The following is a 68066-nucleotide window of genomic DNA, read 5'->3' as shown; positions in this document are numbered from 1 at the left end:
TTAAACAGTTTTCTGTCATTAAGAGGGATGGCGAGGCTTTCTGTCATCTGTAGTTACAGAACTGTCTTCCTTTCGTTCTGCTAGATTTTGCTCTGTGGAGTTCGAAACTCTTATTGCATGTAGAAGCATTTTATGGTTGTGTCATCTTTGGGTGACCTGACGTTTATCACTAGGAATGCCCCCCTCTGTCTCTGCTAATGCCATGCTCACTAATCCCATCTGTGTCTTTTGTCCTTTTCCCCACTGACTTGCAATCTGCTTGTGTCTTTATATTTATTTCTGATTTTGAGATGGGGTCTCACTTGTTGCTCAGGCTTGTCCCAGCTCTAGGCTCCCAAAATCCTCTCACTCAGCCTGTTGAGTGTCTGACACCACAGATGCATGCCATATTTCTAGCTTTATGCCACTGTATTTAAAATACATTCATAATTCAAATAATTGAAACTGGCTCTTCCTTTTCACTCTATAGACATTTCATGCAGCATTTGATGTGGTTACACTTTGGCCTGCCAGGATTTATCTGTTTTTTCCCTTGTGGATATGTATGTGTGTTCTTTTGTTCTACGTTTCTTGTCTTATTTTGGTATATTTGAATATTTTTTACTAATTCATTTTAGAATGGGCATGCTAGCACACATCTGTAATCCCAATCCCCAGGAGGCTGAAGTAGGATGATTTGAAAGTTTAAGATTAGTCCAGGCAACATAGGAAGTTCCAGACCGGCCTGGGTTATACAGCCTGTGTCATATGAGGGACCCTGACTCAAGCAGATCCCATTTTAATTATCTGCTAGTATTTAGCTCTCGTTCTTTGTCTTATATATTAACAGTCTTTTTTAGAGATTACAACATAAGTAGTTTCCAGGCTGGCCGTTAGCATGATTGGTTAGAGCCTGGTGCTAATAATAACCACTTTACACAAGCTATATAGAGACCTTGCAACTGCACATCAGGTGTAGAAACCATCAGTACTGTAGGTCTGGTATCTCTATCCAGTACCGCCATCCCTGCCCATCTTTTAAGTAATGTTTGTCATTAACTATACACCCACAGGGCAATTTTATATATTTTGTTTTCAACCACCATGTATTTTCAGAATTAAGAAAGACGCCCTTAATCATTACATGGGGGAAGGTCTAATTGTTTCTCTGATACCACTTTCCTTTAGACAGATGATATTTCTTCAGCATTTCTCTGGGAGCAGCAGAAGATTGTGAACCCTCCTAGTTTTATTTGAAAACATCCTTGTCTTTACTCATCCTCTCAGACACAGAACTGTGTTCCGGTGTTTGCTTTTGTAGCCCTGGCCCTGTAGAGATTTTTCTCCATGGCATCTGAACGTCATTCTTTCGGGTGAGCAGTCGACAACGGTGCACTCTGTTGAGCTTCACAGGCCGTGCTGTCCCTGGCTGCCCTCAGGTCTCCTCATCTCCCCTTTCAGTGGCTTGATTGTGAGGTGTGCAGAGGCCTTATCTTCACATTGACCTTGTCACTGGTCCAGAGATTTTAGTATGAATTTGTCTTTCACCTTTTACTTTCATTTCTTCACATTTTCTGCTCCACTGTCTTCTCTTTTCCAATTAATGTTATCGCCCTAATATATCTATTTTTACTTGGAGCCAGATACATATCGTTTTTTTTTTTTTACCTTTTCTTACAACACCCCCACTTGCTACTAAAGTCATCTTAGAGTTTTAAATTTATTTTTAATTCTAGAATTTCTTTTCATTGTTGTTATTGGATTTTTGTTTGTTTGTATGCTTTGTTTTTTGTTTGTTTGTTTTTGTGACTGGTTCTCACTATGTACCCCTGGTCAGCATGAAACTCAATATGTAGATCAGGCTGGCCTTAAACTATTGTCAATCCTCTTTCTAAAAAAGTATAGGGATAGAAATATTAAAATTTGAGAAATATACTGTGCTATATTTATAGGAAAGCTCGTTAGACTTATAGATTTCCCAGCAGAAATTCTAAAGGCTGAGATGAACTTTAATGAAGTACTTCAAGTTCTGAAAGAAAATGACTTTCAACCAAAATTATTGTACATAGCAGGGGTTTTCTTGGAAGGACAGGTTTTTCCCTGAAAGACAAGCTTAAATTCAGGAGTTCACCCATTCACCTAGCATGGAACGATGCCAAGGGAATCCCACACCCAGAAGAGGAAGAGAGAACACAATCACAAGGACACACTGGTGTCCTTCCTAAGATTGTGGAATTGTCTGCTAATACTGCATTAAATCAGTTTTCCGTATCTTCGACCTGTACCTCTTTTCCTTCTGTTAAACAGAGGGAGCAGATATTTGCTGTTAGTGTTGTCAGTTTCCCATTACTGTAGCAAAATACTTGAGGATAAGATACTTAGAGAAAGATTTACTTGGGGTTGTGTTTCAGAGGCCTTTGTCCATGGTCCACTGGCTACTTTGTAGTTTGTGGGCCAATGGTGAAGCATTACGTCATAGCCATAGCGGAAGAACACGGAAGAGCAGAGCTGCTCACCAATGGTGGGTGACCAAGATGCTATCTAGCAAAGAAAGGGAGAGACAGAGAGAGGCCAGGGGCGGGGGATTGCCTTGCCTTGAGGATTAATCTGCTGAGGTCAGCATACTTGAACCAGTCAGCTCAGGAACCTTCCCAGTGGGAGCTTCCTACTCAGGCTGTAGTAACTTCTAAAACTGCCTGAGAACTCTCATAGGCCCTCTTCTTTCTTTCTTGGGTCTGTTTGTGTGTGTGTGTGTGTTTGTTTCTGTCTAAACATATTATATGCAAGAAACATTTTGAAGTTCCAATATCATTTCTTCTACTTGATCTGGTCTATTGAGGTTTTCAGATGATTTTTAAAAATCTGAGTTACTAAGCTTTTCATTGCATGACTTTTTTTGTTTGGTTTGTGCTTTTGGTTTGTTTTTTCAAAATCTGTCTTAGCTGGTACAGTGGTGGCACACACCCTTAATCCCAACATGAGGTGAATGAAAAAATAAAAAGAAATAAAGAGGAAAAGAAAGGAAACACTACTGCTCCTGGAGGTCGTGGAGGAGAACGTTTATTATATAAATAATGGGAGGGAGCACAGCTGGAGGCAGGGACATCTGGGAGAGCACAGGGACATGACCCTGAGCTGGGCCATGTGAGGAGGAGGGGAGGGCAAGGGAGAGAAGGGAAGAAAGTGTTTCAGCCAGGAGGCCAAAGGTACAAAGAGAGCCAGCAACCAAAATGGCTGGATTATATGGGGAAGGGCAGCCCTGCCCCCTGGGCTGGAGGGCTCAGAGCAAGGGGCAGGGTGTGCCAGCCAGGAGAGCCCTGTGACAGGCAGGGGCTGCCAGGTGTGCCAACCAGGAGGGTCCTGTGACAGGCAGGGACTGAGGGATTTGAGGGATGACCTAGCAGCCAGGTCCACTATGGTATGTCACCTTAGGTATTTGACCCTTAGGTCACCTTAGGTATTTGACCCAAGTTTGAAACCTGGTGGTTTGGTGGCAGGTGAATCTCTGAGTTCAAGGCCAGCCTGGTCTACAGAATGAGTTCTAGGACAGCCAGAGCTACACAGAGAAACCCTGCAGAGGACAAAAAGAAAACAAACAAACAACAACAACTGCTCATTACTAAACTTCTCATACATATTTTGATTTGCTTTCTCTAGTCAGTTTGATTGTTTATATTTATTTTCAGAGACATTATTGAACTTTTTGAAAAAAAAAACATACATTTGAATTCTGTATCATTCACTTCCGTATTTGTGGAATCTCTTACTCTAGAGTTATTAACTTTATGAGGCATCATTATTTATTTTTTTATTTTTTTCTTATTTATAGTTTTTAATACATCTGTTGGGATGACTACTTTTCCATATCCATGTAAAGTTTTAGCAAAAGGTTTCTCTCAATGAGGCCTCTTGGTGTATGTCTAATCTCTTTGGCTTCTTCAGTTGTAAACAGTGAATTTTAACACAGTGTGTATTGTATTACACACCACTTTCTCTGTATATTTTGTGAGTTTATTGTGTGGCATTGCATGTAGGTATGGTAGGCAGCAGAGCGTGTGCACTGATCCTTAGTGGTCCCAACAGAGTGGAGTTGGGGATTTCCACCGACATTTTGGATCCTGTCTCTGTAACTCAGAAACAGTTCTGATGTTGGCTGCTCAAAATGTAGCGAAGGGCTCTGAAACATTAATCCTCTGTTTAGATCTGGCACAGTTTCTAGTGTCTTACAGGAATTGATGTGGACCAGGATCACAGAGCCCCCTTTTTGGCACTCATATCCAGTCTTCTCATCAGGTACAGTCTGACAGGGCAAACAACTGCAGAGGACCCCTATAGCTGTGCTGTCCACAACAGGGTGTTATTTCTCTCTGTTGTTACCATAGGGACAGCAGATCCCAGACGAGCATTGTCCCCATCCCATCCCAAGCCCCTGCTATAGAGACTGGAAGCTAGACGATGCTGAGGGACATGCTGTGTGGCATTCTGGTCAACAATGGATCACCTGTGTAAATGCAGTTGTATAAGATTACACATCATGCCGGGCAGCATTGGCGCACGCCTGTAATCCCAGCACTCTGGGAGGCAGAGGCAGGCGGATTTCTGAGTTCGAGGCCAGCCTGGTCTACAGAGTGAGTTCCAGGACAGCAGAGCTATACAGAAAAACCCTGTCTTGAAAAAATCAAATCCAAAAAACCAAAAAAAAAAAAAAAAAAAGAGAGAGAGAGAGAGAGAGAGATTACACATCACAAATGACACCATAGTTAGAGAAGGCAACTTATACTCACAAGGACAAAGCCATAGTATTGCAATTCTCAGAGAATATCGGTCAGTAACTATGCATAGCTCTAGTTATTAAGGGTGTCATTAGGGTGAGTCCCAACCCAGTGTAACTGTTGCTCTCAGGAAACAGAGAGATTGATACATAAAGACAACAGACACACACACACAGTGGGCCCCAGGTAAACAGGAAGATGGAGATCTGCAAATCAATAGAGGAGAATCCTCATGAGTGCCAGAAAACTAGCAGTCAGTGGCTTAGAGAGAAGTGTGGAGATGTGGTTCCTGCATAGATTCATAAAGAATGGATCCTGTGGATATCTGGATCTCAGACTTCAAGCCCTTAAAACTGAGATAGTAAATCTCTGTGGTTTAAGCCATTCAGTCTACAATACCTTTGTAGAGAAGCCTTAGCAATCCTTTCAAAATTCACCAAGACTAGGATGTTTGTCAGGCAGTGTTGAAGGTAAATCAAAAGAAGGCAGCCAAATGGAGCTACACTGAAGACCATGGCAAAAGAAAACTATATGGTCTGGTCTTTTATGGAAGACATCAGTCTTTGCAAGATTCGTAAATTGTGTGTGTGTGTGTGTGTTTGCCTGTGTATATACATGTGCTCATGCACGGGTACTCACTTGTGAAGGCCAGAGGCTGAGTGAGGTTGGGTATTTTTCCTCTATTACACCATACAAGATCTACTTCTTATTTTATTTTTAGTAGAGAGCAGTTGTGGTTTGTGGGTTTGTTTGTTGTTTTTTGGGTTTTTTGCTTGGTTTTTTTTTTTTTTTTTTTTTTTTTTTTTTTTTTTGCCCTGTGAGGTTCCTAAACAATTCCTGTTTCAAACTGTAAATAAACTGTAAATAAACAATACAAATAAAGCATAGTGAGACCAGACATCAAAGTGCACATCTATAATCCCAGCACCTGGGAGGCTGAGACAGGGTGATCCTCTTTGGAAACCAACCTGGTCTACATGGCAAGAGCCTGTCTCAAAAAACAAGTCAACATGGGCTGGAGAGATTTTGTTCTTTTTTTAGGGTGAACCAGTGAGGATGAATGAATAGCAATCAGTGCATTAACTAAGGCGGTGGCAGGAAGAACAGAGGGAAAGAACATGAAGAGAGATGGAGGTGCCGACGCCCACGAATCCTTTCAGGAGGCTTATCCTCAGCTTTCCTTCCCAGCTGAAGGAGATGAGGGATTAAGCTTCCTTCTACCTTAGTCTGTGATTTGCATCCTATCCACTTGTAAACAACATCACCTATATTATATTCTTTCAAATTGCTATAATAGTCATTTGAGATTCCCTGACAGCTGAATTTGATATGGCCATACAAAGTGCTACAAGAAAGCAGAATTTAGCCGGGCAGTGGTGGCACATGCCTTTAATCCCAGCACTTGGGAGGCAGAGGCAGGCAGATTTCTGAGTTGAGGCCAGCCTGGTCTACAGAGTGAGTTCCAGGACAACCAGGGCTACACAGAGAAACCCTGTCTCAGAAAAAGAAAAGCAGAATATATATCTCATGAAGTTCTACTTCTGTGTTAGGCTGTTCACTTCTGCTCAGGACCACTCTGAGAGAAGGCAGTCTAGTTACTATCCAACTTCCCAGAGGAAGAGACAAAGGAAAAAAGCACTGTCAGCTACACACAGACACACACAGAGCCTGGTGCTTCTGCCGACTCTGACCTGCTGTGTTAAGCTCTGTAAGATTGGAGGCCTGTTTTGCTGGCATACTTCATCAGGTTCCATGGAACAGGGGTCTGGGTTTTGAGTTGTGATGAGAATGGAGAGCCAAGACTCCAGTACCAACCAGAGGTGAGAAACATCCTTGAAACCTACAAAGAAGGAAGGCACAGGTGAGAAACGTCCCAAATCAAAGTTGTAGACTCACAAGTGTAAGCCTGGAACAGAGAAGAGGGAAACTGGAAAGTACAAACTTAGGTTAAAGAATGGAATTATACTCTGTGATTCATTTGCCCCTAAGTACCTGAGACAGACATTTTACTTCTTTCATCATCCATACACCACATGTTCACTTTATTTATGGTGTGTGTGTATGTGTGCACCTATATGTGCAGTGGTTATATGTGTGAGCACATGCATGTGGGCCACAGGTAAATAGTGGGTGCTTTTCTTGATTTTTTTTCTTATTTTTTGAGATAGGGTCTTTCACTAAACCTGGAGCCCACTGCTTTATGGAGGCTGACTGGCTAGCAGGGCCCCTGCAGAACTCTCTCCAGTTTTGGGGTTACAGATGTGTGGCTTTTACAGAGTGTTGGGGATCTGATCACAGGTCCTCATGATTGCACAGCAAACACTGTACCCACCAAGCCATTTCCCTAGCCCTCCCTTTTATTTATTTATTTACTTTTAAAATAAACAATGTGTTTATTTACTTTAAATAAAGTAAATATATAAAAGTTTTAAATTAAAACTTTTAAATTTAACTCTGTGATTTAGGGGGTGGGGCAGGGTTGGGGTTTTGTTTGTTTTGAAAGAAAGGATATGTCCATCATGGTAGTGAAGGCATGACAGCCAGAATATGAGGTGTTTGGTTACATTGGTGCATAGTCAGGAATCAGAGAAATGTGTCAACTGGGGTGATGGCTATACTGGGTTGTCACTTTGACTACATCTGGAGCAAACTAAAACTCAAGTGGCTAGATATACTTGTGAGTGATTTTTTCTTAAGTAAATTATTTGAAGTGGTAAGTCCCACCTTTAATCTGGACCTTTGAGACCAGGAAAAATCCATCTTTAATCTAGACCACATCTGGTGGCAGCCAGCCTAAAGAAGAAGGAAGCCCTTTGTTCTTTGCCTGCTTACCCTTGCCCTGCTGGCAAATTCACACCTTCACTAGCATCAGAGCCAACTTCTTCTGGATTCCGCATATAATGAAGACCAGCTGAGACATACAGCCTTGGGGACTGAACAACTACTAGATTCTTGGACTTTCTGTTGATAGACAGCCTGTGTGTGTGTGTGTGTGTCTTAATTCTGGTTTTATTGCTATGAAGAGACATCATGACCAAGGCAGCCCTTATAAAGGACAACATTTAATTGGGACTGACTTACAGTTTCAGAGGTTCAGTCCATTATCATTATGGTGGGAAGCATGGCAGCTTCCAGGCAGACACGGTGCTGGAGGAGCAGCTGAGAGTTCCACAACTTGATCTTCAGGGAGCAGAGTGAGGGATCTGGGTTTTGCTTGCTTGGGCTTTATGTTTAGGCTCGTTTGTTTACATACTGAGTCTCACTGTATAGACCAGGTTGGCTCCAAACTCGACTTACCTGCCTCAGCCTTCCTGGAAAAACATGCATGGCCAGGAACAACCTTGGTTGTTTCAATTTTTTTTTCTCTTTTTCTGGTTTTGAAATTTTAACTATGCTATGATTTGACATATTGTATCATTTTCTTCATGTTCCTTGGTGCCTAGTTACCTTTCTCCTGTGGCTTTATAGTATTTATCCATTTGAGCCATCTAGTTTTGCCTTTTTTTTTCTTTTTCTCTCTGCTCCCTCCTCCTTGAGACAGGGTGTTTCTCTATAGCTCTGGCTAGCCTAGAATAGAACCTGGCACATAGATGAGGCTGGCCTTCAGCTCTTGGGGATCCTTCTGCCTCTGCCTCCAAAGGAATGGAATTACAGGAATATGCTACTATATCTGACTACTAAGTTTTCAATACTCTTTCCCTACCTTGCCCTCTCTCATATCCTTCAAGGGCAATAACTAATATGTAAGCCCCTTTGAGATTGCGACACAGTTCACTGACACTCTGTTCTTTCTTTTAAAATCAAATTTCTTCTCTATTTCGTGTTGAATAGTTTCAATTACGGTGCTTAAAATTCACCAGTCTATAGTGCTGTCTGATCTGATGTGGATTAAAGTTATTTTATCTCAATATAAGATAGCATTTTTTTTGCAAGAATTTTTGGTACTTTTAGTAGGGATATTTTTAATATTTTCGTTAATGCAGTTATTTTTGAACATGTGGTATAGAGGTGTAGTCCTTTGCAGGATCTTTTTCTAATAATTGCAACCTTGGCAGTTCTTTGTGGGTTTTGACTGGTTTATTGTTGACCACACACCTTGTGCTCCATTTTCCTGTCTAGAGTCAGCTCCTATATCATTCTCCCCATCTGGCGCAAGCAGGTGGATCTTTGCCCACTGGTCTTCAGGTGGACATCGGAAGTTGTCCTGTTACTTTTTAGCTGCTGTGTATTTTTGTGTTGCTACAATGCTTTGTTGACAGATGTGGTTAAGCTTGGAAACAGTTTCCTCTTTCTAGATCTTCCTTTTATGTTTTTCTAGGTAGAGTTCTGTGGAATAATTATTCTCCAGTGAGAAGCAAGGGTATTTACGGCACAGTTCCCAATATTCAGGGAGTTAGAACTTCACCTCATCCCCATTAGCCTGAGACCATTGGTGCCTTTTGCTCTAATTCCTTCTGTTCCCCCTCCTCTGCTCCATCCCTTCCTTTCTTTTGTGTTTATAACACCAGGTCTCAGTAGCCCATGTTGGAGTTCACAGTGCGGCGCAGGCTAGCCTTAAACTCATAGCAATCCTCCTGCCTCTTAGATGCTGAGATTTATAGGTAGAAACAACGTCTCTTTATCTTTTTCTTTGTCTTTTTTTGGATGGGCTTAGGTATGTCAAGAAACTACCTGAGCCTATGATGGTGGTGCGCATCAGTCATTCTGCTAGTGTTTGGGAGGTAGAGGAAGGAGAACCCGGGGTTCAAGGTCACTCTTAGCTACGTAAGAGTTCAAAGCCAGCCTAAATTGCAGGAGACCAAGTGTAGCAATAGTTTTTTGGTTTTGGTTTTGGTTTTTAAAGAAAGAAACTACCTGTGCAAGGTGTAGTGGTACATGCTTGCTACCCCAGCACTCAGGAGGAGCAAGAGTTCTGGTGTGGACCATAGAGAAAGACCCTGGTTCAAAAAGGCTCAGGTAGTTTCTTGACATGGGTAAGCTGATCAATACTCAGTTGAATTAAATGACCCTGTAGAAGTTCTCTATGCGCATATTGCTCTAGAAACTTTCTGCCTTGGTTTCCCTGGAGGTCTCAGCTCTCTTCAGTGCTCTGAGCCTACCAGGCTCTGCTTGAGTTCTCCCTCTTCTCTCCCTTGGTGGTTCTTTGTAAAACTGTAAACCTGAGTAATCACAGGCACCGCTCCCGTTTTGTTTTTTTCTCCCCAAGGCCATTCCCAGAGGCAATTGTCCCTATTGCCTGATGTCTAGTATCTTGAAATATGTTATTTCATGTAGCTCGTTCTTTGTACTTTTCTAAGACAGAGTTTCTCTGTGTAGCCCTGGCTGTTCTGAAACTCACTCTGTAGACCAGGCTGACCTCAAATTCAGAGATCCGCCTCCTTCTGCCTCCCTAGCGCCAGGACTAAAGATGTGTGCCACTATCACTGGGCTATAGAGCTCATACTTTTTGTCATTATTTTAGTGTAACAGTTCCTGATATTCTATCTAGGCTGGATGCAAAAGTCCATGTGGGTTTTAATCCTTACTCAATGTTATATGCAATGGGCCAGACATTGGACTGAGACTATCAGAGTGGTTTTGCTACAGCAGATACAATGTGAGAACAAAATACCCGTTTAGGAAATAGTTGCAACACTATGTATTGAATTAAAATAGAGACTAATAAAAAGACATTTGTATTCCGGCCCCTCAGAGTAAAGAGGAGATAGTTTCCAAAAGGCCTGAAGATAAAAGTCCTTTGAGGGAGGCACCTGGTGGCTGTGTAGAAATACACTTCAGCTTCCTTCAAAGTGACTCAAGTATAAACCCTAGGAAGAGCTTCTGTAAGAAGCAAGAATTCTCCGTGGGTCCTTTGTCTAGCTCCTCCGTTGGGGACCTTATGCTCAGTCTATTGGTTGGCTGTGAGCCACGCGTAGGTATTTTGATCCCCCTTCTAAGAAGGATCAAAGAATCCACATTTTGGTCTTCCTTCTTCTTTGTGGTCTATGAGTTGTATCTTGGGTATTTCGAGCTTTTGGGTTAATACCCACTTATCAGCAAGTGCATACCATGTGTGTTCTTTTGTGACTGGGTTACCTCACTCAGGAAGATATTTTATGGTTCCATCCATTTGCCTAAGAATTTCATGAATTCATTGTTTTTAATAGCTGAGTAGTATTCTATTGTGTAAATGTACCACATTTTCTGTATAGGAAGAACAATAATATGTACCAACCAGTACCCCCAGAGCTCCCTAAACCACCAACCAAAGAGTACACATGGAGGGACCCATGATGCCAGCTGCATATATAGCAGAGGATGGCCTTTTCAGACATCAACAAGAGGATCTATGCCTGCTATCTGGAGTTTGAAATGCTGGGATTACAGATACATGCTACCACAGGGGATCTGAACGCAGGTTTTCAGGCTAGTGCGGCAAGTATTTTTTTCTTCCAAAGCCATTTCCATAGCCCTGAAAGTTTTAATTTAATTTTCATATAGAATTATATGTGATAGGAGATGGGGACTCTGTTTAATTTTTTCCTCTGTCATTTGACAAGGAGTTGATCCAGGTCTATTCATTAAACAACTTTCTTACTGGTCTCCAGCATCTCTTTGGTTATATTAAGTGTCTATATGAATGAATTTGTTCCTGGGACTGCTAATTTGTTCTGTCATTTTACCTAACATCATGTCAGTGCTACATCTTTACAATGAGAGACATAAACAAAATACAGGCCAGCAGTACAGGAGGATCGCTTCAAGGATGAAGGTCAGGCCAAGTTCTAAAAATCATGTTGGATTTTAATTAACGTATTTCAAATATCATGTTCTTATTGAAACTCTATTTCCTTGATATTTCTGATAACCAATAACCTCTTTGACAAAACAAAGCATATGCTAACACATATTTGTGACTGTCCTACAGCATCTAAATCTTATTTTCCAGACATCTCTTTGACCCTCTGACACCCTGAATATGGAGACATTATTTTTCTTTTTTGTTTGTTTGGTTGGTTTTGGGGTTGTTTTGTTTTGTTTTGTTGAGACAGGGTTTCTCTGTGTAGCCCTGGCTATCCTGGAACTCACTCAGTAGACCAGGCTGGCCTCAAACTCAGAAATCCACCTGCCTCTGCCTCCCAAGTGCTAGGATTAAAAGCATGCGCCACCACTGCACAGCTGGAAACATTATTTTTAAGCTTGCTGCATTGTAATTTCTAAGTTAGATCCTTTTTACTAGTTTACACATTCAGTTCTCTCCAGAATATATCCTTAAAGAACTGATCGTGATATCTAATTATTCTAGGTTTAAGCCTCAGCATCAGGGGGAGGCCACAGATTTTTCTACTTGCCTATGGAGATGTTGCTTCAGTGTCTTCTCACACACTTTCCTCCCCTGGAAATGAAACAGAAGGTGATCCAGTTTCCATCTTTTTGGGCAAACTCAATTTTCCTTCTATAGTGCTTTTAGGCTCTTCCTTTCAGCTTTACAAAATCTTGTAAGAATTTTGCCGGGCATGGTGGTGCACGCCTGTAATCCCAGCACTTGGGAGGCAGAGGCAGGTGGATTTCTGAGTTCGAGGCCAGCCTGGTCTACAGAGTGAGTTCCAGGACAGCCAGGACTACACAGAGAAACCCTATCTTGAAAAACCAAAAAAAAAAAAAAAAATTGTATAATGCATGGTATGTTTGTATGTGTGTATAGTGTCTCTCTCTCTCTCTCTCTCTCTCTCTCTCTCTCTCTCTCTCTGTGTGTGTGTGTGTGTGTGGTGTATGTGTGTTAAGCTTACTCTGTATGTAGCCTCTTGGTACAGTAGGTCTCACTGGCCTGGACTTCGCTGATTAGGGTAGGGTTCTTGATATCAAATTAGGCCTTCATGTTTGCTTTGCAAGTGCTTCACCAGCACAGCCATCTCCCAAGTCCTCACCTATATTTCCTTTCTCTTTTCTTCTGTAAGGATGGAGTGGGGACAGCCAGAGAGCACACAACTTTTCTAAGCATAGATGACTCCTCAGAGTCTTCTGTCTCACCATCCTGGCCAGCAGACAAGTCCCATGCCAGGCAACTCATACTCTGTTTATTCCCTAGGTTTGAATATAATGGTGTCCCCCAGACACTTGAAGAGTGCTTCCAGTATAAAAAAAAAAAGGTAAGGAAGCCAATCTGGGGGCTTGGGGTGTAGTCCAGTGTTTGGATGCTTGCCAGGAGAGAGGGAGAATGGCAGGGTCATACCCTGAGCAGTTAAAAGGTGGATTCTAAGCCGGGCGTGGCGCACGCCTGTGGTCCCAGCACTCTGGGAGGCAGAGGCAGGTGAATCTCTGAGTTTGAGGCCAGCCTGGTCTACAGAGAGAATTCCAGGACAGCCAGGGGGCTACACAGAGAAACCCTGTCTCGAAAAAAACCAAATCCAAAAAAAAAAAAAAGGTGGATTCTACTTCACAAATGGATACAAATCCTGGCTTACACACACACACACACACACACACACACACACACACACACACACAGGGTTGGGGTGGAGGCAGGATTCAGGAAAATGGAGAAACAAAGTTGAAGGGAGCCTGTGAGCATGGCATCAGCTTCTTCAGGGAAAAAGTGGGGGTGGGGTGGGATTCTGGAGAGGTGGAGTCAGTGTTTCCCTGGATGCTGGGGTGTGCACGTTGAGAAAAGTATTTAGTGTCTACAGAGCAGTCAAGTCTTCCTAGTACCTAGCCTCCTGTCCTAACATACCGTGTTCTTCCTGCGAATCATCTCCTCAAATTCCGCAGCCTCAGCTCAAGGAACAGTGCTCAGGAAAGCGTTCTTGCTTTAAGCCGGATCTTGGCCTTCAGAGGTCGCCATAGTACCCTGAGTCCAGGTGTGTTCACTCATGCATAGTTGGCAAAGATCACCAGGGACAGGGTGTCAGCTCTTTGTGACCACTGGAGAAAGAGAAGAGAGCAGTCATTAGTAAGCACGCTGTGCTCTGCAGGCCCTGAGGGTCACCCAGCTGCTGTCGTTCTAGTGATGGAAGGCCCAGCTGGTTAGGAAGTGGCTTCACCTGGCTGCTTCGCTTGAGACTTCTCTTGCCCCTTTTTGACGATGCACCTGGAAGAGACTAGCTCCAAGCTGGGGCTGTAACTGCAATCAGAGGGCTTGGCTTCTACCAGCACCCTAGTCACAGCATCCACTCGTAATAACCACAGCCGAGAACACAGCTGCAAAGCTCAGCTCCACGTGCTATCTCATGCCATGCATCTGTTCGTGTGATCCCATGTTTAGCCAATACTTAATTACCTCAGAATCTTGGTACCCACAGGGTTCCTGTATCCTTTCAGTGTCTCCATCAACATATTAAAATACAAGATATACCTAGTGTTAGATTGTGATTGATCAAGGTAGCTTGAAAATAAAAGACAGAGGACACTGACCTCACAGAGGCAGATTGTTCTTTACTAGAACAATGAAGGCCGGAGGCCTGAGTGGGCAGGGACTATATGCTGTAGAGGCTGGGAAAGCCAGCCGGTGTTTTAGAGGCAATGAGAGGGGAATCGGGGCAAAGAACTTCTGTGGTTTTTGTAACTGCTGTTTGGATAGATACCTGGGGTAATTCCAGAATGGAAAGTTTAACTTGAGTTGGGTTTCTCTATCGGGAGGGGCAGGGTGATCCCTTAGTTTAGGAGGCCTTTGCCCAGTTTTTGGGAGGCTGAGGCAGCAGGATCACTGCAAGTTTGGTAAGGTTGGGTGATAGGTTGGTCAGCTTGGGTTTGTAGAAGTTGATTCTGTCTCAAAAACAAACAAATGAATAATTCAAAATGAAACAAAAACATCACAAAATATAAAAACCCATTTTAAATCTTTTCCCTTGGTGCCGAGGGATGGGCACTAGCCCTCTCTCATCTACAGTGCTTCTGCAGGTGAATCTGTCTACAAGCAGATGTGGACATTTTCAGGAATGAATAATTTGTTAAGTTTTAGGTTGCATGCCATTCTGGATAGTATGATAAAGTCACACTATTCTGTTGTCTTGCTGGGACATGACTCGTCCCATGGAACAAGTCAGAGGGTGTGACAGCCATTGTCAAAACAGTTTTTAAAGCTGGACTGCTCTCACATCCATGCCTGCCATACCAATACCTGGGAGATGAAGGCGGGACAATCCTGAGTTAAGTCCAGCCTGACTCCATGACACCTTATCTCAGAACAAAACCAGACAAACAAAGCAACATCAATTAAAAACACCAGTTAGGTTAGGGAAGGTAAGACTGTTTAACAAGGCATGGAGAGAGATGGCAGGGCCCAGCTCGGTGTCTTTGTTGTGTCTCTTTGACAGTACCCACTAGTGGGTGTGTTCTGCTAACTTCTACACCAGGGCAGCTTAGGGAGGGGCTTGAATTTGGGTTTGAACAGGGTTAGTTTCACCCTGAGATTCTCCAAAGCCCTGTGGGTGGGCTGCGAGCAGGGCAGCTGTGCTGGAAGCGAGCGTTGTTGGGCGGGGCTTGGAGGAAGGGAGGGAGGAATGATCAGTGGCCGCCCAGGGCATTGTCTGTTAGTCAGGTTGCTTCTGATCTATTGATGTTAGTAACCCGCTCCTGGAAAGGAAACAGTAATGGAAAGGACTGAAAATCCAGCTATGAGCGGTGATGGGCAGAGGAATCCTGAGGGCACATGGCCATGCTGCGGTCATGGAGCCGGTGATACAACCCGAATGCATCACACAGGAAAAAGAGGAGCTAATGTAAGGCATAATTTACAAAAAGACAGATAAACCACACTCCCATATGAAGCACAGATATAGTAACTAAATACACAAAGAATACATTTTGAAGAAACAAAGGAAACCAAGCCTTTTACTGACTGAGCCATCCCCCAGCCCCTGACTCTCCATCTCATGTGTATATGTAAATACCACCAGTTGTCCAGCATGAACCATGAAGGACAGGTTGATAAATAACTTGTTCATGTGAGCACATATGTACCGCCTGTGAACTTACCAAAATACATTGGCTGTACCTGGGTATACATCTCTACTAAAACCATGCCAGAGACCTGAGATCTTTTCAAACATACCAGACCAAGTTGTAACACTCTCCACCTGAACCACAAAATGGGACACCTAACACTGTGACGGCGGTGACCCCCCAGACACGTGATCTCATCATCAGGGTATAAATTAAGAGATCCACAGGAAGAGACTTTCTCACAGTTCCAATGGCTCTAGCTCAGCATGGTTTCCTCTGGTTTGCATGGTTCAATCAAAGCAGCTCACTTAGATTTCCATCAGTCACCTGAACAACATGGTTGGTCCTGTGCTTCCTCGGTGGTTCGCATCTCCCTCAGCTGGGCTAAACCTCAGGACCAAGGTGCCCCAGTGCTGTGAACTACTTTCAGTAGCTTTCAACCAGGTTAATAGCTAACCACTTCTTTGCATTTGTAATAGGTCTCTGCCTTCAGTAAGTTCTCTCAACTCCTGGCCTCTTTAGTCTTCCTGTTCTTTCTCTCTCTCTCTCTCTCTCTCTCTCTCTCTCTCTCTCTCTCTCTCTCTCTCTCCCCATGTGAAGTATAATGTGTGATCTGAGAGTTAATATTAGTATTAAGAGCCAAGGAGATTTCTCAGTGGGTAAAGGTTCTTGCTACTAAGCCTGGTGATCTGAGTCTAATATCAGGAGTCCACATGGTGGAAGGAGAGAACTGACTCCAAAAAGTTGTCCTTACCTCTAAACATGAACCAAGGCAGGTTCTCATGTGTGCACACAAACACATATAAGTAACTAAATGTAATTTAAACCTATTATTAAATTGATGGTGATGCTATTATAGCCAATGAAACTGATGAGTTTTATTAAGTGTTATTCATTATATTATGACATTATATTTTTAAAGGCTTATGAAAAAATCTATCTTTAAGATTTATTTATTTTATTTATATGAGTACACTGTAGCTATCTTCAGAGGGCACTGGATCCCATTACAGATGGTTGTGAGCCACCATGTGGTTGCTGGGTTTCACACTGAGTTTTCTGTTCAAACTCAAGAGGTAACTCTATAGTTTTTATTTTTGTTTTTTAGATCATAGAACAATATGAGATGCTCCCTGTTTACTGCTCTAAAGGTAGTAGGACCTAAGAGTAGAGCCTAAAAATGAGGCGGAGTAAAAGTCTCATGCAGGAATCAGCGTTACTCAGAGCATCAGACGGTTTATAGGCTGAGGTTTAAGGTGAGTCACATGTGCAAGGTGCTCGAGAAATCACAGGGACAGAGACCACACATGGCAAAACATGTTTTCCCCATAGAGGCACATGAATAGCAACAGCTGAAGTAAACTCGCTTCTATCCACTACACCTGGGGAGGAGCAGGAATCACAATCCAGGACCAAGTCTGTGTTTTGAAGAAACTGAGGTCATGAGACTTTTCTTGGAGTTTTTTCACAAGCACTCAGATTTCTCTCGACAAATCCATTCTTGGACTTACCTCTTAAGTTTGAACAGAAAACTCAGTGTGAAACTGTCTTGATAAATGAGACATTACAGTGTAGATCTAAAACCATCTGTGGGATAGTGGAGTTATTCGACCTCTCTACTTCCACTGAAAGCTTTTTATCAAATTGCTACCTATTCTCATTTTGATAAGTAGATACTAGATTTTTAAATGTTAACCCTTCAGAGCCGGGCAGTGATGGCGCACGCCTGTAATCCTAGCACTTGGGAGGCAGAGGTAGGTAGGTTTCTGAATTGCAGCCTAGTCTACAGAGTGAGTTCAAGGACAGCCAGGGCTACACAGAGAAACCCTGTCTCAAAAAACAAAAACAAAAACAAAAAAAGTTAACCCTTCAAATAATTATATAGTATCAAACTCCTAAGTTATTAATACAATGAACTGCAGTGATAGGTTTTTTAATGTTAAACACTTCCGGGGAAACCTTGTTTATTTATTTATTTAATGTATATGAGTACACTGTAGCTGTACTGTTGGTTGTGAGCCATCATGTGGTTGCTGGGAATTTGAACTCAGGACCTCTGCTCCATCTGGTCGGCCCTGCTTGCTCTTGTCGGCCCCAGTCGCTTCAGCCTAAAGATTTATTTATTATTATATCTAAGTACATTGTAGCTGTCTTCACATGTACCAGAAGAGGGCATCAGATCTCTTTATAAATGGTTGTGAGCCACCAGGTGGTTGCTGGGATTTGAACTCAGGACCTTCGGAAGAGCAGTCAATGCTCTTAACTACTGAGCCATCTCTCCAGCCTTTTCTTTTTTTTTTTTTTTTTTAAAGTCCATATAGACTACTGGGTAGGTTTAGCCAAGAGCTTTATCTATTGGTGAGTTTAGCTCCAAGTTTTCCCTTGAGCTATCTTCGCTGGGTTTAGTGATTAAGACTCTACTGCTAGTAAATGATCTGAGCACTTTCTTATGAGCTCTGTGGAGCTGGAGGGATGGCTCAGTAGTTAAGAGCACTGACTGCTCATCCAAAGGTCCTGGGTTCAATTCCCAGCAACCACATGGTGGCTCACAAATGTCTGTAATGGGATCTGATGCCCTGTTCTGATGTGTCTGAAGATAACTACAGTGCACTCATATACATTAAATTAATAAATAAATAAATAAATAAATAATGAAAATACAGTGTCCATGACAGCAAATCAGGCAAGTAAAATACGTGCAGCTTGATGCCAACAGAGCCAGTGTGTGCCGTGAAGAGCGCAGGCCATGCCTAAAATGTCACTGTGTAGCCCTGGCTCTCTGTCCTTCTGTCCTGCCACTTCCTCCTTTCTTCTCACTGTGTAGCTCTGGCTGGCTTGGAACTTTCCATGTACACCAGTCTGGCTTTGAACTCAGAGATCTGCCTCTGCCTCTGCCTCCTAAGGGCTGGTATTATTATTATTATTATATTTTTAAGATTTATTTATTATATTTATATGAGTACACAAGCACACTGTAGCTGGTTTCAGACACAGATGGTTGTGAGCCACCATGTGGTTGCTGGGAATTGAACTCAGGACCTCTGGAAGAGCAGTCAGTGCTCTTACCCATGGAGCCATCTCTCCAGTCCCATGCTCTGGTATTAAAGTAGTGTGCTAACATGCCCAGAAAAGTTACATCTTCTTAAATGAGTAAGAGAAATGAAGGACATTCAGCTCAAACTGATAACAAATTAACATTTTTGCTTCTGATTTTGTATATTGAGTCCAAAAACCTTGTATGTTTGGATTGTGTGTAAGATCCTTTCTTTTACATCCACCTTTATTCTTGTTTTCTTATTTTGTTCTTTTTGCTTCATATTCTGGCCTCAAACTCCTAAGATCCAAACGGAACTCTGTTTGAACTAACTCATTGTTCTAAACCCGTTTACTAGCCGGCTTTTGGTTTGCACATTCCTGGAGAACTCTGACAGCTTACTGGGGTGGTTAGTAAGTGCTGCCCCTGAAATCTTAAGTCTTTCCTGCAACCTTACAACGTGAACTTGGAAATAAGACTGCATGTAAGTAAACAGGAACAAGCTGGGATTTTTAATCCAACTAACTCTACCCTAGATTCTTTATTGGAAATTCACTATAAAACACAGAGATAAGCAGAAATAAGGAGAACAGCCTTTGACAACAGAATAGAACAGTGCTCTTCAAGTCAAAGCACACACATGATTTTTTTAGCGATCACCAGAAACCAAGAAAGGCAAAGATATCTATTCAAAATGACAGAGGGAGCCTAACTCTACCAAGATGCAAATGTCAAATGTCTGTTCTTTCACTCTCTCAACATTTGAGGCCTGCTCCCAGGAAATTAATCCAACAGTGATTTTACTTATCTTCCTAGACCCAAAAGTACCAGGTCCCTGACCAAGGCTAGGAAGCTCTCTGTCATTTCCTCGATGAATAAGTACGGCTTTGCAACCAGAGGGAGTAAAGACAGCTATGAGTAAAGGCTACTGAGGTGCAGTGCAGACTGTGCTCTATATCAGCAGGGTGGCAAGGCTAAAGAAAGCTTCTTGCTTTTTTTAGCCAGGGCTGGGCAGCACAAGGTTGCAGAGGAGTGTCGCAGGGGCGGGGTGGTGGGCGGCGGATTTCAGTCCCCAGGATGCCACCTCTCAGGGGAGCAAAGAATAGCAAACTTAAAACAATGGAAAGCTCTCCACACCCACCCAGGAACCACAAGCTAGTCCGCCAGTCGCCAACCAGTAAGACGCCACTGGGCAGCCGAGGACTCGCTCTGAGCATGCGCACTGGGGACTGACCAGCCCCGTCGCGCCGCGCTGTGCCTGACGTGGAACTTCCTCTCTACGGCCAAGAAATCGGAAGTGGACTCGTTTTCCACCGGAAGGAGGGAGAAATTGCGACCGAGAGCCTGACACCTGATGCTGGCGGCTTTTGTCTCGCGAATTTGGGCCAGAATTTGTCCACGTTGGGCGGCGGGTGACTATGGAGTAAGTGTCTGACGTGGCAGGCGTCCCAGGAATGGGATAAGAGATGGGTAAGCTGCCCGTTTGTCGATCGTCCTTCTCTGTGCTTGATTTTCTCCATCTTTTTCAAAGAGGGTTGCTAGCTCACGGAATGGTGGGTAGATATGGAAGAAGAAATACGCAGTCACACAGACTGAAGTTAGATTAAACACACATGTACGTACATACATACAAACATACATATTCACATGCACAGAGCTGTTGAATATTGGCTCTATAAATCCAGGCATTCCGAATCGATGACTCTTGCTTAAGGAATCACCTGTTGCAGTAATTTTAACGTGCGTGCGCACATGCACACGAGTGGGTGATTAAATTTTAAGTTTCTTGAATATGTCAGCAAAGTCATTTAATGTTAGAAAAGGGCATCAAGGAGACGATGGAAAGTTGCATGGTTTGTTAAAGACAGAGTCATGAGTAAAATCACGTAGAATTCTTGTACAAAGGAGTCTATGCAAATTGCTTTTTAATTGCTTTCTGATGGTTTCAGTGGATGGGTAGGAGGTTGGAGACTTGAAGGAGTGAAGGCAGTGAGGTGCATTTAGATACTAGCTTGAGCATTTGTGGCACTCCCAGAGGATCTGAATGTGATTCCCAGCATCTATATCAAATCACCTCAGGTCGCAAGGTACACACTATTTTTGCCTCCTTGGGCACCATACACAAACAAATACACACACACACACACACACACATATATATATATATATATATGTATATATATGTATATGTATAAAGTTTAGACAAGGTGTGACCCCACCAAAGGAAAGTCATCGACATGTTTGACCCTGTAGATCAGTGGTTCTCAACCTGTGGGTCACAGCCCCTTTCGGATCAAATGACCCTTTCACCTAAGGGGTCACTTAGGACCATTGGAAAACACAGATATTGCATTATAATTCATAATAGTAGCAAAATTACAGTTATGAAGTAGCTGCAAAAATAATTGTATGTTGGGGTCACTGCAACATGAGGGTTTAGAAGGACACAGCCTTGGGAAGGCTGAGAAGCGCTCTAGATGGAGATGAGTTTGTCATGTCTGCCATTTCCAGTATATTGTGTAGTAGCAGAGTGCAAAAATGGGAATCTTCATTACCTATTACCTGTTGTTGCTTAGGAAACCCTGGGGATCTTAAGCGAGGCCTGAGCTCCCCCTAGAAAGCTTGTAGCTGAATACTTATTGAGCTTTCATTCTGGCTTTGTTGTAATATAGCCTGTGGAATTCTACCCTAGACTCTTTATGGGAAATTCACTATAAAGAATTTCTAAGTTGTCTATGAGTTGAAGAGAAATGCTGTAAAGCTCACTGTAATCAAACCTCTCTCTCTTTATAGATAATGTGACACCTGGTGCTTGTGCAGCTTAAAATGTGCCCTGTATTAGTGCTGTCAGCTCAAGTGTACCCTGTATTATTGCTATTATCTTTTTTACAATACAATGGAAACATGTAGGTCAGTGGAAACCTGTCAAGGAAGGGAGCCTAAGAGGTCCAAAAAAGTAACTGTATATTTTCAAACACAGAAACATTATTAGCATCATGTACAAGAGACCTCAGATATTCACTGTGGGCGATCCATACTACCTGTAAACAAATCTCAAAATTTTTGGTTTCAAGATACCCTTAAAATTATTGAGAACTCAAAAGAACATTTGTAGGCTATTAATATTTGAGCTATTAGAAAATGAAAGCTAGCCGGACAGTGGTGGCACACGACTTTAATCCCAGCACTTGGGAGGCAGAGGCAGGTGGATTTCTGAGTTTGAGGCCAGCCTGATCTACAGAGTGAGTTCCAGGACACCCAGGGCTACACAGAGAAACCCTGTCTGGGGAAAAAAAAAAAAAGAGGAGAGAGAGACTGAAAGTTAGCCAAGGGATGATGACCTGTGCCTTTAATCCCAGTATTTGGGAGGCAGAGACAGGTGGATCTCTGTGAGTTCAAGGCTACCCTGGTCTACAGGCGAATTCCAGGATAGCCAAGGCTACACAGAGACACACACACCCTCACACACACACACACAAAAGAAAATAAAATCTGATACATGTTCATGACAAAAATAAAGAAGTGCGTGCTCTAGAAGCTTTGACAGCGGTCAATGCCTCCACATATTATGTGGATTCTAAACTCTGCTGTTTGTCACTGAAGGGGGAAGAACAAATACTGTCTTGTTTGGATGAAAAATGTTTCAACCTAACTTAGCTTTGGAAGGCTTTCAGAGGCTCCCATAGGAAGCACAGTTTAAGCATAAGCGCTTTCTATCTATGCCTCATAATGCAGACCTGAAATCCAGTGTTCTGGGAAGTTACATCAGGAGGATGGCAGTTCAAGAACTGTCGGATAACTGAGAGGGATCTTGTCCCCAAATAAAGGGCATAAACGCTGGGAGTATAGGTCAGTACTGGGGTGTTCGTTAGCATGCACCAGGCTCTAGGTCTAAGTGGCTTTATCCAAAACTTTTTGTTTTATAGGCAATTGTGACATGAGCAGAAGTGCCACCTGAAAATGCAATAATACACAATGTACACATCACACCTCTAGAAGCTGTATAATTGTAGACACAAGAACACAAATGAGCTAACATTTTGCGTTTCCTTTAGAAATCCTGTTGCCTGCCACTGCTGCTAGGAATTGATACCAGGGCTTCAAACATGCTAGACAAGTGTACCACCAGTGAGCTGCAGCCCAGCCTGCATGGCTTTTGTTGTCTTAAGTAACTGGCTCAGACCTACTTCTCCAGACTTACCAGTTCACTGTTCTGGGATGTGGAGCAGTGATCGGCAGTTTCCATATCTCCTCATTCTCTTGGTCGGTGTCTCACCTCCTGCCTGGAGCCTGCAGGCTGTTGCTCTTCTGCTTCTGCTCCTTTTCTCTGTTTAGAATGCCCATGAGTTTGGGTTCATGGGTAAGTATACAAAAACACATGCCCATTACTGACTGGAGTTGTTATGCAAGTAGGTAAATTTTCTCTTATTGGGCTGGGGATGTAGCTCTGGTATGGTGGGTACCTGGTGTGGACAGAGCCCTGAGTTTATCCTCAGCATCAACGCTGGGGGTAGGGGAGAACCATGGTCTCCTATGTAGAGATCTTTGTCAGTTAAGGAATTCCACTGTGAAAATTTAGACCATCCACTGCCTTGTTAGGAAAGGATGAGATTTCAGTAATGAAGAGTGCTTTTGCTTGGTCTCTACCCTCAGGGACTATTTAAAGTTGGTCATTTATCAAGGAGGACTGTTACTAAGGACTGAGTTTAATTGTTGTTTTATGTCACTTTGTGGGGGAGTCTATAAAATGATTCTTAAAGGTACTTCACATTTAAGAAGTAATCTGGGAAATAAATAGCTATGGTTTTACAAGTTATTACCTTTACAGGATGTAATTTCCTTTACAAAAAAAACTTAGTTTATAAACTCAGGGAAGAGGGGTGGGGGGGGAGAGGTAGGTGTGTGAGAGGGTTGTAGTGTTTTTCTGCAAACACCATGGCCAGCAGTGTCATGTTGATCTCTGTGAGGCATTGTTCAAAATTCTTAGAGTCTGACTTGGTGGTTTATTTTAAGTATATTTTATATAGTACAATTTAGAAAATATTTCCTTGTGTATCATAATAATTCCATGTGCACAGTAGGGCATAGTTACAATGCAATTCTTTTCAAAGTATATGTCACTTCTTTATGGTAGGTATAGAATCCACCATGGATTCTGTATGGACTAGATGTATTATCTTAAGGGTCCTGGAGAAGATCTCCTAGAAGATCTGTATGTGATCTCAGTCATACAGATAGTACAAAGGTCACAACACTATTAACCATCTCCTGTTCTGTTTTCAAGGGATGGAGGCTGGTGTGGCCTGGCCTTACAGATAGCACCGAGGTCACCAGGCTTTTAACAACATTCAGTCTCAGCCTTCTGGGCAGAGAATAGGTTGTACATCTTTTCCTCTGAAGAGATAACCCAGCATGTTTAATTCCTAGTTTCCCTGGTGCTTATGTGAGCACCAGAATTTTGTGCCCTCTACAGTAAACTAGAGATTGACCAATATTGCTATGTTGTGCCTTGAGGTGGTTTGAATAGGTGCAGGTGTTTGAATGCTTAGCCCATAGGGAGTGGCATTTTTTGGAGGTATGGCCTTGTTAGAGTTGGTGTGGCCTTGTTGGATGAAGTGTGTCACTGTGGGGGCAGGCTATGATGTCGCCTATGCTCAAGTTACACCCAGTGTGACATACAGTCTCCTTCTGCTGCCTATGGATCGAGATGTAGAACTCTTGGCTCTTCTAGCACCAAGTCTGTCTGCACACTGCCATGCTTCTGGCCTTGATGATAATGGAACCTCTGAAACTAAGCCAATCCCACGAAAATGTTGTTCTTCATAAAAGTTGCCTTGGTCATAGTGTCTTTTTGCAGCAATAAAAACCAATCTAAGACATGCTTAAAATGTCAGGTAGGTGGTTAAACTTAGTGGATTAGTGGGATATTTACACATGAGTCTGGACCAGGAATTGTGAACCAAATTTATGATTCAGAGCTTTTAAAATAACATATCTTTGGGCTATCTCAGGAATAGTCAGAACTACACCAAGAGTTAAATGTGAGTGTCCGAGCTCTCCTGTACTAATGGGGGAGCCACGATGCCACATCCAACACCACCCCTGGTTCTTCCACACTCATTCTCTGCACAGACTGGACGTCCCCACAAGTACTGATGGGCTGCGTCAGACCCCTGGGTGTATTAGGACAGAAGACGGCTTAGCCTCATCCCACAGCCAAGAGCACACACTGGACAACTGCTTTGAGTTCTAATGGAAAAAGCTTTCCTTTGTTTTGTAGGATAAGTTGATGTCTTGTTTCTCTCTTCAGGCATCTGTATCACCTGAAAGCAGAGAGCAGTTGTTTCCTTGCTCGGATCATTCAGAGTGCGCAGCCACCACCATGCCTTAGATGTGTGTAATTCAAGTGGAGAAGACATAAGCCAGTGGCGGCAATATCCACACGTGAGTGTAAACGGTGAGTGTGCAGTGTGCAGTGCTGCTGGAGAGCGGTGGAGTCAGCCCTGCTTCTCAGGTGATTCTGAGCCGGACAGCCATTAGGAGGACAGAGGCGGAGGCGCCGCTGCAGGTGTTGGGGATCACCTAGTTGATGGCTTATACAGAGTACATGGTAAAAGGCAGTGCCACGCATCGTACACCCTTCCCAGCGTGCCGTCCTGGTGTTTACTTCTCGTCTCACTCTTGCTGCTTCTCTCCCCTTCAGATTAAAGGAAATGGCAGAGGCAAAATGCCGGCTTGCTTATTGAAAAGCAATTTCGCCGGGCGGTGGTGGCACACGCCTTTAGTCCCAGCACTCTGGGAGGCAGAGGCAAGCGGATTTCTGAGTTTGAGGCCAGCCTGGTCTACCGAGTGAATTCCAGGACAGCCAGGGCTACACAGAGAAACCCTGTCTCAAAAACAAACAAACAAACAAACAAAAACAAAACAAAAACAAATAAAAAAAAACAAAAAAGAGAAAAAAGGAAAAAAAAAAAAAGAAAAGCGATTTCAAAAAAGTAATGGGGTAGTTCTGCCAAATCTGAGGAAGTGAAATCATGAGAGACCATATCCTGCTAGAGCCTGAGAAAAGGAAGGGGATTCAGCCCGATAGTGAGTTGTATTCCAGGATCAGTGTCAGCAGGAAACAGACAGTTATGTGGTGGCACACAGTGAACTGACAGGACCCAGGCAGCAACAGCTCTTTTGAGTGGCAGTGGTGCCATGTCATGGGTACTGTCATTGCTGATGGCAGATACGGACAGGCAGACTGTTGCCCTGTGTTTAGCTCTGCTAACCATTGGCAGTGAGGGAAGCGTGTCTTCAGTGCTCATATCTCTTAAAGATCTTGTCTGTAACACCGAGGCATTTTAAGAACAGTGGTTTAAGCCCCGGGGTCTCATTTTGTCATCCTGACAGCCTTAGACTTGTAGCAGTCCTCCTGCTTCAGCCTGCTAAGTACCAAGATTACAGGGTTGGGCCAGCATGCCTAACTTCAAGTATAGTCTCTTCACGTAGAGTCTCACGTAGCGTAGGCCATCTTCAGACTTTCTGTGTCGCATAGGATAATCTTGAACCCTTGATCTTCCTGCCTCTACCTTCTGGATTCTGGGATTATAGGCATGCCTAGTTAAAATTCAATAAAGTGTCAAGTGGTGGATTTAGTCATATTCTTCTGGAGACTAAGACAATAGAGTCCTTGAAGTCAAGCTGACTCTGCCTTTAGCCTCCTACATGAAAAGGTAGATAGAACAGGTCTTGTTTGCAAGATAAATTCAAGACCTACTTATCTACCAACAGCCATTACCTACATCCCACAGTGTTCCTACAGGAAGTGGGTGGAGTAAACTCCTAGAAGAGGAGGGTGGGGAAAGCCGGAGTGGACATAGTCTCTACTAGTGATTATAGGAAGGTGCGTGGAGAGCAGACGGGCAGGCTAATTGAGGACATGTTTCCTGATGTGCAGGTTTGAGAGTCCAAAGCGTACTGTCATTTACACAGTTCTGTGTCACAGTAAATTGTGTGTGGATCGTGTAGGGCGATAGTTGTACTAGACCTGAGGGCGAGACGCTGAGACTCCCCGCTGCCCATAAACTGGTTCTGTTTGTACTGAAGGCCAAGAACACTTCTCAGAAATTATTTTACTTCCTGTGTAGAAGTGATTACCATCATTTGAATCAGCAGGGAGCTGATTCTGCTTGTGTGTGTGTGTGTGTGTGTGTAATGATGAAGAGTAAAGAGGGGACCTTATGTGCCATAGTACACATTTAGTTCAAAGACAACTTGTAGAATCTCTCCTTCCATCATGTCGGGTTTGGGGGTTGAATTCAGGTCCTCAGGTTTGGTAACAAGTACCTCTACCAGCCCCAGGAGCCAATCATTAAGCATAGCACTTTTTGGCCATTTATGGTGACTCATGCATATAATCCCAGCATTTGAGAAGCTGAAGTAGGAGGCTTGCCACAAGTACAAGTGCAAGGTCATCTTGGGCTACCTGGTGAAACACTGTCTCAAAAAACCAAATCGCCACCACCACCAAGAAAAAAAACAGTAATTCTGTAAATAAAAGCTATTTGGTTTTCCAGAAGTCAGTGCTGTTTTATAACCCATGTCCCTAACTACTCATTCATGCTATCTGCCGTTCGCTATGTTCTGGATAGTTTGACTATTAAAAGCTTGCTAGTTCCCATCCACTGTCCTGTGAAGGCTTTATAGTGTCTCTCCCCTTGCTAGGGTGGGAGCCAACACCTGTGTGCTCGCTCAGTCAGGAGTTACCAAGCGAGGCAGGTAGAGCCGGAGAAGAGCAGATGTGATGGAGTTTGGTTTATCTGCTTAGTATCAGGGATTGTGTGACAGTGGTCTCAGTGTTTAAAGATACTTTTCTATATTGATCATGGAGTTCAAGGCTAGCCTGGTCTAAACACCAAGTTGTAGCCCCCCCTAGGGCCTATCTCAAACAAATGTACAAATACTCATGCATAAAAAAAAATGCTTTTAAATGTTTTTCTGTTTTGTGTTTTAACAGATTTATTATCAGAGGTTGCAGCTATACATGGCCATGAGGTAAACCCTGCCCCTGGTTGAATTTAGTTTCATCAGCTTCTACATGGGATTGTAAAGACTTGGAATATATTACAAAAACCAGCAGGTTCCCCCCCCCCCTTTTTTAAGATTTATTTTCTTCATGAAGATAACATGCTTGAACAAAGTTCTTTATGGTGAGTAACTGTGATGCTTGAAGTTGGTTATCCACTAATTCTAGTAAATTTTAGATGTCAAATTTTAGATATAGATACCTTGTTAAATAATAAAAAAATATCAAACTTTTTTGGGTATCATGTTTTAGTCATGTCTTCATGTTTGTGTTATGTGCGGAGCATTCCAGGAATCCCACTAGAACTCAGAACTCAGACTGGCCATGTCTGTGATCCACGGTTCCCATTGGGTGGTTTCTATTTCAGTAGCTGAGAATTTCTTTCACTATATACACATGCATATTTCATTACAGCTTCAGCCAGCTCTGTGTTTACATCTGCAGTGCCTTATGTCAGGGGAAGAGGCCCTGTGTGTGTGTGTGTTCGGGGCTGGGGAGACAGACCGACAGACAGACAAACCAGGCAAGTGATAAATAAGAGTTTGAGCTTCTGCTTGCACTAGTAGAGTCCGGAAGGAGAAGAGAGCTGTTACCGCATCAGAGTTTGGGTGGGCTAGAAAACAAAGTTCTGAAAAGAGCATTTCCCTGGGCAGTGAGTTATGTGCGACATAACAAGCCTGTGTTGGCAGCATCAGGGGATGTGGGACTCTACAGTGAGTAGGACATGCCTGTGTTGACAGCATCAGGGGACGTGGGCCTCAACAGTTTCCTGGTTTTTTCCCAGGTGAAGTTCTGACTCTGCAGCTAGAGTGCCAGGCTTTGACAGTGACTTGGGTGGGGATTGGAAACTTGAGCAGAGGAGCCACAATGCAGCAGATGGAGCCAGGCACCATGGCACTAGCTGGCCTGAAGACAGTGGGGCGGGGCGCCAGGGAGCTGCAGGCTAGAGTATGTTCCTCCTAGGGCCAGCTTTGACTTCAGGAGCTGATGGTTGCTTTGAAACATGATACACCATGTGTCACTCCTGACTGGGCTCTTAGGTTTGTCATGAAGCAGCACATCCTTATGAGACAAATATTATCTTTCCTTTGTTTGAAGGGAAACGGGTCTATAGGTTTTAGGCAAGTAGGTATCCAGCAGTCAGACCCAGTCCTTGGTTTCGAATCTGGCTGCTTTTCACTTGACAGTTCCTTGATGATGAATCCTAGCTAATGCTCTTTCTCATATCTCCGTCTATCCCCAGCCCCGTCCTCCATATTCACCTCATTCACAAGTAGATTGCTTGTGTGGGCGTGGCAGTAAGTAAGCTCCAGTGAGCCACAGGTGGCTTCCGTCCCTCCTCACCACCTCCCTTAAGGTTTCCTTCCTCCCTGCCATAATTGCTACAGTTGGAAAGAGCCCTGCCATCATTCCAAGAGCAGCATGAAGCAGAGAGCAGTGGTGATGAAGAAGGTGCTTGTTCACTCAGCGTGTGATGGCGTGCATCTGTGGCATGTTAGCCTCCAGTCAAGTTATAAATAAGGCACACACTGTCTCTGCCTTTAGGCATCTTAGAGGTAACTTCAGAGTTAGAGTGGAGTTAGAACCACCATGAAGCAGAAGACAGCGTGTTTTAAAAGTGTGCATGTTGCTGTGCTGCTGCTGTTTTTGTTAGAGAGCACTGACTAGATGGCTGTCTCAGTCACTCCCATTGTCACAACACTGACAGTTGGGTTCCATAGCTGCCTGCAGCTATTACGAAGTGGGTTTCTGGAACAGAAGCTGAGGGATGAATAGGGAAGGGGCAAGGGATGAATAGGAAAGGGGCGAAAAGAAGAATGGCCAAGACAGTATTCACTGATCAAAGTCAGAAACTTTAATGGCCCCAGACCTTTTAACAGTTTGGGCAAACCCTTCCCCCCAGACTCCTGGCTGAGTTCTGGTGGAAGTTGTCTAGCTTCTCTTGGAGGTCCTTGTCTTGACTGCTCCAGCAGCTGGGTGGGTCACCTGCTTAATTCAGGAATTCCTAGACCTGGAGGAACAATGAACTTAACCTTTAACCCCCGCCCCCCCCCCCCCCAGCACTCCACCCTAGGTGGAGCAGGATCCTGGCTATCTGGGAGAAGTTAACCTTGCCCATAGTCAAGTACACTCTTAGCACTCCACCTAAGGATAAAAATTCCTGCTTTAACCTACTTCCCTATTATGTCCTAAAGGCAGATTCCTGCCGGAAGCCAGGGATTGTCAAACTCCAACCAAATGCATGACTGCCCCAATATGGCTCTGTACAACTGATACTGTTTCAAGTCCAACGGTCAACGTCTCTTCTGAGATGCATGGTAATCTCTTAACTGTATCACCCATAAGATCAAAATAAAAAAGCAGATCACACACTTCCAGCATACAGTGGCAGAGAATAGACGTTACCATCCAAAAGGGAGGAAACGGAGTGTGTTGAGCAAATAGTGGACCTAAGCCTAACAAGGCTAACTCCCATCCTGCATCCCCATGTCTAATGTCAGTGTGCTTCAGATCCCCAACTCCTTCCAGCTTTGTTGACTGCAGCACATTTCTCTCTCATGGGTGGGTTTTATACCCCCTTAGCAGCTGTCCTTGGCAGGTGTCCCACGTCTCTGGCATCTCCAACACCATGAGGTTTTAAGGGCAATCAGGCATCACCTTTACAACTTCAAATCCCTTCTGGGCCTCTGGGACACTCCTGACACACCTGGCCTCAGTGGTGTGTGGGCCTTTTCTTAACTGTGGAGGAAGCTTCCTCAGTCTCCTGTCTTATATTCTTAACTCTAAAGCCAGAAAGAAGCACATGGCTGAGGCTACCAAGCTCTGCTGGCTGGGCTGGAACTTGGCCACCTGTTTCAGTTTCAGTTACCGTTTGCACCAGCTCTCAGTTGATGGCTTCCTTTGCTGCTTAAGCTTTCCTTTATTCCTGTCACAAGTTGGAAGCTCAGCTGGGTGGGCATTGCCCTGAGGTCACCACTCCTTTATTCCATTTAGCCTTCTTTAAACTTGTCTGTCCCCTTGAGCACAGCACTTGGCTCTAAGAAATCATTTCCTAGTTTTTCTTCTCTCCTCAAACTGTATGTCTTGCACTGCTCCGGTCCCCCTTTCTCCTTTTCACTATAGGTACACATAAGAGTAGTCATTCAGCCTCTTGGCAGGGTCAAGGCCAGGCTGTCTTGAAATCTCCTTTGTTAAAGCTGTTAATCCAAAACTCTTCAATTTGACCTCAGGCAGATTTTTAGGGCAGGGGCCAAAAAGCAGCCCTATTCTTTGATAAAATATCACAAGAATGGTCCATTGGCCACTTACTGTTATTCATCCCCTCTTAAACTTCTTGCTCTCTGAGCCCCACAGTTCAGATCACCTCAGCAGTGTCTTCTATGCTCCCATTAGTCACACTTAAAGTACTTAGCCACTTTTCTAGTCCAAAATTCCAAAGTCTTTCATATTCTTCCAACAAACAGCATGGTCACACCTGTTATAGCAGTACCCCAGTCCTTGATAGCAATTTCTGTATTTTGTTCTATTACTGTGAAAAAACACCATGACCAAGGTAATGCTTAAAAAAATCAAACATGTCATTGGGGGCTGGCTTACAGTTTCGGAGGGTTAGCCCATTGTCTTGGCAGGAAGCATGGCAGTGCTCACGGCACTGGAGCAGCAGTGGAGAGGTATATTCTGATCCACAAAGCCAGGACTCCTAACAGGTCTAATCCTTTTCAAGTAGTGCCACTCCTAGGCCCGCCCCCACCCATGACTGAGCAGTCAAATACGTGAGCCTATGGGAACCATTCTTATTCAGTCTACCATGATGGCCTTGAGATGGGCACCTGACTTCTTTTCTGTAAGAGTTTCTTGCCTTCCCTAGTCTGTTCTTGGTAAACTGTGAAATGTCACAAATGTACAGGGGCTGCTGATGCCATCATGACTTCCCTGACCCTCTCCCTAGGTCTATAAGTTTAGGAGACCTGAAATACTTTACATATCCATAAACTGCAGTTTGATACTACAAGAATTCAACCCCACAAGAGCCCTCATTTAACAGCTTAGCCTGATAAAGGCTCCTCTAGCTTCAGCAGGCCACAGCACACAGGATAAGTCCACATCAGGTGAAACAGGTTCCAGTAAACCATCTACTGACACTAATGTGAGCTTTAGCTTCTGCTAGCAGGGCCTAAAAGAAAGTGACATGCTTTGGCATCGGAATGCCGTTGCAGATCTTTAGGCATCCAGACGTTTCCAGGGAAAAGCAGGGATGTACAAACTGGTGGAGCTGACAGCTGAATGTATACAGGTGCTGAGCAAGGTCCACATTGAAAAAGGACAGCTTGGAGTTCTCGTAGTCTAGCAGGACGCCGATCTTCTTTGGAGCAACTGTGATCCTGATGTCCGGCGTTGTCCTGTTGTGCAGAAACTCATACCGATGCCTGAAAATTCAGTGTTGATACAACAAAGGTTTGGAAACTATAGGTGAGCTGTTTGCAGAGTGTTTTATGCCAACTTGATTCACACTCCTGCGGTCTTGTCCCTTTCTTGTAGTCAGTGACTACCAAGTAACATGACATTTTCAAACTACTTTTTTTTTTTTGTGTGTGTGTGTGTGTGTGTGTGTAGCCCTGGCTGTCCTGGAACTCACTCTGTAGACCAGGCTGGCCTTGAACTCAGAAATCCACCTGCCTCTGCCTCCCAAATGCTGGGATTAAAGGCATGCGCCACCACCGCCCAGCCAAACTTCTTTCTAACATTTGTCCTAAAACAGTTTCGGGCTTTCCTCATGAGTGAACTCTGCACCTAAAAAGCTTTTATACAGAACCATGAACTTCCACTGCATCAGAGTTTGCACTGGAAGGAAGCATTTAAAGCCAGTATGTAGTGAAAGTAAAGACATTTGCGATGAGAGAGCCTTATGGGCCTTCATGAAAAACAGGCCTTCTCTACAAACTGAACCAGGACTCTGCGACTCCAGTTCTTCAACTTGCTACTGAACGGGGGTTGTGGTGGCCTGGCTGTCACAGGTGAGTGAATGCTGCGCCCTCTTTGCTATGTATCCCGTGTGCTTTGAAACGTGGCCAAAATCAAAACTAGCCACGGGACATGCAGACTGAAGTCCACGTGTCTGTCTGGTATAGTGCCTCCGAGTCCCTCGCTCGTGTCAAGTCTGTCAGCTCACCTGCTCACCCTTTAAACTGAGCGGGTTCCAGAGAGCAGAGAAGTCCCTTCTTCTCTCCACCAACAGACTCCAGACCGTGAACCAAAAACATGGGTCTGCTAGAGGCCTGTCCTCATCCTCATGTGGCTTCCTCCTTTCTTCTTCCCTCCTGACACCCCACCCTTGCTTTCTCTAGCTTCCTGTTCTTTCTAAACAGAAGAGGCCTTTGGCCTCTCTTCTTAGTTCAGATTAAGTGCCTGGCTTCACTTAGAGCGGCTCTTGCATTTCTAAAATGGTCCTCATGGTTAGCAGAGTCCAGTCTAAGCTGCTCCCTCTCTGGGGGGAAAGTTACTGTTCTCTTAATGTTTGGACGTGACTTTTTTTTTTCTTTTTTAAGTTTTTCAAGGCAAGGTCTCTCTGTGTAGCCCTGGCTGTCCTAAAACTGACTCACTCTGTAGGCCAGGCTGTCCTTGAGCTCAGAGATCCACCTGCCTCTGCCGCCCAAGTGCTGGGATTAAAGGGTTGGAAGCCAAGCTCTGATCATCCTCAGTGGGTAGATGATCCAGCTGCTGTGAGGGCCGCCTTTGTCCTATAAAAGTACAGGACAGTATGGGCCAGGCCTGGTGGGACATGCCTTTAATCCCAGTACTTGGAAGACGGAAGCAGATGAATTTCTGTGAGTCTTGAGGCCAGCCTGGTCTACATAGTACATTCCAGGCTAGCCAGGGCTATACTGTTAAGACCCCGACTCAAGGGGGGAAAGCACAGGACACTGAAGAGCACATGGCGAGCTCTGGATGCTCTTGCTCTTTCTGGTGAAGTGGGCGGCAACAACTCTTGGTAAACCTGAGACTTTTCTAAGCAAATGTGTGTGCCTAGATTACTATCAGGAAAACCTCTCTTTCGTCTTTGAAATCTCGATGGGGGTGTCCAGATCAACTTTACCTTTTGGAGACAAATATATGCCTCATGCACCAGGACAGGCAGTTTGCTCCCAGGTCTTCCTGTTTAGGGACATCTTCACAGGCCACCCCAACAGTGTAGTCCATGTGCTCATCCACCTCCACCTCCCAGTAATGGCGGCCTCGGACTGGAATTAGATTTCCCATGACAGCAACGCTCCTGGTTTTAGAAAGGGTAGAAACACAGGCTGAGGAGCTGGGCTATGGTGTTAGAGTTCTTGTGTAGCAAGCATAAGACTCTGGGTTCTATCAAAAGGTGGGGACATATTTCACTGGGGCCGCAAGCATAGCTAATGCTGAAGATTGGAATATCACATCGCCTGGTGTGTAACATGGATGAAATAACAGTAAAACTTACAGAACAGGTTCTGTTGTGTCTTTAAATGGCTAAGGCATTTCTGGTAATGAAGGTAGTTACACTGTAAGATGGCAGGGACTGAGAACCTGCAGCACAGCAGTCAGGACAAGTCAAGGTGCCGTATGTTTGAGGTTCGTGACTGGCCAGAAGGATCTCTGAGGTACCCTTAATGCTAGGGGTTACAAGACTCCAGAGGTTGGGCTGGTGCAAAAATGTTTGCTGGACAAGCCTGGTAACCTGAGTCCCACCCCCAGACCCCACAGAAGGTGTTAGGAGAGAGTCAGCTCCACAGTGTCCTCCACTCCACCCCTGGCAGGCCTCGGCACATGTCTGTACACACATGCAACACACACAGGGCAATAATGAGAATGATAGAAAACATTTTGAAAAAAAAATCAGAGGGTAACCCAAAAGCAAGATAGCACATTCCTTCCCTGTCATCGGCACTGGTCCCCGGCCCTCTGCTGGGGACCAGCACTGATGGCTCAGGCATTTCAGTGTGCCACAAAGTACTCTACCGGGGAAGGCTTCTCTTGCAAGTTGGATCACACCAGAACCTCAAAAGTGAACATCCAGTTCAAGATTCCTGTGCTTGTCCCTGGAAAGGTTGTCTTGATGACTGAACACATCTAGATCCTCATGGCAGTGGCCATACAACCCCTCACCCCTCCTCCATTGCTGCCCTCAGACTAGGTTTCTTCCCTAAATATCTGCTGAGTATGTATCCACACTTCCGCTGCTTAATCAGGGCTTCTGGGTTCCCATCTACTGTCTCTGCTCCTCCGATCTTTAACCTTTCCGTGGACTCTGCTTTCTGAAATGTAAGTCCAACAGGGATACTGTTCTGCCTTGAGTCTTCTAATAATTCTTACCACCTAACGAACAGAACTCTAATTTATCAAGTTTTCCTGCCCTGCCTCTACCTCTTCCTAGTACAGGCCTACCAACCTGCTTGTATGTAGTTCTATAAACAGGGTCTTCCCTGTGTGTGTGCACGCGCGCACACACACACACACACACATACACACACACACACATATACTGTCAGCCCTCCAAACAATCCTCCCAAGAAATCCTCCTTAGGGGCTCTGTCCTGGTTCATTTTTTTTTCTTTTCTTTTTTTTTTTTTTTTTTTGTCAACTTGACATAAACTAGGGTCATCTGGGAAGAGTGAACCTCAATTGAGGAAATGTCACCCTCAGATTAGCCTGTGAGCAACTTTGTGTGGAATTTTCTTGTTGGTGCTTGATGTGAGACAGTCCAGCCCACGGTGGGCAATGCCACCCTTGGGAAGGTAGCTGAGTGAGCCACGGGGAGCAAGGCAGTAATCACTGTTCCTGCGTGGTCTCTGCTTCAGTTCCTGCCTCCAGGTCCCTGCCCGACCTCCCTCCATGGTAGAGGAAGGTGGAAGATGAACTAAGCCCTTTCCTCTTGGTTGTGGTGACAGCAACAGAAAGCACACTAGGTGGGCTCCAAGGATGCCTGTGTTCCTCCGCCTCCTCTTGTGTAGGCATGTCTGACGAGTCCCTGCTTGAATCCAAGGGCAGGGCAGGGACGATACCTCCCCCTCCACCCTTGCACACAGCACAGCCGTTCCAGATCCACTAGAACTGGAGAGTAAAATGGGGCTCTCTCTCTCAGCTGGACCTCCTCACAGAGCCAAGACAATGGCTCTTCAATTCTCCCATGTCTCAAGAAGCAGAAGGCAAGATGATCAAAAGGCATTTTCCAGAGTCAGGCATGCTGGCGAGATGCCCGTCCTCCCAGTGCTTGGGAGGCAGAGGCATGAAGATGAGACACTCACGCTCATCCTTCGCTACATGAGAGTCTTAAAATAAATTGAAAACCCTCTTATGCTAGGCTCGCTCGAGAGCACCTGCACCTCCGTGAGTACAGACAACTGTTCTGGTCTTCAACCCTCCCCTCCCGCCTCTGCACCCAGCTTACTCTACAGGAAGAGCTGCTCTTGGTATAAACTCAGGCATTAATCTAATACTGACTTAGCCCGAAACTGCCTGTGATAGATTCCAGGGCTTCACCTGAGTGACGGCCTTCGTGGGCTAGTATAGCTGGTCCGTAGAGCTGAGTGTTCCGCTGCTGCGGAAGACAGGACAGCCACTTTCTTCCTCAGCAGATCCTCTGAACTCTCAACTTTTCCTCTGACTACTAGGAAGTAGAGAGGCTATGTTTACTGTTTTAAATTTGGAAATTGGTTCAGCATTGGGAATTAATCTGTCCTTTTTCTTCTGTTGCTTTTTTTCCCTCCGTTATATAGTAGCCCTTATTTTAAGCCGTTTATAACTCCTTGAAGAAAGAAGAATAATAAAAGTATCTCAGCATAATATACTGAGCTCTGGAAGGAGCTAGCAAGCTGTATAGACAGACAGACCGACAGGTAACCTGCCCTTAGGTCTTGTGTAAGTGCAAAGACCGTTTTCTCTACCACCTTCAGATCTGACCTATCCTGCTGCTTTGGTCTAAGGGTGATGTGTGTGTGTGAGGTTGGTGGGGCTGGCAAACAACTAGCTGTGAGGAACCACAGGATCGGGTGCTCTCCTGTTTCCTGGAAGGCAGAATGGCAAATATCTTTGAGCTAACTCTTAGCTCTAGTTCTTCCTGCGACACCAGAAACTAAGTAGCCAGGATGCTTGCCCAGGGTCACACATGTGGGCTAACAAAGCATCTGAATCCTACAACTCCTGATGTCATATATCACCTGCATCAATGGTTCTGAATTCTCTTGGCTTTTCTAGAGGCTCAGAAGACATAACTCTAAAAGGGAGATCTGGTCCACTGTGACATGGGAGGGAAAGGGTCACCTGGAGTGGAACATGCTGCCTGCCTCATAAATATTCATAAAACTCATTAAGCTTCAAAAGAATCCACTGTGCTGGAGCCATTCTCTCCAGCACTGCAGCCATGCACTGTTTTCACAAATGAACTTCTGCCAGCACTGTGTCTCTTGGCTGAATTCTCTCCTTGGAAAGGACAAGACTTAAGGCAGTGGTTCTCAGCCTTCCTAATACTGTGACCCTTTAATACAGTTCCTCATGTTGTGGTGACCCCCATTCGTAGTAAACTCATTTTTGTTACCTCATAACTGTAATTTTGCTACTGTTATGAATCATAACATCTGTGTTTTGCGATGGTCTTAGGAGGCCCCTGTGAAAGGGTCATCTGGCTGCCAAAGGGGTCTCAATTCACAGGGTGAGAACCACTGGACTCAGGAGAAACCTTCACAGCCACAGAAAAGTGCTCAGTGCCTGGTGTCTGTCCCTGTGCTATGTGGCCCAATAGTCTGACCATATCCCACAGTGCCTACAGCCTAGGACTTCCCTGGGCAGAGGCCACAGTCTTCTCCTGGGCTTTAGCTAGGTTTCCCAAATGCTCCAAGGGGGGTCAGTGGGAGGCAGCCAGATACCTGGTAAACTGCGTCTTGCTGGGTGGCAGCTCCCTTCTGAAACTTTTCTTCTCACTTCGAACCACTGTAAACCCATCTTCAGAAATGGTCAGCCAGGGATGGCAGGTGTCTTTGTTCAATTGGAAGTAGCTTCCTGTGGGGAAGCGAACATCGACAAGCCCCAACCTGTTATTGCAGGACTTTCCCGGAATGGCCTAGGAGCATTACCCAAGCATGTGATAGTGTGGCCACTATTGTGGGGCAGGACTTGTACAATTAATGCCATGTAATCTGTACATCTCTCCCTTAGCCCTTATGTCTGTACCTAGATAGGGTGGTTTCTGCCCCCATTTTGTAGATGAGGAAACTGAGGCTCAGGTGGTTAAGAAGTAGGCTGGTAGATGATAGAAGTCAGACCGAACTTCTCACCTCTCTGATCCCACACACCAGGTTTTTAATTTGCAGGCTCTGAGTGTTTGGCCCTGAGTAAGAATTTCTAACCTTGCCAAGGAAAACCAAATTGAGGGGATTTGCTTTTTGTTATTGGTTTTTGAACAGGGTCTCCACACTGTAGCACAGGCTCCTCTGTGATCGCTTTGTTGCATAAGCCGCCCTTGAACTTGTAGCAATTCTCCTGCCTCAGCCTCTGAGAGAAAACAGAGCTGGCTGCGCCTTTGTTCTCTGCTCTCAGTGTTGTTGGTTGATGTTTTAGAGCAAGCATCTGGAATTTCAAAACACCCAGCTTGCTCTTCCCATCTGTGAGACTGGGAAATGAGTGTGCCACTCACATTCCTCTCCTCCTGCCAACAAGAACGGGGACAGAGGCTCAGTGTGTTTCAGTGAAAGAGACACTTTTCTCAAAGAGACATTTGTTCCCAAACACTCCGCGTCTGCTCCTCACCTGAGGCCACCCACTCAGCTGGCTTGAACTGGATTGCTCTGGGAGGCTTTTGGAGGCTGCTCTGAAGCTCCGCAGGGGGTGGGAAGGCTGGGGGCGGGGCTTTGCAGTGAATGTTTCTAATGAGGCCTCTGCTTACTTAGGACCTGGGGCGTTGGGAAGGGCTGTCAGCACCCAGCGTGGTAAGACAGAGCTTGGAGGCAGGGAGGAGGCTGAACAGTAGAGACTCAGTTGGCTTCTAACAGGGGAGGTGCTTTTCTCACAGCAGGAGCAGGGAGGTGGCCTGGCTACTTGCAGTTCTTGAGAAGGTCATAAAAAACCCCCTTCCAAAGCAGGTGCTGGCTCACACTTGTAATGCCCAGCAGGAGAGGCTGAGGCCAAAGGATTGCCTTGATCTCCAGCTCAGCTTGACCACATATTGACTTCGAGACCAGCCTGAGCCACAGAGCAAGACCCCATCTCAAAAACAAAGCCAAACAACCCATGAGGTAAGAAATGTATAGGCCATGGGGATCCAGTGGGATAGCCTCTGGTACTTGAGGGACATGGAGGAAAGCCTTGAGTTCTAATACTAGCCCAGCCAACCCAAGTTCTATGGGTCTTTGATGACTTAGGAGACCCTTTGATGTCTGGCCTGTCCATAATGTGATAGTTATGTTTTCTGATACACTCTTAGCACTGAATGTGCAGCAAAGTGGCTAATTTTGAGTCCCAAGAGTGTGGCTGGCTTACAGACCTGTGGTGTGTACTGTAGCAGGCTCACTTCTGGCACTGGTGCCCCCCACGTTGAGGGCTCGAACGTAGATGGTATAGCTGTGTCTGGGCTGCAGCTGGATCAGGGATTCACAGGTCGGGATGCCTACAACTGATCTATGCACAGAAGCAGATCGACTGTCAGCAGGAGCCCCGGCATCAGCCACCCTTTTGACGCCCATTGTCCTCTGACCCACAGCAGCACAGCCCAGAGGCTCAGCTCCCTGGGCAGGCCTCCCACAGTTCACAGCTTGCTTGCCAGTCAATGTCTGGCTGCCTCCCTTCCAAGCTCCTCAGCCAGGCCTCCCAGGCACTGTGCTCAACATGTCTCCTGGAGCATTTGTGCAGTTTGCACCCATGTCCGTCTCTGGCCTGTTAGGGCCATGACCTCTCTGAGGGCAGGACCAAGTACACGAACTGTAGGACAGTCCTGGACCCATAGAAACCTTTCAGTGTAGAAACATCTAGGAACAGACGACTTTGTTTAAAACAGCTGCTACAGAGACTCATCCAGTTATTTCGGTTGGACTGTATGGAAATACAGGCTCATTACACCATCAGGATTTCTGAGGCTGCCAAACCCACTCCCATTCAACTGAAATAGACAACTGAAGTCTTCAGGACATTGCCCAGGTACAGACAGGGGAACAGGATGTCATCTTGGAGGCTGCAGCTCTGGGCCAGAGAGACACTTCTGCTTGCCCATTCAGTAGATTAATCAAGCTCCTTCCATGATTCTACATGTCCTGGGAAACTGGACATAATCCCTATTCCTGAGGAACCTGCAGTCTGTGTGGGAAGAGAGGCATTGCTCTGAGAGCCCCCATCGTATTCATGAGAGGCCTGCGTGTGCTACAGCTTGGAAGGGTGGTTGTTAGGATTCTGTCTATGCTCTACCCCACAATTACCTGGCAACAGCCAGGTATGCCCCTCCTCACTGTTACCTGGCAACAGCCAGGTATGCCCCTCCTCACTGTTACCTGGCAACAGCCAGGTATGCCCCTCCTCACTGTTACCTGGCAACAGCCTGGTAGGCCTGGCCCACTATAAAAAGGGCTGCTCAGCCCCTCCTCTCTCTTATCTCTTCTTTCTCTTGTCTCTCTTCACCTCTCTTACCTCTCTACCCTCTTGGGCTCTCCTCCCTGCCCCGCCCCACATGGTCATGGCCGGCCTCCACTTCTCTAATCTCTACTCTTTCTGCCTCCACTACCCCATTAACTCCCATCCTCTGCCCTGAATAAATGCTATTCTATACCATGTCTGTGTGTGTCTGGTCCTTTGGGGGAAGGGATGCCTGGGCATGGGCCCGCTGGGGCATCCCACTTCCCTCACACCGCCGTATACTGTATTCTTTAAACCTCTTTCTCTTTTTATGAACATAACAGTGGTGGTGCCTTTTAAGCTGAGTTCTGAAGAGTGACTAGCCTGTCCTTCAGTGACCGGACACGTGATTCAGTTTGTTCTGCCAGAGTAATCAGCACCTCAGGTCACCCAAATTGCTGAGCATCCTCTGTGGGCTCCAGTGTTATGAATCAGCCCAATCCAGGTTATTATATAAACAGCAAAGGAAACCTGGATTGCAATGGTGGCCCGAATCACTGGACCCCTCCCCTGACTTCTGACTATCTTTAGCTTTGCTGTGGTTACAGGCACACAGATCTCTGTTAAGAACAGACACATAGGATACAAGGCTCTCAACCAGCCCCAGCCAGCGAGGATAAGTCTCTGTGGATTGAAGGAAAATGTCAACAATCTATGTGGGATAACCAGGGGACTCTGAACATCTGAGCTCACGTAGTGCAAACAAAACATGTCTCATTTTTATTAAGCAAACAACACATAAGGTGACCTTTACAGTTAGCTTAAGCAAATGCAAGTGCAGCGAGGGAGGGAAATGTTATGTCTTATCATCCTTGGTCATATGACAAGAGCCAAGAATATTTCTCTCAGGCCTTCGCCGTTTCCACAGAGATAATGTGGACATGGCAGGGCTCCCTCTCCATGTCCCTGCATTCAAGTGTTTCCGCTCACCATAGTTTATGCAGTTCTTTGTAGAAGGTCCCCTGTGGGAAGAGCATTCTGCACTCTGCCCCATCTGGAGTCCACAGTTCACAGCTTTCCTTTACAGGCTCCTAGCTGGCTTACATCGGCCTCTCTAAATCTCTTAATGGCTAGCCTCAAAGGCCTTTTCTGTTCTCATGACATAGCTCAGTGCACCGCAGTGCCCAGCAGAGCTACCCTGGACTCTGTGGCAGGTGCTGTGCTACAGGATGAGTCCTTGACCTGTAAGCTTTAGGCCTGACTGCCTCGCCTGAGCAGCCTCGCTTCCTCTGTGGTGCTATGTGGTAGACTCCTGGGACCTGCAGGCCCTGGTGGCCACCATGTCCAATTCCTCACAGACTTGTGAAGGCCTCTCACTCTCAGACTGGTGGAGAAGGCCCCAGCCAGTGTTCTGTATCCTTTGTACACTGTACATCGAGTCTCCTTTTGTCATTCCTGTGCCCTTTTCCCATATCCCCTAATTTCAATCACATTAACTCCAGTTCCTACAGGGTATCCAGCCAACTCCTGGCCCCAAGGCCATGCCCACAAAGTCTTTCCCCCTCCCCAGAACATCTGACTTGCTCTTGCCCTGCTCAGGCTTAGTGCCCCACCCTGGACTCAGTAAACAGCTATCAAAAAACAGGCCCTGCCTCCACTACCTTTCTCTCCATTATGTGTTTTTCTCCCTGAGTTGTGTGTTACCTGTAGTGTATTGGTTTGCCTATACTTATTTTCCTCCCTGCACTATGAGCTCCTTAGGGCAAAAATGTGTCTTTCTAGTTCTCTAATACTATGGGGCTCTCAGTGATTTGATTCTTCGTACACGAATGGAAAGGAAAGCCCGTGCTGCTGGGCTTGCATTTGCTGTAAAAATGAGGATGATCTTAAATTCCCAATCCTCCTGCCTCTACCTTCCAAGTGCTAGAATTATAGATGTGCACCACCATGCCTGGGTTACTTTGGCTTTATTGTTGTGTTTATTCCCTTGAGTTGTAGTTTCTCATTGACTCTGGAGTTAGGCTAGCAGTCAGTAAGACCAACTGATCCTGTTTCTATCTGCTATAGGGCTGAGGTAACACGTGGGGATTCACACCTAGCGTTGTACATGAGCTGGGGACCCTAGCTCACACTTGCTCACACTCACATGTGCACAGCCCTTAACTGGATTTAAAAATAAAAAAGGTAACATGGTCTCACCACTAGCATTCATCATTCATGATCAATAATAACATCCTAGTTGCTTCTTGGGCATCGTAAGCCCAATCTTCTTAAGATTGCTATGTGCAACCTACTTAAGAGTGCTATGTGTCACAAATTGTGACTTTGTCCCCACACTGCACATGCAGTGGAGGGCTGGCCGAGGAGGTTCTCAAGACTTACTCAGTTACCCCCAAGGCTTCTGGTGTCTCTGCCTGGATTAGCTCCACTGTGTAGGAGTCCACAGGATTCAGGTTCCCAGACTCCCAGCAAATCAGAGCAGCCTCTTCACAGCTTCCAATTGCCTCAGTTTTTATAGAGGGAGGAGAGGGAGCTAAACACAAGAGAGAGGAGATATGAGCAACCATTAGGTTCAGCTCCAGCCATTTTGTTCAGAGCCGTGGAGAAACACCATAGAAATACAAGTGCCTGGGAACCCCTTTCAGACATTCATGGGGTTGAGGATGCTCACTAGACCTGTGGAGGTTTGAATAATAAATATCCATTATCACCTGGTGCATTTGAATGCTCTGATCCCAGGCGGTAGGCCTGTTTGGAGAGTTTTAGGATGTGTAGCCTTGCTGGAGAAAGTAGGACACTCTAGGTGGGCTTGAGGGTACAAAGGCTCACACGATTTCAAGTTCACTCCCTCTGCTCCGTACTTGCAGTTCAAGATCTGAGCCCTCAGTTTTCTGCTCCTAATGCCATGCCTCTGCTGGGACTCTCATCTCCCCAGAACTGTTATCTCAAATAATCCTTTCCTTCTTTAAGTTGCCTTGGTGTTTTAATAGACCAATAGGAAAGTAACTTAATACAGACAAGTCCCAAGAGTCAGTACACCTGCAGGTAGCAGACCAATCACGCCACACCAGGCACATTGATCTAGTGCGTTAAATGAGATACAGCAAGGAGGAAACCACACACAGCTCTTTCTATCCTTCAAAGGAAACAGAAAGCCCAGTCACATCTAGAATCCTGCAACACCTGTGTCCCCTTGAGTGAAAACGAACAACCCAGTCAGTACCTGTCATATACACTGCGTGCTCACTAGAGGGGCTGGGGCCGGTCCTGTTCTGAGCTATGACCCAAAACTCATACTGGGTATTTGGCTCAAGATTTGTCACTGAGCAATATGTTTCTTTGACCGTCTTGGTGAACTCTGGAAGAAAAAGAAAAAAAGTGAGAATTCAAATCTTAAAAGGCCACTGGACTTTTCTGAGTCCCACTGTGAAAGAGCAGAATCCTCCCTCCCCTGCAGGCACAACCCTGCAACGTGCCACCAGATCTCACCCTTTGCACGCGCACACACACACCGTGTGTACTGAGAGGATCTGGCTGCCTAGACCTTGAAGTGGGTTTTACCTTGGTGACCAGCTCAGCAGTGGCTCTGTGACAAGATGACACAAGAAGAGGCTTGGGACACAGTGAGGGACTTGCTCTCCACCTCCCTCCCCAACCCTCTCCCAAATGTGAGCTCAGACCACTGTTGGGAGGGAATGCTTTTGCTACTTAAGAATGAGCCTCCGGACACTATCTGGAGAGTTCAAAAGAGTCCCCACCCCCACCCCGCACCAGCTGCCCCAGTTAGGCCTGAGGGAAGGTATCAATTATTTTTTACCTGATAAGAAGCTACTTAAGGAAGGAAGGGTTTACTTCCATCCGGGCCGGGGAGGTGAGATGGCAGCTCCAGGAGGCTGCTACTCACACTGTACCCATGCTCAGGAAGCAGAGAGCCAAGCGCTGGCACTAGGCTGGCTTGCTCCTTTTTAATCAGTCTAGAACCCCTCCCATGGGATGGTGCTATGATAATTCTGTGTCATTAAAGACAGAAACCACAGGCTAAAATCAAGTTTCCTCCTTAAAAGTTGATTTATGGTAATAGTGCACACCTTTAATCCCAGCACTAGGGAAGCAGAGACAAGTGGATCTCTGTGAATTTGAGGCCAGCCTGGTCTACACAGCTAGTTGCAGGATGGTCAGGGCTACACAAAGAAACCCTGTCTCAAAAAACAAAAACAAGGAAAAGTTTATTTATCTCTGATTTTTGTTATAGTAACAGAAAGCTGGTATTGTAGAGAGCATTATTGAGGTGCCATGCCACCTGGCAGGAACTTGACACTCCCAGCCTTTGATTGGAAACTCCTGTGTCAGCCATAACCCCCTCCACCTAGGGTGGAGTGCTCAGACAAAGGTGAAGTCTATTGTTCTTCAAGGACCTGCAGTCTCCTGAGAAACACTAGCCACCTGTGGAGCAATTGAACTGATTCTGCTGAGAAGCTTCCAGCCTTTTCCCCCTGCCTATATATATTGGGAGTTCTTCATTAAACTTTGAGACCTTGAATAGCAGGTGTTATCTTGGTCTCTGTCTCTTTTTTGCTGCCTTCCCATACATCCCCAGCTTCCCTTCCAGGTAACCCGCTGGATGTATCTGCAGGCAGTTACAGGCTATGATGGTTAATCCTAATTTTTCAACTTGATAAAAGTTAGAATCACCAGAGAGACAAGCCTCTATTCAAGCCTGTCTATTCTGGCATTTCCAAAGAGGTTTAGCTGAGGAGGGGTGACCACCCTGAATGTGGGTGCCACCATCCGGTAAGCTAATGTCCTAGACCTAATATGAAGGAGGAAGCAAGTAGAGGCCGGCTCTCACCTCTGCTTCCTGACTGTGGATACAGCGTGTCCGGCAGCCTCCTGCTCTGCTACTGTGCCCTTCCTGCAATGGCGGACTGTACCCTCAAACCGTGAGCCAAAATAGACCCTCCCTTCCTAAAGTTGTTTCTCAGCCGACAAGAGAAATAGCTAACAAATGGCTAATACAAATACTCTGCTCAGGGCTGGAGAGATGGCTCAGTGGTTAAGAGCACTGACTGCACTTCCTAAGGTCCTGAGTTCAAATCCCAGAAACCACATGGTGGCTCACAACCATCTGTAATGAGACCTGACACCCACTTCTGGTGCTGTCTGAAGACAGTGACCATGTACTTAGATATAACAATAAATACACCTTAAAACAAAACAAAACAAAAAACCCCACAAATACTCTGCTCACTGGAGAAGGGCTGATGGGGTTATTGGTGGAAGGGTGACACAAACCATTTCCTTGGTACGGGTGGTGCAAAGCTGCTACCACAGGGGCATTTCGTGAAGCACTCTGGCCATCAGCAGCTCTTTCAGGCCCTAGGTCGTACCTGCTTGGTCCTTGCCAGATGAGCTGTCCCGCACTGGCCGGTAGGACAGCCGATAGCTCTCCACGGTGTCATCAGAATATAAGCTCCAGCACACACGGACTGAGGAGCCTGTGGCGGAGTTGGGCGCCTGGGGATTTATCACTGGAGCAGCAGGAGCTGCGAGAGGAGAGAGAGAGCAGCACTGAGGAGCTCTGTGCAGGAGGGGGAGGGGAGGCCACTTCTTGTTTCATTGTATTGTGTTGTGTGTATGTGTGTTCTGTTTGCATGTGTGTCTGTGTACTGTATGCACACCTGGTGCCCATAGAGGATAGGTAGGAGGTATTTATAATTGATATTCAAAACACTGAAGAATCTCCAAAACTCAGTGGCAAACAAAGCAGGCTAATCCCTAAATAATGTCATTTTAAAATGAGCGAAGGACTGGAACAGAGCTTAGTCTAAAGACACACAAATCTGCCACCAAGAGGATGGACAGGTGCTCAACATCACTCGTCATGAGGGAAATGAATATCAAAACCATAACCGGAGCACCTATGCTGAAGCAGGCCTGTAATCCAAGGACCTGGGAGGCTGAGGCAGGAGGATCACAAATGTGAGGTGAGCCCGGGCCACAGCGTGAGTTCTGAGGTAGCCTGGATACAGAGTCAGACCCTGTCTCAATAGAACTACAAACAACACACGAACAAAACTCAAAACACTATCTTCTCACACCTGCTAGAACAGCCATGTTTAGAAAGCAAAGGATCTGGAGAACGGGAAGCCATGTGTACTGCCAGGGAAATGTACCTTTGTATAACCATTGTAGAAAACAGCAAGGTGAACCACCAAAAACTTAATAAGGAACTGCTAGTGCCTGTGACATCACAACCAGGAGGCCAGCGTGCAAGAGCATCTGGGCAGTACAGAGACCTCAGCTTAAAAAAAAGCAGGGTCTGGGAATGAAGCTCAGAGATACAGCACTTCTGCAGCATGTGTGAACTACTGAGTTCAGTTCCCAGCACTGCAGAAGGAGTGAGGGAGAGAAGACACTGTCAAATGGGTCAGGTAGATATCCAGAAGACATTTAGGTAGATATCCAGAAGAACTGAAATCGGAGTTCTGGATATTTTGCAGTTATTTCATGGTAGCCTTATTCACAGTGGCCAAGATAAGAGAACAACCTAACGTCCATCAACAGATCAATGTTTCATTGTATTGTGCTGTGTGTATGTGTATGTATGGGCTGCTACTCCATGGAGTACTACTGATCCTTAGAAGGCAGAGGCACCTGAGCCAGGAGATGCCTCAGTAAGCTGCTTGTCAAATCAGCCTGAGGACCTGAGTTTGAATCCCCGGCACCCACATAAAAAGCCAGACAGTTATGTATGCCTTTGAGACAGGAGGATTCCTGCAGCTTACTGTCCAGACAGTCTTGACAACGCAGGAGAGACAGTGGGAGACCCTTTTTCAGACCATGAGTGCAGAGCAATTGAGGAAAACGCTTGATGTCCTCTCTAGCTTCCATCCATGTGCACATAAAGGCATGTGAATATGTACCCCAGCACAGAGACAGGGAGGAGGGAGAGGAGGAGGGAGGAGGGGGAGGGAGAGGGAGAAGGAGAGAGGGAGGGAGGGGAAAGGAGAGAGGGAGGAGGGAGAGGGGGAGGGAAAAGGAGAGAGGGAGGAGGGAGAGGGGGAGGGAGAAGGAGAGAGGGAGGGAGAGGGGGGGTGGAAACATGATTGATTTAGCATCTGATCTACTCCCTTACCATACATGCAGTGACAGATACCATGGATACCACATTGTTAACTCTGGGTGCTGTGCTTATCCAGCACAGCTCTGGGACTTACTCGATTTGCAGAACTAAGTCCTACTCACTGAGCAGCCCCTCCCCGCCAGTCCCGGCCTGCCACTGTTCTGTTTTCTACTTCTGAGTTTGACTACTTCAGGCCCTCATGGAAGGAGACTTGTGCAGTGTTTATCTTTCTGTGAATGGTTTATTACACTCACTATACTGTCCATTCATGTTGTCACAAATGGCGCGCTCTCTCTCTGTGTCTCTGTCTCTCTTTGTATGTCTCCATCTGTGTCTGGGTTTCTCTGTCTCTATATGTCTCTGTCTCTGTGTTTCTCTGTGTCTCTGTTTCTGTGTCTCTGTTTCTGTCTCTGTCTGTCTGTCTGTCTGTCTGTCTCTCTCTCATCTGAGCTGCTGTGAAGGTGCACAGGGCGGAGTCAAACCTGGGATGGTATTGATGGAGTCCATCAGCTGCTCCACGTCAGAGAAGTCCAAGGTCTGGTCTTCAAAATCGGGCTGAGCAGAGAGCTCCACATCTGTCTTGGTTTTCAGGAATTTCCCCAGTCTGTTGGTATGAAAACACACGCAGGTTTGGGGAGTTGGATCAGCAGTTAGGAGCACTGGGTGCTCTTCCAGAGGCCTTAGGTTCAATTCCCAGCACCCACATGGCAAATCCCTAAATAACCCTCTGTATCTCTAATTCCCGGAGATGTGACACCGTCTTCTGGCCTCTGTGGACATCAGGTACACACATGGTGTACAGACATACACGCAGGCAAAATTACTCATACATGGTTTTTAAAAGCCCACATTCACAGAAAGATGGAGGGCTTGCTTCTTAGGTGCATCTGCAGAGCTGCTCTCAGGAGGATGAAGAGGCCTTTGCTACACTTGCATTTCCTCACATGCTTTCGGGTTCTGGGATCCTATTTGATGGTGGGTCTGGAGGTCACTGTTTTAAATTTTTGTTGCTTTGACAAATCCCGGAGATGAGCCGTTGAAAGGGAGGGAGTGTCTACTTTAGTGTCTACTTTCGTAGACACTCGTGGTTTCAGTCCCTGATCACTGGCGCTCATCTTCTTGGACCTGTGGTGGAAGCATGGCAGGGGCGGGGAGAGCAAAATGGAGGAGGAAAGCTTCTCATTTGGGGAGCCAGGAAGCAGAGAGAGATAAGAAGAAAAGGGTCCAGGGACCAGACATACCCTCCAAGGCTTCTCATTCGTCAAGAAAGCTCCACCCACCCAACCCTTCCTCCAGATCTGAGCGCCGCTGAGCTGAGAACAAAGCCTCCCGCCCATAAGCCTTTTAGGGAGCACTTTCTATCCAAAGCATCTATCCTGGTCTAAGCCTTCCCAGGGCACAGGGAAGGGGCGAGCCTAAAGATGGGTGGAGTCCACCTATCAGGAGGAGGCAGCGCCGTGCTGTTTCCGCTCCCACATCATCCCACAGCTCCACGCGTTCTTGGGGCTTCTGAAGACTTACACTCCACAGTGTCAAGTCTGTGCTGTCCTGCTGCCCCCGAGGCTCTAGATCACCGCTTCTCAATCTTCCAAATCTTCCAAATGCTTGCAACCCTTTAGTATGGTTCCGCGCAGTGGTGACCCACGACTATAAAATTATTTTCATTGCTATTTCATAGCTGTGATTCTGCTACTGAGCCACGGTGTCTCAGTTCCTAAGACCATCAGAAATGCGCATTTTCTGATGGTTGCAACCCATAGGTTGAGAAACTGCTTTAGATGTATTTGTTCCCAGGAAATCACAAGATTTCTAAGTCCCATTTCTCGCCAAAACATATGTACTTAGGTCCCCATGTAGTTTTACAGACCCTGTCTTATTAAGTTCCCATAGAACCACCTGTTTGGAAATAGGACTTGAGATCACTATGATAGCAAGATTTATACTTTACCATATCTGACTTTAAAACATACTTGCCTTCTACCGCAACATGACCAAGCGCTGAGGAGAGCTGGGGACATGTCCCAGTCCTCAATCTCTCCCAAGAAAACAAAGTTCTCACGTGTGTGAGGGGGCCCTAAGCACAGGCTTGCTGGATCGGCCTCACCCACCATGTTGCCTTCCGGCCCCGGGGTCCTAAGTGTCCACACCAACGGGGCCTACTGACCCCGCACTGCCATTCCTTAGCCAGCACTGCTTAATTTATAGGATCATCGAGGCTGAAAAGGGAAGCAGTGACCCAGTGAGACTGAGTCTAGAGGCGAAGAGAATGGAAAAAAGAAACTAGGTCAGGACAAGAACCTTACCTGTCAGTCATAGCCACTGCATCCTGAAAAGGAAGAGAAAATAGCAGACTGATTAAGGAAAGATTTTTCCCCAATGATATAATAATGTAAAGATTTTTAATTGGAAATCAGGGAAAGGGGGAAATCACCCTAACGAAACTACCACACGGGTGCACACGGGGCCCTTTGGACCACTGACTACTTAACAGTTCCTCTGCTGTAGGACACTGGCTGCCTGCAGGTTTTCGTCCTCATAAGTAAGGCACTGTTTCCTACATTCTGGTTGTGAGATCCACTGGTGCCCTGGGACCACGGGCCTAAGAGGTGTTTCTCGAGGCGTCGGCCACATCACTCTCTGCCTTCATTCATGGATTTCTTACCATGATCAGGGAGGGAAGGATGCATGACTGGGCTTCGAGGAACAGCTGAGGGTTGGACCATGAGGGGCTCAAACTCAGTATCAAACTCAGGGATTATGAAACCAACCATATCTGCCCCATGGGATCATGGGACCTTGTGAGATCACTAACTGAGGTGGAAATTGCCATAACTCTGCTGTATGGGGTTTGGTCTTAGATTTGATAGGACTTAAATATAATTAAAAAATGGATTTGGGGGGGGGCTGGAGAGATGGCTCAGCAGTTAAGAGCAAGTGTACTCATATACATAAAATAACGAAATCTTTTTAAAAAATGGATTTGGGAATGGATTTAAAATATGTATGAAATTATAAGGCAAGATTTATAACTGCCACCCTTGGCACAGGGCAATTTAAAGTTGTGTATTAATCTGGACTAGCTGCTCCCAGAGATGTCCTCATCTCCATGATCAAGGGACAGCCAATGACCAAGGGTCTGAGGGACGAAGCTTGGAACCACCTGAGGACTGGTGGAGGGAAAGAACCAGTGGTGACCCTGCCTGCTTGGCCACCAATGAAGTAATGCGGAGAGATGAAGGGACAGGCTCCCCCATGACCCACAGATAGATGCTGAGCACCACGGTCAACTTAGCTCTCCAGGAGAGAGGGTAGGCTAGCCCACCCGAGGCTAGCCCCTGCATCTCACGGTTTCATGGCTTTCTCTCCTGTTTCGTCACGGACCTTTAGGAACTCAACCTTTTCCTCATGGCACATCTCCTCGATGGTCTCCATCAGCTCTCTGCAGGCATCGAGGTTCTCCCCACAGCTGACCAGCTGTCCGTATAAGGCTTCCAGCTTCTCTTTCTTTTTCTCCCCCAGAGCCTGAATTTTTTCTTCGTACTTTTGAGCGAGGGTTTCCAAGATCCCATTGTAATGGCACTCAAAGTTTTGTTCCTGTCTTCCAAAATTCTCCTGCAAGACAGTGGTCCTCAACCATCATTTCAGTGGATGGGATAGGTTGGCCAGAGTCACCGGGGACGTGCAACCCTGGCCTGCTTTCACCCTTCACATTATCCTGTCTCTCAGCCGTGCACTGCAGTGAATGCTGAGGAGTGACAACAGAGGGACTACTTCTTAGATGCCCAGGAATGATCATTAATTCATGATCTTAATGAACTAATTAATGCATCTGAACATGTATGTACACATACATGTATGTGCATGTAGAAGCCAGAAGACACCACAGAGGTACCAGCCACAGGGTCTCTCACTGGCACGGAGCATGCCAATTAAGATAGGCTGGCTGGCCAGCAGGCCCCAGAGATCCTCCTGTCTCTGCCTCACAGCACTGAGATTACAAGCATGTGTCTCCACACCCAACTCTTCTTTCTTAGGGGTCAAACTCAAGCCCTCAGACTTCGACCACTGAGATGTGTGCTCTGTGGTTTACCCGAATATTCTTACCAGAAAGTGCTCCTGTCTTTCCTGACAGTTGTTGCAATCCTCTTTCTGTTTTAGCTACCTCCTGTCACCATGGCGACCACTCTGGGCACTCATCAATGGTTAATCAGCTTGTTGCTGGACGCTTTGACTTCAAGGCAGAAATGTTGGCCCCGAGAGATGTCTGCCTGCCTTCCTGTGCTCTCATCCCCCACAGTGTCTGTCCTCACTGTTACCTGGATTGTATCAACACCAGGAGTATATCAACATGGTTTATGCCAGTGAGGAGAGATAGGGGACCTGAGAGGGAAGAAGGGGCTGTGGCAAACCTCACTGCCTGATAGATGAGGAATGCAGGAAGAATGATGTAGATACTGGATCTGGATTGTGTAGTATTTATGTATTGTTATTTTCTTGACATAGCATCTTATTAGGTGACCCATGTGGCCTGGTACCTGCTATGCAGCCCAGGCTGGCCTGGAATTCACAGCAATCCTCATGCCTTAGCTTCTCAAGTGCTGGGATTACAGGCATGCACCACCTGGCAGACGCCTCTCGTATTTAAACTGGGAGCACAGAGGCTGGGAAATGTCGAATAGAGAAGAAGGATTTCCAGCCTCCATTTTCACTACTGGAAGCCCACGAAGGCTCAGTGTTTTGTTTTTTTGTTTGTTTGTTTGTTTTTTGGGGGGGGGGTTGGATTTGGTTTTTTTTTTTCGAGACAGGGTTTCTCTGTATAGCCCTGGTTGTCCTGGAACTCACTCTGTAGACCAGGCTGGCCTCAAACTCAGAAATCCGCCTGCCTCTGCCTCCCAGAGTGCTGGGATTACAGGCGTGTGCTGGGATTACAGGCGTATGCCACCACTGCCGGGCTTTTTGGGGGGGGGGTGCTCAGTGAGTTCTGACTATTGCCACTTTCATCCTGTGAGGCTTCTAGGAGTCATACCAAGAGTTGTTACTAAGCATAAGACCCACTCAGAACAGTGAGCAGGTAAAGTAATGGACGAGTCCCCAGTGAGGATAACAGGATGTTCCCAGCGTCCCCACTGGAGATGAAGTGACTTAGATCTTAGAATAGGGTGACAGAATAGAGCATAAAGAACCTAAACATTTTGAGTTTTGCTTGCATGCCTGTCTGTCCACCACATGGGTGCAGTGTCCATAAAGGCCAGAAGGGGGTGTTGAATGTCCAGAACTAGAATTACAGGTCCTTGTGACTCACTTAGGAATAAACCCAGGTCCTCTGGAAGAGCGGTGCTCTTAACTCTGAGCAATCTCTCCAGTCTGAGCATGGGAGTTTGTCCTGCCCTCTCACTTTTATTCCCTCCTTCCATCTTGTGCTTGGGAATAGAAGGGTTTCCACTGGAATACTGGGACAGTGCACTCCCTCTCTCTCCCCCTCCCTCTTTAAGGCTGAGGGTAGAGGATGTGTATGTTACAGTGTTTAACTAAAGCTGACCAGGACAGGATTTGCTCTTGCTCTGTGGAGCTCTAGGGGACAGTATGACCAATGGGCAACTCAGAACAGCTGTTGGTTCAGTGATGTTGGTCTATGCATGAAGAACCCACATTCGTTGAAGTCAGGGCAGGAAGGGTGGGGCATTAAGGGATGAGAGGTCTCTTTTGAGGCAATGCAGACATAAGGAACAGCTTAGCAACTGTGGGCTCCACTTCTCTTGGCCTCTGCATATCCCCTACCCTGAACAGTGCACTTAGCGACCTGTTAGCAGCCTAGGACCCCTATTTGCACAGAACTGCATGTATACATGCTTTAAACAATGGAAACAGTTACTCTTCTTAGTGACCCCTGATAACACCCTGTTTCCATTCAAACATATCCTAGAACACAATCCAGGATGGATGGGATTGGGGCTGATATGGCCTAGACTGGATTTGGGTGCAAGGATAATATGTCAAACTGTATCTTCAAAGTGAACTTTTAGAGAGAGAGAGAGACCTAACATTTTACTTACCATCTTATGCTCACACATAATTGGGTATGCATCATGATTAAAATCAGATGGGCTGGAGAGATGGCTCAGCAACTAAGAGCACTGACTGCTCTTCCAAAGGTCCTGAGTTCAATTTCCAGCAACCACATGGTAGCTCACAACCACCTGTAATGAGATCCAATGCCCTCTTCTGGTATGTCTGAAGACAGCTACAGTGTAGTCATATACATAAAATAAATCTTTAAAAGAAATAAAAACAAAATTAGCTGCATCATGCTGGAGAGATGGCTCAGTGGTTAAGAGCACTGACTTCTCTTCCAGAGGTCCTGAGTTCAATTCCCAGCAACCACATGGCGGCTTACAACCATCTGTAATAATGGGATCTGATGCCCTCTTCTGGTGTGTCTGAAGACAGCTACCGTGTACTCATAAGCATAAAATAAATAAATAAATAAATCTTAAAAAAAAAATCAGATGCATCCTGAAAAGGGGCATAGGCAGTGCTTAAGGGGTCACGTAATCAAAGCCTGTCAAAGTGTGAATTTCCCAAATTATAACCCTAATGTTCAAACACCTCTTTTTCAACATTGTAAAGGAACCCCCAACAATAAAGAGAACCCCAAACAATGACCAGGCCCTTGAGTACTCTCATTCACGTGTCCTGTTGTCAACATTTTCGTGTTTTGGGTTTTTTGAGCAGGGTCTCTGTAGGTAGCCCTGGCTGTCCTGGAACTCACTATGTAGACCAGGCTGGCTTAGAACTCACAGAGATCCACCTGCCTCTGCCTCACAGGTGGTGAGATTAAAGGTGTGTACCACTACCATCCAGCTCTGTTGGCAGTCTCAACAGTGCATTTCTGATCTGTTTTATCCTCTAGCTTTGAGTCCTTCTCCTTTTTTTTTTTTTTTTTTTCTACTTGGCAATTTATGTGACCTTTCATTTCACTTTCAAATAAGAGACCAAGAATCTGGACACACTTGACCCAGGAAGCAGGCACCAATTTTGGAATTCTAAGTTCTTGACAGTCTTGTCAGAAAGCCTGCAAAGTAGCCACGCTAAAAGGGACAGTACAGATACTTATTTGTATAACCCATGCTCAGCTAGAAGTGTGTCTGTGTTGGAGGAATGATAACCGGCCAGTGTGCGGGTGTGTGAAAAATTAAAACCTGTTTGACAAATAACTGCTGTCGAGTGTGTAGACAAGAGGGAGTCTGCATACACCATGGTTTCAGATGTGAACTGGTCCCAACACCATGGAAATCAGTACAGAGTTTCCTAAAAAACCGAAAATACACTTCCCAAGTCAGCCTGCCACAGACATTGAACATCTGTGTTTACCGCAGCTAGTCATAAGAGCTAAGTTATGGAACTAACCGGTGTCCACCAACAGAGAGATGGGTAAAGAAAGTGTGTATATACACAATGGGATTGTTTGCAGGAAAATGAGTGCTGCTAGAGATAATATAATTAAATGAATAAGCTAGTCTCAGAAGACAAATATACATTCTCTCTCATTTGTTGTTCCTAAATCTTACATAGAGTCATAAAGTTATGTCATGACAGGGTCTAGAGAAACCGTACTGAGGGGAGAGGAACATGGGAGATAAAAGAGGGAAGTGGGTCTGGAGGAATGTGCCCAACACACATTACATACATGTGTGTGAAGATGTCCTTACATTGTATAATACCATGCACAATGAGCGTACACAATAAACATTTTCAAAGAGGGAAAACTCTGACATAATAGGTACCCCACACACCTACAATTAAAAACTCTAAAGCTGGGCGTGGTGGCACACTCCTGTAATCCCAGCACTTGGGAGGCAGAGGCAGAGGCAGGTGGATTTCTGAGTTCAAGGCCAGCCTGGTCTACAGAGTGAGTTCCAGGACAGCCAGGACTACACAGAGAAACCCTGTCTCAAACTCCCCACCCCCCCCCAAAAAACCCTATACAAGGCAACAACTGTGTCTGGTTATACAGCGGGACATCAGATATACCCAAGGGAGTCTCAGAGTGAGCCCAAAAGCAGGGAAAGAAAAGGACAAAACCAACCAAGCAAACAAACGAAAAGCCCACCAAGGGCTGGGGCTTGGGGACATGGCTCAGTTGGTATGGTGGTTACTGTGCAGGCATAGCAGCCTGAATTAGGGCACCTGGCACCTGTGCAAACAGCCAGGTGCAGTGGTGACCCTTGGTAGTTCCAAGTGAGACAGGGGGATCACCAGGTCTTTCTGGCCAGCTAGACTAGCAAAGCTTGAGAGCTCCAGTTTCAGTGATAGACCCAGTCTCAAAACATAGGGCACAGAGTGGCTGAGGAAGAGACCCAAACGTGACCTCTGGCCTTTACATACAAATACACATGCATACCCTTCCACACCACACCAACTCCAAGGACACTATCTGGATGGTGCTACTGTGGAGTTACCACTGTTAGAACAAAATGACAACAACAACAACAACAACAACAAAAATTAAACCTCATGCAACTGGTACTTTGATTGGATAGTTTCTGTTTTACTTATTCATGTAACGAACATTTATAAATCTAGGTAGTATTAGCACACACCTTTAACCCCAGCACATGGAAGGCAGAGGCAGGTGGATGTCCAAATTTGAGGCCAATATGGATTACAGAGCGAGTTCTAGGACAGTCAGGGATACACAGAGAAACCCTGTTTCAAAAAACCAAACCAACCAACCAACCAACCAACCAACCAACCAGACAACAAGAAAAACATATAATAGACTTGCTTTGAAACATCCCATGTAGTCGGCCTTGCGGTACACACACACACACACACACACACACACACACGCGCGCGCGCCAGCCTCTCCCACCTAGAGGACACAGTAGGGGATGAAGGCAAGTGACAGTCACCTCTGTGGTTACCCAGGGGCAGTGAAGGTCTATGAATAGCTGAGGGGAGGGGACAGGCTGGCACATCCTGAGAAATGGCTTCTGTAGCTCACTAGGAGCAGCAGCGGGATGTGGCCACAGACGGAAGCTACATGTGGTCAAATCACCGCACATGGTCTCACCTCCACAGTAATGAACACTTCTTCCAGGTGGCTAGCGAAATTTTCCATCTCAATAATCTGCTGTTCCAATTTGCACATATTTTTGTGAATTTCATCCTGTGGAAGTGAGCAGAACAAATAAAATATTAATAATAAGCTTATTCTTTTTTAAATTAAAAACTATGTGAACCGATGTTTGTGTGCGTGTTTATCTATTCACCATGTGTGTTCCTGGTGACCACAGAGCCTGGAAGACGAAGGCATTAGAGCCCCTGGGACTGCTGAGACAGAAGGTTGGGAGTCACCATGTGGATGCTGGGAATTGAACCCAAGACCTTTGCAAAGCAGCCAGTGCTCCTAACCACTGAGCCATCTCTCCAGGCTCACATTCCGTCCTCGTAGAGAGGCACGTAGGTTTTATCCCCTGCACACCTTCCTGAGACATACATGCACTCTCCAAAGATGGAAGGAGATATGTTACCTTGGCATGTTCCAGAGCTTTGCTGATTGGGGTCACTTCATGTTCCTTGTGTATATCAAAATCCTTCTCAACAGTTCTTACTGGAGTTTTGCAAGTGACACAGAAGCCATCAGCAGGCTCTTCTTCATCTTCCTCCTCTGGGATGACGTAGCATTCGTACTCCTCGCTGGCTCGGCCGTGTGTGTACCTGTAGGCTTCCCGGAGGTCTTGGCACTGGTCAGGAGGGCCTTGCCCTCCGTAGTCCAGGTCCTCGGCCTCAGCTGCCTCACCACTAAGCCCCCAGACTCTCTGCTCCCTGCCTGGGTCCCTCCTCCTCATCCCATAAGAAGGATACCCCGAAGTCCCCAGTCTGTGTTCATCCATAAATCCATCCCCTAGCTCACGGTCGTCTTCAAGCCTGTATAAATGTTCAAAATCATCTGCTTCCTTCTGGAGGTCCTCACTGTCCCCTGCCCCTCTTGGCTCTCTGGTCAGTTCAGCTTGGGTTACTTCCCTCCCGATTCTGCTGCTTTCTCCTGGGAAGAGCTGCAGTCTATCTTCAGAGTCATACAGGTCCATGTGATAAAAGCGGAAGTCTTTGGGGGCTGCCGGCCTGCCCAGCCCCGGGTCCTCCCCGGCCTCCTCCTCCATTGACACAGAACAGCCCTTCTCAGTCAGCAGATACTCTGAGTCCTAGGACACAGAAGAGGTGAACATGAGTTCCCAAGAAGGGGACTGCAGTGGCTGAGCATGGGGATACGTAGGTTCAGATCTTAGTCAAGAAGTGAATGGTCGCAGCGCTGACTCACAACTGCTCAACAGAACACACGGAGACCCTGGTGACCTAAGGCTGTCTGGGGAGACAGTGCTGCAGAAAGGTGCACTGGGAGCATCACCCCTAACTAGGGTCACCCCATGACTCTTCTCCGTTCACAGCCCTCACAAACCGTGCAAGATAATAAATGTTGATTATTTTAGGTTATCAAAGCTGTGGGATAATTTGTTATGAAATAACAGTATGAATGACGCCAGCCTAAATTTAACCCTCTTTCCCCCCTGCTGCCATCTCTCTTCCTTTTGTTCATAGTCAGGCTCCTTCAATGGAGGCATTGATGGCGTCGATTTCCACACCGTGGCACGTGTACACGGGGCTTTCCATGGGGAACTCAGGCACTGATATTGTGAAGAGCTGTCAGTGGTTAGATACTGGGGTTTGTATTTGGCCTTTCCCAGAGCTGCTTTGCCTGGGAACAAGCCAGCCTCTGAGGTTCTCTCTTCTCAATAGCCCTTCTCTTATCATAAAAGCAAAAACAATACCTCCTGTTCACATTACACTGCACAGTAAGATCTCACTGCTTGGGAATTTAATAAAGCCTCCCGGGGCTGGATGGAAGGGCAGTCTGGAGGACTGGCATCAGCGCTGAGAGGGAGTGACATTAATGAAGAAGGAAGAAAAAGTCTTTCCAAGGTAAGTGCTTTCCAGCTCTTTGCGTCCAACAAAATTGCAAGAGGATCTAATCAAGTTGTCAGCTGATTCATTATTTAAAATAAATGTTCACGATAGGTCATTATATAATTTTAGCGTACCTTTCAGGAGGAGCGGGGAGGATGGGATGACAGCGTTATAAACTGCCTCCATCCCCGTCTGCCTGCATGGGCGAGCACGAGCGCTGTTTGCAGGGACAAACGGAGAAACTACATACAAACGCTCCCATTCCTGCTGCGTTCTAGATGGTGTGTACTTTTCTTTATTAAGAAAATGAATTTATTCTTAAAGCAGATATGCTATTATTCAAATATTTATGCATTTTGAAACTTTTTTACATTATGTTTTTTTACATTTTTTTTGTCGCTGTTTTTTTTTGTGTGTGTGTGGTTTTTTTGGTAATTTGGTTTTCCAAGACAGGGTTTCTCTGTGTAGCCCTGGCTGTCCTGGAACTCACTCTGTAGACCAGACTGGCCTCAAACTCAGAAATCCTCCTGCCTCTGTCTCCCAAGTGCTGGGATTAAAGGTGTGCGCCACCACTGCCCTGCACATTATGTTCTTAAATAGTTCATTTTACCTCAATTATTAAAGACATTTATTTTTATTTTATTAGATATTTGCTTTACATTTCAGCTGGTATCCCCTTTCCTTGTTACCCCTCCGAAAACCCCTATCCTATCCCCCCTTACCCCTGCTTACCAAATCCCCCCCCTCACCCCCCACCCCCCATCACTTTCCTGACCTGGCATTCCCCTACACTGGGGCATCGAGCCTTCACAGGACCAAGGGCTTCTCCTCTCGCTGATATCTGAAAAGGCCATCCTCTGCTACATATGCAGCTGGAGCCATAGGACCCTCCATGTGTACTCTTTGGTTGGTGGTTTAGTCCCTGGGAGCTCTGGGGAGTCTGTCTGGTTGGTAAAAAAATATGGAACGATCCACGAATTTGCGTGTCATCCTTGCGCAGGGGCCATGCTAATCTTCTCTGTATCGTTCCAATTTTAGTATATGTGCTGCTCAAGTGAGCACCAGATGGTGTAATTTTCAAACCTGGGTTGAGCCTTTTGTTTTTAAATAAACAAAGTCCTGTCCACCTCACTAAAAGATGCATTTTGGGGCTGGAGAGGTGGCCCAGTCAGTAGAGAGCCTGCTATAGAAGCCCAGGCTGCATGTGTCTGTAACTCAACACTGGGAGGTGAGGAAGTGACAGAGACAGGCTGACCCCTGCAGTTTATTGATTAATCCAATAGATGAGCTCTGGGTTCAGTGACAGTCTCTCTGTCTCAAAAATACTGGGAGAGTGATTAGTGAAGGAACCCAACATCAACATCTGGGCTCACATGCACACACATATGTTTACTCATATAAACACACACGTACATACACATATACACAAACACACATACACTTACTCATATAAACACACACATACACACATACATACATAGACATACATACACATATAGACACACATACACACATACAAACACACACCTATACATACATATACACAAACATACACACACATATACACATACATTCACACACATACACATATACCCTACACATATATTTCCGTTTCACTTTTAAATTATTTGCCAAAAATTGTAATGCCTAAATGCTGCTTTGTTTACATTCAACTAAAAATTATGTTGGTATCTCCACTTGGTAGAAAAGGGAGCTTACTAGAGACTTATAAGAAAAATTTTAAAATAGCTACCTGTCTCTGTCCCTTCCCCACCTCCAAGTCCTGCATGCTTATTTTTTTGTAGAGAAATACATAGATGACCAACGAATGACATTTCTAACACGCTTTTACATAACACATTTTTAAAGATCTACAGCGCCTTCAGGTTGCTGTCACACTGCAGTCTATTTTTCCCCTCAGTGGTTCCCAAGGCCCAAAGTGCCTCCTAGCTGTGGAAATTCAACTAAGGTCCCTCTCATCATGACCAGCCTGGATCAGTTCATTCCTTATTTAGTGGATGATTCTCAATATAACATCTCAATCATTTCTAAGAGGCTGTGAGTTCTGTTTTCTCAATCCTGAATGTCTGAATGCCCTGCTAGTCAGGCATTCCCACTATATGAAAATGAGGTCTTACTGCTAATACCTGCTGCAAGTTCTGCTTTGGCATCATGGGGGACGAGGGCGAGAATGAAGAAGAGGGTCAGTAGACTGGAAATGACACCCGAGAGGATGAGCACACAGCTTCCCCAGGAGCCGAATCTCAGAAGGTGGCAGTGGGCTGCGGCGGTGGCGGCGGCGGCGGCGGCGGCAGCAGCAGCAGCAGCAGCAGCCACAGTGGCAGTAGCGGAAGCAGCAGCAAGCCTGGGCTTCATTCAGCATTATCCTGCCTTCATCCCCACCTGGGCCCCTGCCTGCTGCCTCAGCTTCCAGGATGAGGCAAGCCCTGAGGTCATCCAGAGGATCAGAAGTCCTGGCACTCCAGGCTTTGGACAACGTGAAATGACCAGCAAGTCTGCATTCTCAGAGTTACCATCGGGAGGAAACCTGGTTCCTTGCCAGCCCCGCTGACCTCACTGTGAGTCTGGGCTATAGCTTTCCACTCATTCGTCTGAGCTTTGACTGTTCCTGGGGATGGCAAAGTGCGGACTCCAGAGAACAGGACACAACCAGGTGCTAGACACAGGAGTGAGACACGGGTGGTTTTGTGGATACCCCAGACAGTCAAATAAGGGATGATCACCCCATCTGGGACTGGGGCATGACTCCTCAGTCACGCTACCGTCACTCTGTCGTTCTTTCCTCGTTCTCTCCTTACGCCCAGCCTCTGGTCCCATAGACTAAAATCACGGTTTCTCCATGAGGTTCCAATATCACACCTGTTCTGCAGGCAGAAATATCCCTTGACACTGCCTATTGTCCAGTCTTCTGCTGTGGGCCCCATGGCTCTGCCTGGCACAGGCATTCCGAAGCATAGTCCGCCATCTTGAATTCTGATGGCTCCGTCGCTGGCCAGGCTCAGCTCTTTTGGATTCCTGGTGCGATCCGCATTCCCTAGCTTTCCACACTCAGAGTGATGACACACACACATCCCTTTGCTAGTGGACTTCTGCGCCCCTTCAACAGACCCCGCTCAGTGTCTCCTAGTTAAATCTCACCCAGGTTCTTCCTGTTAGCAGCTTGCCACTTCCCCTCTGCTGCCCCTAAGTCACCCACCTCTCCGACCCAGCCCGTGCCTGCTGCATCCTTCATGAAGACCAGCCGCTCTACCCTTCATTAATACTGTGACATTTGCCCTCTCCAGACCCCAGACCAGAGATGAACTCGTCGGTATCATCCAGTGTTGGGAGTGGCAAGTTAACATGAACAATGGCTCTGGGCATAGAATCTGTAAATACCCTAGCACATACACACACACACACACACACACACACACACACACACACACCTCCCCTCCCCAAGGCCATTGCCCTCTGGATTTAGATAGCCTTGCTTTACATGTTGATTCTGAGACACCCTAACAGGGTGACATTGCTAACCCACCTCTCTAGACCTCACTTTCATGGACAATAAAACAGTCTTATTAGCATATGTTTCATAAGGTTGGCATTTTGATGCAATGAACTGTTCTATATATTACATGGCTCAAATTAAGCTGTCAATAAACACCCAGTGCTTTCATTCCTGCTCTTGTTGTTACTGGTATTATCATTATTTGGGCCAGCATCTTCTGCCTGGGCCAGTTTAGAAGCCTCCTACCTGGACACCGGTGAAGGGTGAGGACCAGAGATGGGGACTGAAAGACTACAGTGGCCATCACAGTGTGGAACTGGCTGCTCTGGGAACACCTGACCCAGGGGAGCAGCTGGTGACAGGGAAGGAGCAAGGCAGAGGACCAAGCACCTCACACTCAGCCAGAGACACTGCCCAAGGAGATCGTAGTGCCCCACACAAACCAACCCAGTGGCCTAGACAGAGATGTGGTGGCTAGGGCTGAAGAGCCCTCTGAAAATAAAATAAATAGATGCAATTCCTGGATTTTAATATGTCAAAACTGAGGGGTTTTTTTGTTTTGTTTTTGTTGTTGTTGTTTTTAGTGTTGGAACAAGGGCTTCTTTATGATCAGTTTGTCAAGGATTTCTCTGTGCTGACAGTTAGTCACGAGTCCAGTGAGAACTGAGATCTCACCTACCTCAGGCTTCCTATGCACAGAGGATAGGCTCTCTAAAAATTAAACTTGCACACACCCCTTCTCTCTCTCTCTCTGTGTGTGTGTGTCTCACACACACACACACACACACACACACACAGAGAGAGAGAGAGAAAGAGAGAGAGAGAGAGAGAGAGAGAGAGAGAGAGAGAGAGAGAGAAACATAGACAGACAGACAGAAGCTGGAGCTCAAAGTACCAAACTGAGCCTTGGGGAAGATACCAGCCAGTAGACTGGCAATCCTTTACTGCGTGCTGACAAGAGCCCAGCCTTCCCTGCCAGCGTCTGCTCTGAGTGTGACTGCCATCTGGGCTGCCCGCTCAGCAGCAGCAAAGCCGGGCCCCTATGGCACAGGCCCCAGCACACAGCTCCCCTCAGCTCCCACGCTCTTCAGTTTCTTAATGGGATCAGAGCAGGACGGGACAGGATGGGGGAGGGGGGATACCGATGACAAACTGATTTTATGAAGTGGGAAATGAAGGTTTAGGAGAGTTACAAAGCACAGCCTGTACTGCAAACTGTCGGAGACCCCTCCTCTCCGCCACAGCGCAGTCCCAAGTGCCAGCTCAGCTGTCACTCCTGCTCACTGCCCTTGCTGAGGCCCCAGTGTGAGTCTGAGCACACACACTGGGCTGCCCTCAACTGCCTGTAATTCCAGCTTGCCCAGGCTCTGACACCTCTGGCCTCCATGCAGACCTGTCCTCATAAAACATGTAGTTCATGCACACACAACAATATACACAGAATCGAAAATAAATAAAAAAGGAGCTATTTCCCTAAGTCCCATGTGTAAGATGTGTCTTTTTGATTTAATTGGAAAACCTTTTTCTTCTCCTTCTAGGGACCCTTGGCACATCTGAGAATTTGTTGAAAATAATTTCCTAGAGGTGAGACCACGGTGGCAGAGACATCATTTTGTTTGGTGTATAATTATAAATGCTCATGCCTGAAGTACAGCTAAAGAAAAATTCCTTTTAGGTGTTAGCTGTATAGTACGGTAAAAAATGGTTCTGACCAGTTTTCCAGGCACAGTGCAGACTCCCAAGGCTGTCTTTAAGAGGAGGCTGCCTGTAGCACACACATGGAAATCAGCAAGAAAACATCGATTTTTCAGTGTTCGAATCAAAGAGTAGAAATGAGAGTTTTCAGAATGCATTGGCAGATTAAAATGTAAAAGAATGCCGGGCGTGGTGGCACACGCCTTTAATCCCAGCACTTGGGAGGCAGAGGCAGGCGGATTTCTGAGTTCAAGGCCAACCTGGTCTACAGAGTGAGTTCCAGGACAGCCAGGGCTATACAGAGAAAACCCTGTCTCAAAAACAAAAACAAAAACAACAACAACAACAAAAAAAAGTAAAAGAATTTACTTCTCAACACGATACCATAGCCAGATAATAGAGCATCAAACCATCCTAGCAAACAGGCCCTGTGCTAAAAACACCCGAGAAACCCAGATCAAGAACTGCCAACCCCTGCCAGCTTTAGGGGGCTTTTCATGCCTGGTACCATCTTCAGGCAAAATGAATTCTTGCAAGTTCAATCAGGCATAGCAAACATTGACCCAACCAAGTATAATTCACATTTGTACTGTCCTATGATAGCTCCTCCCAGCTAAAGGAAAGATGGCCCATTAACATAGTGGCTGTGTTATTATGGTGAGATAATACAGTTCGCACTACCATAACACAATTATCCCCACACTTGCCTGCTCATTTAAAGGCCCATAAATTCGTCTTTTAACTCCAAGGTCCTAGGTTTCTGCTGGAAAACTGGATTTCTGTCTGGCCAGCTCCCCTTCCCGGTGACCTCTGCGTGCTCTACAAGCTGGCTCTGCCTAGTCCACCCTGGGAAGTGGGGTGCCAAAGCTGGATGGTAATTTGAGCTAGCGTCCACCACAAATAGCATCAGGCTTGCCATGAGTGACAGCCCAAATATAGGCCTGCCACAGCAGCCTCGATACTTCTTACCACTCAAGTGTCACCGGGGGTGGGGAGGGTGGGGGATGGGGGTTGGGGGGTGGGGGCACATGCTGTGCTCTGAAGTGCTTCATTTACTGTGGGGGCTGAGACCCAAGACTCAGATGCTGGCCACACTTAAAGGGCTGTCACGGCCAGGCCAGGATGGAGATGCTGACAGTCCTGGGCCTTGTGCCTTCCACCTCGGTTTTCTCAAAGTGTTTTGAGCAAACAGCTCTGGAGGCAATGCAAAAGCAATATGTTTTCTCTTCCATCATCCTTTGCAGTGTGGGAACCATTCCCCTCTCTCTGAATGAAGATTCAGCAGAGCCTGTGATTTCTGCCCCTTCTTAGGTAACACGGTTTTAGGTCTCTCGATGTCAGCAATTGAACATCTGGTTCTATAGATTCATTCAAAGGTTTATGGAGCGAGCATCACTGTTTCTCTCTTCTGTAGCGTGGTCCTCTTCAGCAGGATGCCTGTCTCGGGAGGAGGAGCATGGTAGGGTTTCCCTCTACACACTCCTCTGAGAGCAGTGGGCTAACGTAAGAGCAGCAGAGAAGGTGATATTCCTCCCCAAAGTTGTCTGCTGTTCCACCACCAATTGTGACCTGGTAAGTGGGTCCTTTTCCTTTGTGAAGGGAGCTTTGTTTGGAAGGTGAACAGGGACACTCCCCGATGTCTCCTCCGTAGGCCTCATCTCTGCTCCTGGCAAACTCTACGATGCAAATGGCTTCCATGAGTCTTCTGACCTCCACAGAAACAGCCCACCATCTCATCTTGAGCTATCACTCCCAACAGCAGCAAACACAGCTAGCTCTCTTCAGGGTCCTTTTGAAGACCCATCCCTGGGCATGGGGTAGTGGGGGCATGGGGTGGAGGGGGAATGGGGTAGTGGGGGCATGGGGTAGTGGGGGCATGGGGTGGAGGGGGAATGGGGTAGTGGGGGCATGGGGTAGTGGGGGCATGGGGTGGTGGGGGCATGGGGTAGTGGGGCATGGGGTAGTGGGGCATGGGGTAGTGGGGCATGGGGTAGTGGGGGCATGGGGTGGTGGGGGTCTGGGGTGGTGGGGGTATGGGGTAGTGGGGGTATGGGGTAGTGGGGCATGGGGTGGTGGGGGCATGGGGTAGTGGGGGTATGGGGTAGTGGGGGCATAGGGTAGTGGGGGCATGGGGTAGTGGGGCATGGGGTTGTGGGGGCATGGGGTGGTGGGGGCATGGGGTAGTGGGGGCATGGGGTGGAGGGGGCATGGGGTAGTGGGGCATGGGGTAGTGGGGCATGGGGTGGAGGGGGCATGGGGTAGTGGGGCATGGGGTGGTGGGGGCATGGGGTGGAGAAGGCATGGTCTACTTTCTCCAATCTGACAACTTCCTCCAGAGAAACTGTCCTACTAGCCTCTATCCCAGATAGGACCCCCTCCCCTTTAAAAAATTACTCAGTTCTTAAACTTTTCCCCCAATCATTTGAGAGGCCCAAGAAATGTGAATCAGGCTCTCAACAATTACCCTTGAGTAATATTAGGTGATGAAAAAGGACAGGACACAGACAAAGGATTCTTGTGCCGTGAAAGATGATGTAAAGCTGTATCTTTGTCCAAATCTGTCACATGCATAAGCATGGAAGTGGTAGGCAGAGGGCAAAACGCTGAGCGGTGCCCCCATGTTCAGCACCCGCCATTGTGACATCACCAAAGTTTGCTGAGCGGCGTTAGAGTTTGGGACTCAGGAAAAATGATTTCCTTTGAAAGTCTGTGTGTGGTTATTTGATCCGGGGATTTCGTTTTTATTGTTTGGGCTGTTTTAAAATACCATCAGTATATGCAAAAATATTTGAAAAAAAATTATCTGAACTTGCTGACTCATGCCACTTGTAATCTGGACACTTGGGAGACAGAGGCAGGGCGACCACTGGAGTTCAAGGCCAGTCAGGGCTACATAGAAAGACTCCACGTCAAATACAACAAAATGAAAAGTTAAAAAATAAAAACACATACAGAAGGATGTACAAGATGTTTCCTACATTACATTGTTGTGGCTTGGGGTTTTGGTGTGGGACAGAGATGGGGGTGTGGGAAGGTTGGGGAGGGGTTGACCTAAGGCCTGAAGTATATTTAGCATGTTATACCACTGAGCTACCTTCAGCCCCATACAGTATTGTTTAGATGGGAAGAAACTAAAATGTAATCTATTTTTATCAATATGAGATCCACTAGGTAATTCTGATATAGTCAACTCAATATTTGCAAATATTAAAAACATATTAAAAATATTGCTTTGAGAGACTGAAACCAGGGGTCCATGCTAAGCATGTCTTTATCACCAAGTCAGCCACATGATTACATTTCTTTAATGTGGGTATGCCCATGATATATTTATAAATGTTAAAAATATAAACTATCATCCCATCCTACATGTATACCTCTTCCCTACATGCATGAACACATGTGCACACACACACACAAGCACACATACTGTATTAACATCAAGGTTCTTTAGATGAAATAAACTAAACAGGATGCTTACATAATGGAGAGATTTATTTTGAAGAATGTGGTTAGCAAACTGAAGGACTAGGACGGCTGAGGGTGTGGTGAAGGAAGGCCAACAGATCAAATACAAGGAGGACAAAGATTCCAGTTTTAATCTGAAGGAAGGACAAAACTTGGCATCCCAGTGAAAAAGTACAAATAGAGCCAGAAAGGACAAAGACCCTACCACAGGAATAAATTGTTTTTAAAAGGAGATATGCATATTCAGGCAGTCTTGACCAAGGTGTGGTTTAGTTGACCCTGATCTCAAGGTCCTTCCCTACAGGTTATGTCAACTCCAGGAATAGTTGCTGGCTTTCAAGGGCAAGCTTTTTAGCATAGAAAATCGCCTCTGCAGGTGTGATCTATTCTTCAAGGTTCAGTGGCTTATATCATAAGGGTTTTTATGGATCTGTCTGTTGTTGTAAGCTAAGAGGACTGCAGGTTTAGGACAGGCATCTTTCCGGCCCATGCGAGGAAATGCTTTTTAGCAAAAGCACTTTCTATAGGCTTGTTATAATACCCCAGCGGCATGTTCTCAGTAGTAGGGCGATCATGCTTAGCTTCAGTGTATATGTACTGCACATGAGTTCCCTCTCTAGGTCTCAGTTTCTTGCTGTCAGGATGATGCTGGGATAGGTTGTATTAAGTATGTTGAGTTGTCAGCCAGGATGTTTGGAAAGCAGAAATATTTAGGCATTTCCCCCCTCCCATCTCAATATACCAACAACACAGCAGACACTCAGTAAGTTTACTATATTGGCAAAAATAAATGCGTCTGTGACCCAGTTCTTGACACCCCAAAGCCCTCAATAAGTACAATTCAAATAAAAGTTTGATCTTACCAGTATGTTTGTTTCATGAGCCACATGCTTAATAGGATCTTGTTGAGGGAAATTCTGACTTTAATGTTGAGAACTAAGGAAATTCTGACTTTAATGTTGAGA

The 68066-nt window shown here is 45.9% G+C and overlaps 1 protein-coding gene, 1 long non-coding RNA gene and 2 other non-coding genes across 6 annotated transcripts; 2 read left to right on the top strand and 2 right to left on the bottom strand.

The window, feature by feature from the left end:
* Nucleotides 1-19998: 19998 nt before the first annotated feature.
* LOC127666714 (uncharacterized) lies at nt 19999-28008 on the top strand. 3 transcript variants are annotated; one of them, XR_007973689.1, is made up of 3 exons: nt 19999-20175; nt 25016-25162; nt 27707-28008. It is a non-coding gene; the product is annotated as an uncharacterized LOC127666714 (long non-coding RNA). The 3 variants fall into 3 exon arrangements; XR_007973690.1 differs by having other exon boundaries at nt 20000-20128; XR_007973691.1 differs by having other exon boundaries at nt 20000-20175; nt 25016-25149.
* Nucleotides 26357-26483, top strand: LOC127676535 (small Cajal body-specific RNA 15). Its single transcript, XR_007976008.1, has one exon. It is a non-coding gene; the product is annotated as a small Cajal body-specific RNA 15 (non-coding RNA).
* A 1814-nt stretch (nt 28009-29822) lies between the features above and the next one.
* On the bottom strand, nt 29823-57638 carry Fsd2 (fibronectin type III and SPRY domain containing 2). Its single transcript, XM_052159655.1, has 12 exons — nt 56993-57638; nt 56533-56628; nt 50841-51071; nt 49763-49785; nt 47942-48063; nt 45724-45879; nt 43560-43694; nt 42719-42869; nt 39279-39412; nt 37666-37798; nt 33870-34046; nt 29823-32202 (listed from the first exon to the last, which is right to left on the bottom strand). Exons 1-12 carry the CDS (start codon nt 57620-57622, stop codon nt 31950-31952), a joined length of 2241 nt encoding a protein of 746 aa, XP_052015615.1. The 5' UTR covers nt 57623-57638; the 3' UTR covers nt 29823-31949.
* Nucleotides 57639-59379: 1741 nt separating this feature from the next.
* LOC127676532 (U6 spliceosomal RNA) lies at nt 59380-59486 on the bottom strand. The gene has a single exon (XR_007976005.1). It is a non-coding gene; the product is annotated as a U6 spliceosomal RNA (small nuclear RNA).
* Between the last annotated feature and the right edge of the window lie 8580 nt (nt 59487-68066).

Source organism: Apodemus sylvaticus, chromosome 1, assembly GCF_947179515.1.
Source record: "Apodemus sylvaticus chromosome 1, mApoSyl1.1, whole genome shotgun sequence".
NCBI lineage: Eukaryota > Metazoa > Chordata > Mammalia > Rodentia > Muridae > Apodemus > Apodemus sylvaticus.
This window is presented reverse-complemented; position numbering and strand designations above follow the sequence as displayed.

Excerpts from the sequence above, each read along its gene's own strand:
- Fsd2 (XM_052159655.1), bottom strand. The coding sequence starts at position 57,622 with ATGGAGGAGGAGGCCGGGGAGGACCCGGGGCTGGGCAGGCCGGCAGCC. Across the intron at positions 45,880-47,941 it reads CTCCATCAATACCATCCCAG|CTCCTGCTGCTCCAGTGATA; the intron begins GTTTGACTCCGC and ends CTCCTCTCGCAG. Across the intron at positions 32,203-33,869 it reads CATATATTTGTCTCCAAAAG|GCATCGGTATGAGTTTCTGC; the intron begins GTAAAGTTGATC and ends CTGAATTTTCAG.